Consider the following 62,388-nt stretch of genomic DNA (forward strand, 5'->3'; position numbering starts at 1 on the left):
ACTCAAAGGAAGGGGATCAAGTAAATCCATTCACACCTTTTGGCTATGGGCCTTCCCTCCCCTTCATCTCTCTCTCTCTCTCTCTCTCTCTCTCTCTCTCTCTCTCTCTCTCTCTCTCTCTCTCTCTCTTTAATAGGCTGTTTGGATAACTATTTCACTCGAGAGAGAGAGAGAGAGAGAGAGAGAGAGAGAGAGAGAGAGAGAGAGAGAGAGAGAGAGAGAGAGAGAGAGAGAGAGACACACACACACACACACACACACACACCTCTTGAGGATTGCTGTCAGGTGACACAACCACCCACATGCAGATACACACCCACTCAGTGGGCAGAAGGAGGAATGTGTGAAATTGTTAGCTAAGGTCTGTGTGTGTGTGTGTGTTTACCTAGTTGTATTTACCTAGTTGTGACACGGGGGAGAGGAGCTAAGCTCGTACTGTCCCGTCTCCATAACTGTTTTTATCCAACTTTTCCTTAAAGTCATGAATATTTGTAGCACACACCACTTCCCCTTCCAGTCCATTCCATGCCGCTATGCTTCTATGAAGGAAGCTAAACTTCTTTATGCCCCTTCTGCAAGTGATTATTTTTAGTTTTCTTCCATGTCCTCTTGTGTGTGTGTGTGTGTGTGTGTGTGTGTGTGTGTGTGTGTGTGTGTGTCTTTTCTCCCATCTCTCTCTCTCTCTCTCTCTCTCTCTCTCTCTCTCTCTCTCTCTCTCTCTCTCTCTCACGATTGATTCCAAAGGCCACAAAGATGATTAGCAGAGGTTTTCGTGAGTGTTTCTCCTGTTAGTAATGTAGGAATGTTAATTTGTCACTAAAACCATAAAAAAACATCCTTGAAAACCTGTGCCACTTCGAATAGAGCCTTTTAGAAGCGTGTTTCTCCCATCAGTAGAGTAGAAATGTAGTTATTTATTTACATTTTATATATAACACACACACACACACACACACACACACACACACACACACACACACACACCACAAGGGCAAAGATGGAAACACAGCTGATCAGGCAGGGAAGTGTTATAAGAGATGTACAAACGCATAGCAAGGCAAGGCACACAGCTTTCACACCCACCTCACACTCACAACACTCTTTCAACACCTTAACCTTTGTTGGGGAAGAGAAGCACTACTACCTTAACCTTACAAATACACTTATTATAGCTTATCTCTTACATATACCAAGACAAGGCACACAACTTTCACCGTTACTCTCACCCACAACACTCTTTCAATGCGTTAACCCTTGTTGGGGAAGAGAACCACTAAAATATTATCTCCTACAAATATATTCAAACACTCACTCAACACACAACACCTTAGCCCTTGACGGAGACGAGAAGCGCTCCTACCCTAACCTTACAAGAGCACTCACTACAATCTTATCTCCTACATATACCAAAACACACAATTTTCACCCTCACACTCACTCAACACTCAACACCTTAGCCCTTGACAGAGACGAGAAGCACTCCTACCCTAACCTTACAAGAGCACTCACCAAAATCTTATCTCTACTCCATTTATTCATCCATACACCAACCTGGTAACTCCACACAAGACTCGAAGCACCACAGTCATACACGTTCATCTATCTATGCCACAGTGACTCTTGAAGTTGGTGGAGCACAGAGTGAACCGAAGGGCATCAGCTCCACACTCTGGGATGCCTGTGGGGGAGTTCATCCTGATACCAGTGAGTACCTCTTATGCATTCAGGCTCCCCTCCACCCTCTCGCACAGTACCTGAGGGCATGAAGGGGTGGTGAGAGGATGAGAGGCTACGAGGGAGAAGGGAAGGGATGAAATGTGATGAAAAACAGAAGAGAACACAGATGAGCAGGAAAATTGAAGTAGAGAAGAGGGAAAAGAAGAAAAGAGAAGAGATGAAAAGACAAAGAAGGAGAAAAGAGAGAAAACAGAATTATAAACACAATTTTTGCCATCACATCTAAAAATCTCTCTCTGTCTTTAGCGCTCCTTCAAAAAAATACACTTGCTAAGAAGCTTTCACAGATATTCATGTATCAACTGCTGTCCAGATACTGCTCACCACACCCAATGAACATCAGAACACACTCCAGCACCAGCAAGTCACACACCTCCAGGGACGCCCCATTGATGACATCCAGGGGGTCTATCACACTGCCCCAGGACTTGGACATCTTGTGGCCGCCACCATCACACAGGAGGCCATGCAGCAGCACAGTCTGGGGAGGGAGGGTCATATAACAGGTGATATAGCACAGGCAATACTGGTAACAATTAATATCAAATTATATGAGGAAGGAGAGGTAACACGCAGGTAGTCAATTCTTTCAATCTATCACCACCTATAAACATTACTAGCCTTCTGAAATCTCCATCTTTTTATCAAACAATTAGTAATGCTAGAGTTTACAGTATTAACAGATATTTTAGTTATATACCAATGAAAATATGGACTAATTACACATCTACAATTAGTTACCTGAGTTTCTGATAACACTAAGACAAAGGAACAAAAACAAGATCAATAACAGAGAACAGGACCAGGAGAGCAAGACCCAGATGGCCTCACCTTAAAGAGAAGCCTCCCTGTCAAGTTGAGTCCCAGCATGACCATCTGAGCCACCCAGAAGAGGATGTCATGACCCGTCTTCACCAAGGTCGTTGGGTAGAAGCGAGCAAGGTCAGGCATGGTCTCTCCCCTCCCCTGACCCGGCCAGCTCAGCGAGGCAAAGGGAAACAGGCCAGAGGAGAACCAGGTGTCCAGAACATCTTCCTCCTGCTGGGTGGACATGGAGGCCAAGGGTATGCCTGGGGAGGAGCACAGGGTGAAGACGGAAAGTTGCGATTATTACCGTAGCCGTCAAGACTTTTATTATCTATTGCTACATGAGGTTTATTATTTTAATGAGGGTTTGCACACACACACACACACACACACACACACACACACACACACACACACACACACACACACACTTGAATGATATAAAATAATGGAGTTTTTCCTCACAGAAATATAGAAGGGTACCCAGAGTAGGTTAATAAAGGTGATCCAGACAAGGACTGCACCTCAACTGTAGGGAAAACTACAATTAGGTACAGCTTTGCCCCACGGAAATACTGATAACAGGAACACACTATGAGATACAACATAAAGAATGTACATCAACTGAAGGAAAAAGAATAAAAAGTAAACATTTCTGCCATATATTAGACCATCCAAACTAACACTAGGTAAACACACACCTTCCTTCTCCACAGCCTTCCGCCTTGCATCCTCCTCCAAGCAGCCGCCACCCACACCTCCCAGCCGTCTGCTGCAGTGATGTGGTACACTGGGATTCTGTGGCCCCACCAGAGCTGCTGGGAGACACACCAGTCTGTGATGTTGTCCAGCCAGCTATGCCAAGCCCTCCTGTGCAGCTGTGGCACCAGGTTCAGACGGCCGCTCTGCACAGCCTCGGACGCCTCCTGTGCCAACTCCTTGCACCAAGCGAACCTGTGTAGACATGAAAGTAAGCAAGCAAGTGTTTGTGGCTAATTATAATACTCAACATGCCAGTATCATCTGCAGCATCACCATCTGCTCACCACTGGGGCCTCAGCACGGGCTCAATGACATCCTGCGTCCTGCTGCAGCGAGGCACCGTCATGGGGTGGGCGTGGCACCCTCTGTACAGCCTCAGTGCCGACAGGGCCGACGGCACTGCCCCCCGCGCCTCAAACCTCAGCAAACCCTGTGAGGGGAGTGAAGCCCTGTTATGCTTAATAGTGAGGACAGTAGTGATGATGCAGTTAATAGTTTAAGACTTAATGAATGGTATTACTGGATCTCATAAACCACCACACCTCAGTCTTTGTGGTGGTAAACAGTGCAGACAACAGTAGTGCTACAGTTCATCATTAGCAAGACTTAGGTCAGTCTTTGTGGTGGTAAACAGTGCAGACAACAGTACTGCTACAGTTCATCATTAGCAAGACTTAGGTCAGTCTTTGTGGTGGTAAACAGTGCAGACAACAGTACTGCTACAGTTCATCATTAGCAAGACTTGACAAATACTATCACAGCTCAAGAACCACAATGAATATTATACACCTTTCATGCATCTAAGGCCTACGCTCTGAAACATCTCGGCGCCAGACCTCCACTATTTCAAAAGGGCTCTAGATGAAGCTACACAGGTTTTTAAGAATGTTTGTAAGGTTCTAGTGACACAATAACAACATTTCTATATTATTAACAGGAGAAACACTCTTGAGAACCTGGCTAAGTATCTCTGTGGCCTTGAAAAAATACTCATCATGAAATAATATGGGTTTTCAAGAATGTTTTAATGGTTCTAGTGATAGATTAACAACATTTCTACATTATTAATCTTGAGAACCCAGTTAGGTATCTCTGTAGCCTTGAAAAAATACTCATCATGAAATAATATGGGTTTTCAAGAATGTTTTAATGGTTCTAGTGATAGATTAACAACATTTCTACATTATTAATCTTGAGAACCCAGCTAGGTATCTCTGTGGCCTTTGCAAATAATCTTGGTGAGAGCAAAGCATTTCTAAACACAGGCTCAATTTCCTCTCCCTGACCTCAAACTCTGACACAATATTGGTGACCTTTCCACTGCTGTCAAGAATGGAGAGGAATGGAATGCTGTATCTCTCCCTGACCTGACAGTCCTCGTGGCTGTGTCCTGGCGTGACCTTTACTGCACCTGTGGATGGATGTCCAGGTCACTTTATTTACCTTTCATCATAACAAATAAGGAACATATTAAATTAATGCCTCTGCTTCTCAGTATATGAAATTACACATGAAACTTGTGTAATTTGAAATGCTGAACTAACGGTTTTGGTTTGTCGTCTTAAATTTGTACGTGCAATCTCGACCTCTTTTATAAGAACGCGAGAAAATAAGAGAAGCCTAAAAAATATAATTATTCTCTATCTATCTCACTTACCACAAAGATAAATTAACTGAAAACTTTAACAAATATGACAGAACACTCAAAAGAATCACTGCCACTTTCATCACTGCCTTTAACATCATCACCTTCCACCTACAACACCAGAAACCTCAACAGACATCACCACAAGCATCACTAATCATTATTCTCTGCCAGTCACACCTGCACAAAGGAAAAACTAACTAAAAACATCACTATAATTAATTTGACATCTATTTCGCCTACCAAAAAGAAAAAAAACAAGTCAGCTACATAGTCAGCTACATATAAGTCACGAGAGGCGGTACAACCCTAAACCGCAAGGTATCGATTCACCTGTCACCGAATACCTGCACAGGACAGGTAAGGATCAAGGTGGTCCTAAATATGAGGCGGTCAAACACCAGGACTCTCAAGAACCCAAGGCTGTGAAGACTGAGAGGTCCTCGAGGCAGAGTGCTTCACGGAAAAGAAACCGATTCGTTAACTCTGCTGAAAAGTTTGAGGCAGCAGCCGTCGCTGCCAATAAGCGAGGAAGTTAACACCCGAAACCAATAACGTGGCAGGACAAACACCGTACATAATCCTGTCACTACGCGGGCCGACCAATACCCGACCCCCCTCCTCCAGCAAGGCGCCGCCCCCCCTGAGAGAGGCAACCTCGTTGAGCACGTCCGTAGGCTCAAGCGCTTCGGAGTCTTATCCCCAATGCTTTTAATAGGTTCTAACCAAAGTTACTGAGATTTTGAAAGTATTCTTTTTATGACTCTAGTGAAAGTTTAACAAGGATTCTGTATCACAAATGATGAAAGAGAACTCATGAAAACCTGACTAATCACTTCCATACCATTTAAGACTAGTTCTTTTGATCGGCCGATGCGTTTGAGAATACAGGCCAAAGTGTTTAAGCACAAAAACATTGTACGTCTTCATTTGTAATTTATGTAGCATTTAATCACACCATAAAAGAGAATGTGGTAGTCTGCGAGCAAAAACGTAGCTGGTTCGTCTCACCGTAGCACATTCACACCTTCCATTTTAAGTGAAGAGTTATACGTGATGAAATAACCATGAGCCACAATCTCTCACGCCCTCACTAAACTTTTCATCACTTCGCTGTCATCGCTCACAAGAACCAGTGGAAGTCGCTGTCCTCGAATATTAAACACGCCCGTCGGGAGGGATAACAGATAAACATATCCAGTGCGTCACGGTAATTCACCTCGCCACAATGCTCTCAATGTAATTTACGGATCAATTTACATACGACAATTTCCGCCCATACAATTTCCATGCGCTCGACAGTAACTTATGACAAGCAGCAGCAGGGGGTCGAGGAAGGGGTTCGGGAAGCGATTACCGTCCTCCTGTCCATATCACCAGAGGCGCGGCGCGGCGGAGCTTCCTTCACATGGTCAGCGACAAGACGCGGGTGGCGGTAACATGCAAGAGGTGGCATGTCTGGTGGGTAGCAGTGGGTGGAAACAGTGGACAGGCTAATCACGTTTCATGTCCAGTCTTTCACGACCAAATTGTCTGGAAAGTGAATTATATCCGCAGCAGTCGTGGTGTGTGTGTGTGTGTGTGTGTGTGTGTGTGTGTGTGTGTGTGTGTGTGTGTGTGTGTCCGTGTGCGCGCGCGCGTGCGTGTGTGCATGCGTGCGTGCGTGTGCGCGCGCGCGCTCAGTCTTTCAGCTAGAGAGTACGTGAATGCATGCTTGTGTATCTATTCATCAACTCTCTCTCTCTCTCTCTCTCTCTCTCTCTCTCTCTCTCTCTCTCTCTCTCTCTCTCTCTCTCTCTCTCTCTCGGGCCGTCGTAACGGTTGTCTCGGGGGATCGTCAACAACCCTTGCACAACCAACCTCTCTCTGCCCCACTGCCTTCCACGTGACCGCCACAAGCCGCTCCATAGCCTCCCTTCCCCTCCTCGCCTCTCATGGTATCTTACCCTCTGTTTTCATGCCCGTCATTCCGCACATTCTGGGATACCTGGCTTTCATCCCTCTGCCAGGTACATTTTTAAGTTTATTCTTCTATTTGTACCTCGCAAAAGAACATAGAGCCTCCCATTCTGGTCTACGTTCACTCTCTGCACATCCATACGCTTCAGTCTTGATTTTTATTCTAGGCGTAGGTTTTGCTCTATCCCTCCTCCTACAAGAACACCTCGTCTATTTTCCTGATTCTCCACCTCTTTCTTCTATCCAAGGGCACCGTCACTCGCTCTGCTGGAAGCCTTTATGACCTCCAAAAAAGGGTTCCGCCCTCCACTACCTTCCTCTCGCGCGTCCCTAGAAACTACCTCCACAGACGTCCAGGTGCTGACCTCACTGGAATGTTACTTTATGATCGAGAGGGCAATGGCGTGATGCCTGAGGCGGCTGTGTTGGTCCGGTAGTATGTTGGTGACGGCACTGGTGGACGGAGAGAGGGAGGAAGGGAGAGAGAGAGAGAGGAACGTTATCACTCTCAAGGGTCGTACTCCTGAGACTCGTCCGAGGTCAAGTTGTTGGTCTGTGTTAGTTATTGCATGGCGGACGTATAGATTTTTCATTGCTACTCTTACACTGGTGGAATTCCCTAGGAGCAATAAAGGCAGAAGGCAGGAGTGATCACTGCAGTCCAGCCGGGCCAGCGGTACACGGGTTATAAAGGACTGCTGTGCCGACTTGAATGCATGGAAAGCCATAAAGCAAACCGGGTCTTGGTGATGTCATCTTTAGTCATACAGTCAGTAGTGGTCCGCGGTTCAATCTCGAAAAGGTTATATACAGCCAAGAATTCTGAACAGTTTCGGTGCAAGTCATAAAATCTATTAGTCACGCATTCTTGAGAAACGGTGCTGCAATCACACACAAAATATTCTTCTAGTTAGCCAGCCACACGCATCGAGGGTCCCGCAGACTTCCATTTCCCTTACATTTCCATGAAATTTCAAACAAAAAGTACTCTGAAATTATGTGACACCTCTGTTATTACAGCTACATAACTACTTGAATTCGCTCAACCTGACTCACATCCCGAAGTGCCTCGCTATAACAAAAGAATGCGATGCACATACAAATACACACATACACATACAAAAAGCTTCACCTTCATGTCTAAGGGTCGAGCCTCAGGGCGACAGATCCTCTCGTGTAGGTTAGCTGTCCCGTGCATCACTTTGACAACCTCGTTACTGTAAGCCAAAACCGCGGCTCCGACTGTCCTCTCGTAAAACAGTGTTGAGGAGAAAAATGTTATTCTCAGTGGCGGCGTGTGTGGGTCACTGGGCTGCCTCGGGGGACCGTCGTTCACAGATCAATAGCTCTCGCCGACGAGCCTCGAACTGGTTGTAGATAAAATTTTCCATTCCTAGAGTGAAAAGGGAAACAGGAATTCCGTATGCGAACCAGTAATTCATGGATATAATTAAAGGAAAATGATACCCGCTATTCCTCATTCCGCGACAATCTCACGCAGGAACTCCACTCGCTGTACGTTAAGTGGAGGATGAAAAAAAATACTGCAGTGTCTTGAGTGATGTTGTTTACTCATGCAACCGTGAGAAGCGTCTGGTTCGTCTTGCCAGCACTTGAGAACTTCCCATCAGAGATTTAACGGCATCACTTACACCTCTGGCATAAATAGCAGTCAGGGTTAGATGCTCCGCCTCCTGCGTCTGATAGTGTTGGCTTTTTACAGCGTCTGGGGCGTGACGAGCTTCCCACTCTATTACCCAAGTGGAGGGCGAGAGATCATATCCCCTTTTTTAACTTTCCCTGTGCGTTTGAAAGAGTCATTGCCTCCTACGTTCTTTTATTCTTTTGCTTTATTTAATTTCCTTACGAGATTAGTTCATGAAAGAAGCCCCCGGGTTTCCTCAGGCAGTAGTGATAGAGCGCAGACACTCACGCTTTAGGTCATTTTCCGAAATGTGAACGAAGTGTGCAGATTGGGAACTTACGAGTAGCAGCTCTACTAAGTGTCTAATATGTAAGCGACGAATGTCCGTCCTTGAGCTGTCAACTATCTTTACCCTCCTGCAGCTGTTGTTTTTATTGTCCCTGCGAGGCTCTAGGCAATGCGCGCGAGGTTGTACGAGCAGTCGATACCCGCTGATGACACCCGGGTGAGTAAACAACTTAACACTCTCCCTCATGGCCATTATGAGGAAGTCTTGAGTGAGGCAAAACGTGCTAACAGCAAAATAAACAAAGCAAGTCGGCGATGGTAAAGTTTGAATGTGTTAAGTGACTCCCGCACTCTTGCATCATCATGAAACTCTCAGCGAAGAGCAAGTTAGCGAGAAAACATTTGCACGCCATACGCATAAACTCCTTTCTCTTGCAAGCTGACTCTAGAATTTAGCTTCCTTTAGTATGTCAGCACACACACACACACACACACACACACACACACACGTGAAGAGGATGGGACGATGCCGGCACAGTCAGCGAGTAAAAAATAAAACAAACACAAGGGCGAGTATTGTGACAGCTGGCGGCACCTGTCGGGGAACGCTTCTAAACCCGCCATGTGTGTCCACTGTCAAGTCTCATGAGCCTTGCTGCCTAACTCGATAACAATCCAGATACTGACAGTGGCACAGACACAGACTTAGGTACACAGGAACACATCGAACAAACAAACAGACCTTGACAGACTGACACAGGCATACAAACACCAAAAGACAACAAGACGAAAGCCAACAGACAGACAGAAGGGACAAACAAAAGGGACGACAGACTGTGATGCATTGAAACAAATACCCACGGAAACAGACAGACAGAGAGACGTCGGCAAAGACACAAACACACACACTCTCTCTCTCTCTCTCTCTCTCTCTCTCTCTCTCTCTCTCTCTCTCTCTCTCTCTCTCTCTCTCGCTCTAATCTTTCCTCCTTTCCCTCATACAATCGTCCAAATGACAGACAACTTTCTCCTCATTGATTTTCTTGCATTAGCTCAGGCCCCAAAGCACCTCCGAGACACTCCACTAACTGCAAGCACCCACACCACAGTCACCCAATCGCACACTGTACCTTTACTATGACCAAAAGTATATATATAAAAAAAAAAAAAACGAAAGTCGGATACACTTCACCATAGACACACTCATTTCCCCAGCAAGGAGTAGAGAACATTATATATTCTTCCCCTCAGCCGCCAACACGCATGAGACACACCTGCTTCTGCATACTCCCCGACGCTCTCATTCCTACCTTTTTTTTTTTTTTTTCTGCAAGAGTCAAGACAGATTTTTTTCCGCAAAGTAACTTCAGAAACTCTTGTGACTTTTACTTTTACTCTGGAACCATTTCCTTTCCGCCGCTGTAAGAGATCTGGAATGCGGGTCAGAATTAGACGGTCGTACTGGAAGCAGTCTTTACCAACTGCAGACAGTGGAAGGAATATGTACAAAGTATTCCATGAAAACATTATCAACGTGTCGCTATATTGTGCCGAGAGAAATATCATCGCAGCAGGATATTCTACGAGGAAATTAATATGACTGAAGGATGCTATCAGGGAATTAATTAAAGCATAATATTTACGATCAATATAGTATTTAAGATACGCCTTAAATTGAAACATATACAACCAGCAGAAGAGATAAGACGAATGGGGAGAAGGTAGATGAATGGAGCAGAGAAAGAGAAGGCGGTAGACGAAGGAAGAAAGGAAGAGGACGGAAGGAATACAGAGAGGAATGAACGTGTGTGGCCCTTTCCTGCCTCCTTCCCCACCTCGTTCCCTCTAGCCAAGGAAGCAGCGTCACCCCTGGAACGTTAATTACTTCATCGGCCACGTCTCAAAGGACCTCATCCCCGCCTTCGACAGTGATGCCGCCGCTACCTGGGCTCCGCGGCTGCCCGGCAGGTGTTATGTCGCTCCCCACACACGGAAACTCGAGCAGCCTCCATGAATGTAATCACCTGCTACTTGATGGTGATATATGAACGGGCGCTACATTCGTTACTCCGACACACAAACACACACACACACACACACACACACACACACTCACACACACACACACACACACACACACACACACACACACACACACACACACAGAGAGAGAGAGAGAGAGAGAGAGAGAGAGAGAGAGAGAGAGAGAGAGAGAGAGAGAGAGAGAGAGAGAGAGAGAGAGAGAGAGAATAATAAACTAAATGAATAGAACTTAACGAAGAACTGGACAAATATAGATACGGAAACGAAACCATACGAGTTTAGTTCAGTTGTTTATTATAACACACACACACACACACACACACACACACACACACACACACACACACTCAGACACATACACAGGCACACACACACACACACACACACACACACACACACACACACACTCAGACACATACACAGGCACACACACACACACACACACACACACACACACACACACACACACACACACACACACTCAGACACATACACAGGCACACACACACACACACACACACACACACACACACACACACACACACACACACACACACACACACACACACACATTTCATCTTATCAGTGACTAGCACGGGTGATGTATCCCTCACCGCCCGAGAGTGTGGCGTCAACTCCAAAGTTAGTGAGTCGTGAAATTACAGCGCCGATTACAGAGATCCAGGAAATGGTGGTGAAGGTGATTGTGCCAGTGATTGTGGTGGTGACTGTCGTGGTACTGGCGCTGGTGATATTGGTGATGATCATGATGGTTACTAATCTATATTCATTACCCTTTTAACTCCAGCCGTCATTCACAACACTATTTTTCCTTTTCAATATATGAGGTCGGTCGGTCAAGGTTAAAAAAGTGTATTTAAAAACCCACTCGAGTACTGCTTCATAAGAGAGAATAGAAATAGGAGAACCGTGAGAGAGAAAGAAAGGGAGAGAGAGAAGCCAGTTTAGTTCCTGAGGTGTCTTGATACTCCTTTTTCGAAACAGTTGAAGTCGCAGACAGGAGGAAATACAGAAACAGGAAAAAAAAAACATTCCAGAGTATAAATGGCTTGCATAGAGATGTAGAAAAAAAAACAGAGGGCTAATTAATTTTTTTGTGAGGTACATAACTATTCAAAAGGCTTCAGTACAAAAAAAATTAATGTGTTACAAGTTATAGATAAATGTAACTATCTAGCAGAGAAAGGCTTTAAGATGACTAATGTCCCTTATTCATGATGAAAATTAACGCAAGGGTTTATGCCACACACACCCCACACACGAAACAAGAATGAAGCATAAATCATGGGACTATAATTTATTGGCAGGGAGCGCATGACCTTACATTTGAATCAATTAGATCCATATACATTTAGGCGCGTGGGAAACACATTGCATGGGCCTCACGCCACCACCTCTGCGCCGCTCGTCAGCCAAAGAGGGGGAGGAGGGCGGAGGCTCTTGTACAAACTAAACATCCATTCATCTGTTCAGTCCATCCACCCATCCATCTTCTCTGTCAGTTCTGAATTTTTGCTTCAGTGTTTAAATTCTTTTTTCTTTTTTCTCCCTCTGTTTTCGTCGCGTAGTATATTTGTTGGTCTAGTTACCTTACTTATGTACAGATTCTAAGTAGTCTAAGATTACTCGTCCCAATTTTTCTCCTTTTATTATGAATGAATGAGACTTTTTTTTTCAAATTCCGATCACCCTCGAGAAGTACAAGAAAATACGTGTTTTCTTTATTTATGAAAGTCACGTTTTATCTTAAGCTCGTACGTACTTGCTTCACATAACCACAGACTCTTTATGCATGACTTGTGGATACGGTATTAACAAATCTCCTAAGTTAATAAAAGCAAACCGTTTACTCATAAAATTTAATGTACGAAATGAGGAACAGGGAGCTTCGTGTTAAGATTCAATACGAATTCCACTACGAAAACTCCGATAAAATAATGAACGAATAAAATGAAAGAGAGAGACTTCATATGTGGGTAGAACAGACGATAGATAGAAGAGAGGATGGACTTACTGGCTCGTAACTCTTATTAGTATGACGTGTTAGACTCAAAATAGTTGATGATAGTTGTCTGGGGTGTGTGTGTGTGTGTGTGTGTGTGTGTGTGTGTGTGTGTGTGTGTGTGTGTGTGTGTGTGTGTGTGTGTGTGTGTGTGTGTGTTATATTATTCTTACAGCAAAAGGAAAAAAGAAAAACAAACAGACTCCCATAAATATGAACATTTTCTCTCTCTCTCTCTCTCTCTCTCTCTCTCTCTCTCTCTCTCTCTCTCTCTCTCTCTCTCTCTCTCTCTCTCTCTCTCTCTCTCTCTCTCACTTCATCGCTTCTCCACTGTGTATGCTAACCCAGTTTCACTTCACTTCCTCTGGCGGCGTGGGTATCTACTGCTGCTGCTATTCGCTCCTTCCCCGTCAACACCGCTAGGGGGCTGAGGGATGCCCGGCCATTAGCTCTGCTAGTGTTTACTTTCTGTAGCCTCGGTGTCAAGGGTAGCGAATGGAGGGGACAGAGCGAATGGAGGGGACGGACTGACTCGTAGTACAGTGCAAGGATGTTCATGATTATAAATAGACTAGTAATTTTCGCTCGATTCATTTTGTGTATTGGTGTAAGATCCGAGAATACTCGATTGTTTTTTGAGGATGTTCATAATTGCGAAGTTGATAGATTTAGTTTTGTTTCGATTTAACTTGTTTGTTGTTGTAAAAGCCATAAATTTAATCAATACTTTTATTTTTTTACATGACTTTTTTTTTTGTCTCCAAGCGAAACTACACACACACACACACACACACACACACACACACACACACACACACACACACAGACACACACACAAACACTATCACTATTATAACCAATCGGTATCGTTTTCATTCTGGGGCTCAGTGCAGTTACCTTATTATGGAAGACAATAGGTACAGGCAAGCTAACTTTGAATAGTCTTTCATCGCATCCTTTGTCAGACTGGGCGAAATGCAGACCCGGTACAATTGGGGATCAGTTTAATTTCATCTACATTAATCACTTTTCATGTAGCTCTGATCAGCTTTCATATCCCGCCCCCTCCCTCTCTCTCTCCCTCTCTCTCTCTGGAACAACAAAGAGAAGTCCATATCACACTGGTCGGCCGAGTACGATAGCCTGACCTTCTACCACAAAGTTCCCGTCTGCTCAATAAAAGGCTTAGTGTTGACTTTACCTTTGCTGGATGCGGCGGTGTTAACGGCGGGGAAGATGGAGGCCGTGGCGTTAGGGGAGAGCACACCCATCATGAGCACACCAAGCATGGCCGCCAGCACGCTGTAAGGGAGGACAAGAGGCAAACTATTACGGTGGTGTTAATGGTATGTGTGTAGATCGTGAAGGTTTGGTTGTTCTTCTGTCGGAACCTGCTATGGCTGCGAGGGTTAGCGGTTTGTCTATATATATTTTTTTTCTACTGATTTACTCGTATCTGTTTATATGTCTGTTTGTCTAACTATCTATTCATTTATCTATCTATCTATCTATCTATCGAAGTATCCCCACATCTATCCATTCACCTATTTAATTTGTAGCCTATTTCATTATTTCTCTCTCTCACACACACACACACACACACACACACACACACACACACACACACACACCAGTTACATAAAGCCCGAGTTGCGTATCGAATACCACGGAAGACTGATATCACTGCTGACTATCGAATATACACAAGAAATGGTCTATTCCGGAGGGTGTGGGGGAAGTGATATTGAAAGGCTGGCGGGCTTCCCTCCTTCAATCCCTCTTGCCTCACCGCGAGGGAAGAGGTATTGGGGGAAATACAACGCCGCACTCAATCCTTCGGGGGAAATAAACTGCATGGAAAATCTATATAGCGTGACTCGAAGACGTGATATTGATCAAATTCGTCAGTTATGTAAAAAATAAAAATAAGTAAATATTAGTCATTTGTTTATAGCTAGTGATAATTGTGTATGAGGGATCTTAGTTTGAGAGAGAGAGAGAGAGAGAGAGAGAGAGAGAGAGAGAGAGAGAGAGAGAGAGACAGAGAGAGAGAGAGAGAGAGAGAGAGTTAAAATTTCTGTTAAAACTACTGCTCAACTACACAATATTTCTCTCCATTACACATTCCGTCTGGTCTAAGGATCGTGCTTCTCGTCGCAAATTCCTCTTACTACCAATTATCAGAAACGAAAGTTATCCGAAAGTTTCCTCTTTGGCGTTCCTAAGTAATTGGCGATTACCGTGAGATTCAGTAAGACATGAAAGAGTAACACAAATATAGCGTGCAAGGAAGAACGCCTTTCACCTTCAACTCAAAGCCAAGATAAAGCAAGTATGAAAATTATGCTTTGAAAATAATGCCGAAACAGAGGGAAATTCTCAAAAAGTATTTATTTCCAGTATTGCTTACATATTTTGAAGACCTGAGAAAAAAAGAGTCGTGGTCGTTTTTTTTTTTGGTGTCTTAAGTATGTCCTCTATAAAATATCACAGGTTAAGTTTTCAATTTCTTATTTTATATTTGAGACAAGGTAAAATAAAAGCTTCAGACTGGTTTGCTCTTTTTTTTCGAGTTTCAATCCAATAGTTTCTCTCCCTCCACGGGTGTTTGAGCGTTAAGGCTGCGTCTCCACTGAACCGTGGCGTCTTGGCAACTTACAATGAAATGCTTTTATATTATCAGACTAAGATAAAGCGAGCTTACGGAGTTTAGTCCTGCGCAAGCTGCCACCACCATTAACCCGAGCGTGCCCCATCACTCCTGACCCGCCATCACATTGCACATCACTGCAGCCTCAATCCCTGCCCCCAGATGACACCCACCACTCCGAACCGGTCCCGTCCATTACGATTTTTCCCCTGGCACCATCAAGCTCTACTCACCACTCACCAATCAAACATGGCTTAGCAAAGGGATTCAGCCACAAACACGCATCAGGACCTCGTGTCGACCGTCAGCCACACACTACCACTGCACGTCAACCTTTTCACAAGGAAGCACATTCATAAAAAGTACCGTTTTAGTTACATTTCGTCACACACACACACACACACACACACACACACACACACACACACACACACACACCAACAATTAGACATGAAGGTCGGATCAAATATGGCAGGAATGAGAGGAGAGGGTGAGAGTTTTGACAGCAAGAGGAGAAACCAGTGAAAAAAGTGGTGCTCAACGTTACGTCACTGTAACTAAATCAACCCTCGAGACACTGATGCGTACCACCTGCGTCACCAGCCTTCAGAAGAGAGGGTTTCTTTAAGAGTGACTGGATATGTATTACTTTAAGAAACCAAGTACAGTGTTTCGAATTAGCGAGCGACGTAACATCTTAAGAGTTCAAATGCCGGTGATTATGGAAAGCTTCCGACTGTAGGTTTTCTATTAATGGCACCCAATGCGTAAAGAAGGGAATATGTGTAGAATGTAAGTCGGAAAAATTAAGTTTACGGTAATTTGCGGATAATAGTGTGCAGGTGTTAAGTAAAGTTACATGAAACAACACAATTTTTTTTTCTTAAGATATGCTCACCAATATAAAGCCACATAAAATAGCACCAGTTTCCCTAAGACATTTGTAGCCGCTCTTCTAAGATTTACAGCCCTTTGCAACCACATAAACTTATAGCAGCTTCCTTATAATATTCACACACACACACACACACACACACACACACACACACAATGTAAACTTTAATTATGAGTAGCAGCTGGTGAGGTTTCTAGCCTTGGCACCTGATCTCTCTCTATCTACTTTCCTGGTTCCTGGTAGGCAACAATCTCCTGCAGTCCCCAGTCACCCCCAAAGAAAGCAGTCCCTCTCGTCCTCGCTCCTTTACACATTTACTCAGAGCCACCAGTCTTCCAGTTATCAGTACAGTAGCATTTATTGTTCCTTCTTCTCATGCTGGAAGTCGCATCTCACTGGTGGCACTTCTCCACTTCCCTCCCTCACTCTGATCTTCGTTCTTATTCAATTGTCTGAACTCTGACGATGTTTTTCTTTCAATTTTAGAGTCTCGTTTCTATTTGTCTGTGTCCTTTCTCTATCTCTCTCTCTCTCTCTCTCTCTCTCTCTCTCTCTCTCTCTCTCTCTCTCTCTCTCTCTCTCTCTCTCTCTCTCTCTCTCTCTCTCTCTCTCTCTCTCTCTCTCTCTCTCTCTCTCTCTCTCTCTCTTTCTCTCTCTCTCTCTCTCTCTCTGTGTAACTCCTTTAAACTTTCGTTCCCTTTTTTTTTTTTTTTTTTTTTTTTATGTAGGAAGGATACTGGCCAAGGGCAACAAAAATCTAATAAAAAAAATGCCCACTGAAATGCCAGTCCCTAAAAGGGTCAAAGCAGTGGTCAAAAATTGGTGGATAAGTGTCTTGAAACCTCCCTCTTGAAGGAATTCAAGTCATAGGAAGGTGGAAATACAGAAGCAGGCAAGGAGTTCCAGAGTTTACCAGAGAAAGGGATGAATGATTGAGAATACTGGTTAACTCTTGCGTTAGAGAGGTGGACAGAATAGGAGTGAGAGAAAGAAGAAAGTCTTGTGCAGCGAGGCCGCGGAAGGAGGGGAGGCATGCAGTTAGCAAGATCAGAAGAGCAGTTAGCATGAAAATAGCGGTAGAAGACAGCTAGAGATGCAACATTGCGGCGGTGAGAGAGAGGCTGAAGACAGTCAGTTAGAGGAGAGGAGTTGATGAGACGAAAAGCTTTTGATTCCACCCTGTCTAGAACAGCAGTATGAGTGGAACCCCCCCAGACATGTGAAGCATACTCCATACATGGACGGATAAGGCCCTTGTACAGAGTTAGCAGCTGCGGGGGTGAGAAAAACTGGCGGAGACGTCTCAGAACACCTAACTTCATGGAAGCTGTTGTAGCTAGAGATGAGATGTGAAGTTTCCAGTTCAGATTATAAGTAAAGGACAGACCGAGGATGTTCAGTGTAGAAGAGGGGGATAGTTGAGTGTCATTGAAGAAGAGGGGATAGTTGTCTGGAAGATTGTGTCGAGTTGATAGATGGAGGAATTGAGTTTTTGAGGCATTGAACAATACCAAGTTTGCTCTGCCCCAATCAGAAATTTGAGAAAGATCAGAAGTCAGGCGTTCTGTGGCTTCCCTGCGTGATATGTTTACCTCCTGAAGGGTTGGACGTCTATGAAAAGACGTGGAAAAGTGCAGGGTGGTATCATCAGCATAGGAGTGGATAGGACAAGAAGTTTGTTTTAGAAGATCATTAATGAATAATAAGAAGAGAGTGGGTGACAGGACAGAACCCTGAGGAACACCACTGTTAATAGATTTAGGAGAAGAACAGTGACCGTCTACCACAGCAGCAATAGAACGGTCAGAAAGGAAACTTGAGATGAAGTTACAGAGAGAAGGATAGAAACCGTAGGAGGGTAGTTTGGAAATCAAAGCTTTGTGCCAGACTCTATCAAAGGCTTTTGATATGTCCAAGGCAACAGCAAAAGTTTCACCAAAGTCTCTAAAAGAGGATGACCAAGACTCAGTAAGGAAAGCCAGAAGATCACCAGTCGAGCGGCCTTGACGGAACCCATACTGGCGATCAGATAGAAGGTTGTGAAGTGATAGATGTTTAAGAATCTTCCTGTTGAGGATAGATTCAAAAACTTTAGATAAGCAGGAAATTAAAGCAATAGGACGGTAGTTTGAGGGATTAGAGCGGTCACCCTTTTTAGGAACAGGTTGAATGTAGGCAAACTTCCAGCAAGAAGGAAAGGTAGATGTTGACAGACAGAGCTGAAAGAGTTTGACTAGGCAAGGTGCAAGCACGGAGGCACAGTTTCGGAGAACAATAGGAGGGACCCCATCAGGTCCATAAGCCTTCTGAGGGTTTAGGCCAGCGAGGGCATGGAAAACATCATTACGAAGAATTTTAATACGAGGCATGAAGTAGTCAGAGGGTGGAGGAGAGGGAGGAACAAGCCCAGAATCGTCCAAGGTAGAGTTTTTAGCAAAGGTTTGAGCAAAGAGTTCAGCTTTAGAAATAGATGTGATAGCAGTGGTGCCATCTGGTTGAAGTAGAGGAGGGAAAGAAGAAGAAGCAAAGTTATTGGAGATATTTTTGGCTAGATGCCAGAAATCACGAGGGGAGTTAGATCTTGAAAGGTTTTGACACTTTCTGTTAATGAAGGAGTTTTTGGCTAGTTGGAGAACAGACTTGGCATGGTTCCGGGCAGAAATATAAAGTGCATGAGATTCTGGTGAAGGAAGGCTTAAGTACCTTTTGTGGGCCACCTCTCTATCATGTATAGCACGAGAACAAGCTGTGTTAAACCAAGGTTTAGAAGGTTTAGGACGAGAAAAAGAGTGAGGAATGTACGCCTCCATGCCAGACACTATCACCTCTGTTATGCGCTCAGCACACAAAGACGGGTCTCTGACACGGAAGCAGTAGTCATTCCAAGGAAAATCAGCAAAATACCGCCTCAGGTCCCCCCAACTAGCAGAGGCAAAACGCCAGAGGCACCTTCGCTTAGGGGGATCCTGAGGAGGGATTGGAGTGATAGGACAAGATAAAGATATGAGATTGTGATCGGAGGAGCCCAACGGAGAAGAAAGGGTGACAGCATAAGCAGAAGGATTAGAGGTCAGGAAAAGGTCAAGAATGTTGGGCGTATCTCCTTGCTCTGACAGTATTCAAACTCCTAGGGCGGCACCTTAATTTCGATTCCTTCAACAACCCAGGCCTCATCACCGGTCTGGTTTCCGCTCGAAAAATCCTGCCAATATCCTGCTCCAAAAACATGATGTCTTTGGGAACGTTTTCCGGTAAACTTCGATATCTTGCGAGCTTCACCTCCCTGTCTGTAAACTAAAAAATATTGTCTACATACTCACTCATTTTACTTTTGTTCCTTATTTTCTTTTTGTCTGTCCGCTTCTTTATTACAGTACTTGAACGCTAACATAAAAAAGGTTATGTAAAGAAAAAAAATTGGGCATGATATATAATTTTCATCAACTAAATAACAGTGTAGGAAAGTCTGAGTTATGAGAAATCTCCGGCAACGAAAGCCCCGCCAAGGAAACCCATATAAAAGACCCTCACCGGTGACCATGTCGACCACCGCCGCCCATCACTTGACGACCTCTAAATCTGTGTTAAGGCGAGACCAGTCATAACTACTACAATGGTGGCTGGGCTCAGGTTGTGGACTTAAACCTCTGGTCAATGTATCATCCTGTGTTTACACTTCGCCACTCTTCTCGGAAGATTAGTTCATAAAATACTTATCTTAAGTGGACTGAGATCCACAGACTGCCTACCTTGCTAACACACAAAACACAAAGTAAGTGCTCTGGTAAAAGCACACTCATGGCATGCAGGAAAGGCGACACTGGTCTCGTATATCCTCATGACTGAAGGGTGACAGCTTCTAGTCTTTCGTTATTTAATGCAGGGCGAGTAGATTCCACTAACCTCGACATCAAGTAACAGGAAATGATACTCTGAGCCTCACGTTCCTCCCCTCCTTTCCACCCCACGAGGATCGCCTGTCCGTCCAAAAGACTGGCAACAGCTCCGCCCAGAGAGCGAAAATATAACACTCATAAAGAAGTCGTCGAACAAAGAGGTGCCCGCCGGGCTTGAGACGATCCTGTAATAAACAGGGTGTGTCTGGCGGCGTCGCCCCTCCTCGCTTTCAGCGCCTCACCTCTCACTTTCTCACACATGGGCCACACATCTGTTTCTACATTAATAATTCAACTCTCAGATTTCCTAGATACACAGACTCCCAGCAGGTAACTTGCCGGGGTTAACTGTTTAGCTCCGTTGGTGTTCCCTCAACCTTGCCTTTCATTAGCGGTACTAGATATTCGCTAAGTAGACGCTGATGTGAGTAAAGGTTGCTCTGGCCATACTGGTCAGACGCGAGGGTCCTTCTCCTTCTGAGTCTCCTTCTCTTCAATTCCTTAATTGGATGTTTGGGTGTCGGTCCGCCATGGTGGCCTCCCCCAGGAGGTCCGGTAACCTCCACGAGGCCAGTGAAATAAGGCATCGTTCTGTACATTTGCTTGCCTGACGAGTGGACCTTCGTACCCGAGAGGCTACAGTGACGTGCGGTTCAGACCCGTGTCACTTCTTGATCCTTTCTGATATATATAGCGGAATGTGAGGGAGACATGAAGACTTTAACATACACGCAACAAGCGATAACAAATTTATTTTCATGATTACATGCCTGATTATATTATTGGTGAAATTTAAGACTGGATACAATGCAGCTTTATATTCTTCCGATGGCTCTACTTTCAAGCATCCTCCTTAACAACACATCCGAACACGCTGTACATGACATTTTGAGTTCAACCATTTACCGTCTTAGGTCACACTAATTCTATAATTACTCCAGTGTGCGGGCGAGGCTGTCAGATGCAGGAATAAATTCTAACTTGGACAAGAGAGAGAGAGAGAGAGAGAGAGAGAGAGAGAGAGAGAGAGAGAGAGAGAGAGAGAGAGAGAAAGCGTGCGCCCTAAAGCTCCATCTCTCGCTCTCAGGACGCCCAGCAAACACTTACACCCGCCAGATGACCAACTCAGAGGCTCGCCGCGCACAAGGGGACCGTCATGAACACACCCACGCTTAACACACACACACACACACACACACACACACACACACACACACACTTTTTTGTACACATAACCACCGAATATCGTGTATTACTTTCCGTTATTTTTCTCCACAAGTCTAACGTATCAAACGAGAGGAGGAGTAAAAAGATAGATTAATAAATAAATATATAGATGAATAAAAGAAAAGGAGGACAAGAAGAAAACAAGAACAGAAGAAGATAAAGAAGATGAAAAAAAAGTAGAAGAAATAGGAAAGCACCTCTGAATATTCTTTGTACTAGATCCCAAACTCGTGAAGGCGAAAAATAAGAAGACTACATTATGAAGTGTCACGTATCACTATTACGGAGGGAGAGTAGCGTGTGGGAGGTGAGGACTGGGCAAGGTCGGGGTGAGAGTGGTGTGGGCGTCACATGCTTTCATGGTTACGACACTGAGGGGGAAAGTGACACTGAAAATAATGAAAAATGGACTAACTTTTAAATGTAACACTAACGACTGTACAAAGGGAGTCCTGTTTGTGTGTGTGTGTGTGTGTGTGTGTGTGTGTGTGTGTGTGTGTGTGTGTGTGTGTGTGTGTGTGTGTGTGTGTGTGTGTGTGTGTGTGCTGATGTACTGTAGGTATGAATACGTGCGTGACAGTACTTGTACACAACGTTACATGAGGCTACCAGCTGGCCTGCCTATCTGCATTATGTGAAGTACTCGTGTACATTATACACGAGTCACTGAATAATGTTGAGTGAGTCAGTTAGTCAGTCCATTTGCATGTACTGTACGTGGATCTATGTTTGTATATTTGTATGTGTGTTGGTAAACAAGTAACAAGGCTGGCTTGTCTCCTTCACCTTCCTGTTTGCGTCTCGTCAATCTGCATTTGGGAGAGTAAGATACCTAATTTTCTATGTAGGCTTTGTATAGCAACGTCTGTGTGTGTGTGTGTGTGTGTGTGTGTGTGTGTACCTGAACATAAATATCTTCTAAGTGAACATAGAGTCAAACGTTTCCTGCTTATCCTCTCTTCCCCAGCTCTGGCCAGGGTCGGCACGCCAGCGCCCGGGGAATGCTGCCTGTCTGGCTTAACTAGAAAAAAAAAAGGCAAATAAATCCCTGGTCTTATTTTGCCGAGGCGGATCTGCTTTCTCAGTAGCTTCCCTATATGAAGTGTTCTTAAAAAGTACTTAAAAGAGTTTTCGAAGCTTAAATCCTGCCAGAGTACTTTAATTACTTTTATGCTGATGCTTGTGAGCTCAGACAGGCGCGAGGAATAAATCTAAGGTGATTTTCAGTATACTATATCTCAATGGTCTTCGCAGCTCGCAGGAAACCCAATGAACGTCTTAATGCTGGTTGGAACTGTGTCCACTTCTGCTTATGTTCACAGAATCTGTCACAATGAGATTAATTACCAGCTTTTAATCTCTGACAGGTGTCGCTTTGCAGGTGGATGAGCATGGGAGGAGGGGCTGGCGTGCATCACTACTGTCGTGTCGGGCGGGGCTCCCTCAGTAGCGCCCGGGGTGACTGCAATCTGACCAGCGAGTCGTCAATGATCACAGTCACATACTTAATTAGCCCTTAATATCACACCGGCATTCTAGACCGTAAAGTACGAGGGAGATAAGACTAAAATAAGGCCTCGGAAATGGGGATTATCTACGATGTTATCACCGCTGCCTGGCATAAACACTCCGTCCTTTCACTATCCTGCTCTTTCTCACCGTAAGCAGTAACTCCCTCAGCAACCAACGCTGACACTCCAGGTCGTCTCCCATTTTCTCTCCCTGCCCTCTTATATGTCTTAGCCTTGGTCATGTTCCATCAGCGACTCAGAATGATGTAAGGGTCAGTGACAGGAGATGCATGTATGCCGTGTCCTCCCTTAAGCACTGTATACCTTGCTCATTTCCTTCAACTTTCTCCACCGCCGCCACCAACCACGAACACTTTTTGTCTCCCACTTCCTCTTAATTCTTATCGTCCTCCTCCCCTCCAGTGCATTTTTTCCCCACTCTTCGTTCCTCGCTCCCTGTTATTTTCTTGTCTCTCTTCCTTTGCTTGACCCTCCTCCTCCTCCTCCTCCTCCTCCTCCTCCTCCTTCTCCTTTCTCTTCCTATCCCTGTTCTTTCTTTTACCCTCTATAAACACAAATGGAGGGTATAAAGGCTGACTTACCTAAGTTTATCAAGCACCAGCCCAGTGTAGTTTTACGTTTACCTACACCAAAACTTACGCTTCTATCAAAATACATGCTTGTGGCGGTAAAATGAGGAGACACGGGTAGAAATCAATTAAAACGTTAACAAAGACCAGGAAAAAAAGTACAGATATAGAGAGAAAAATAAGTACATTGGTGGTATTAAATCCTCTAACACAAAACCATTAAGAGGATAATATAACGCATGATAAACACAATAATGGAACACCATAATCCCCGCGGCAGCCAGGACGCGGTCAACCTATACTCCCATCGTCCTTTGATTCGAGGACAACAAAGGTGGGTACTCGCATCGCCTCTACATCAGGTCCTTGTGCACGCTTCACTCACCACCGGCGCGGCTTCGATCAATGCGGCCCGGCAGTAAATTACGAGACAGAGCCTTGTTAGTAGGTGTAATCCGCTGCGTTATTTCAGTTAAACCCTCAATCTTTCACCAGACTAGGATTTTCTGTTTCTCTTCATTAACTTCAAGCAATACCACGTTGATTTTTTTTTTAAGTTGATCGTAGCCTCTGTTGGGATTTTGTGCATGGGCTGGATGGTTTGGTGGGCTGTTATGCTCTGGTGAAAAGCGGAGATTGGTGTCGTTAATAGTGAGAGAGCGAGCTTGATTGTTAGGAGTAAGTTATTTTTATTATTGTTTTTAATTATTTTTTTTTATTGTTGTTGTTGTTGTTGTTGTTGTTGTTGTTGTTGTAACTGTTGTTGTTATTAATATTGTTATTGCAGTATTAGCTATTTATGTATATTAACACACTTTTATTAATTTATTTATTAATTTATTAACTATTGCTGCATTTCTTTGTTATACATTATCAATGTTGTTGTCGTCTTGCTATAATTAGCATCTAACATCTAGTAATAAAGTAACTTCTAATCTTAAAGTAAATGAAAATGCAGTGCATATTCCTTACATATCCGGGTCCCGCTTCATCACGTTTACACTCCCCCAAATAACCTGTTCCCTCACCATCATAGTCGTGGGCAAGAGTGATAAAGATTCATGTGACTGACTCAGTGCAAAGCAATGTTAAGAGTCCCGCACCCAACTTGCACATGCAGTTGTCCATCTATCCCTCCTGGTGCAGCTTTGAAAGTACGCACTCACTCATTCACTCATGGAAAAAAAAAAAAAAAGGTTAAGACTCAAGTGAACCCTACATAAATGAAACAAGGATCCGAAGCCCTCTCGAATTAAAGTGAGACGTTTCGAGTTCCCGACCCTGACCTTTCCTCAACCTTCGTACCCGTCAATATTTCGGATTTCGGGTTTCGTTGCTTCGTTCGCTACACAGGATTGATAATGACGAGTAACCCGCCTGTAATTTAAATTAATATCACTGATGCGAAAGTAATATTAAGAAAGTAGGTTCTGAATGACGTAAAGCAATTAGACTTTATCCTTGGTTGCATACTTTTCTAGTCATCGAAAATAGAATTGTCAAAAGTGAAGACTGTAACTTCTATTGACAAAAAACGGGATTTGCAATTGCTTTCAATAGTATAATATCATTTACACAAGTGCTTATGTTACAAACGCATTGGTTAGTAAATATAACATAAATATCTGCCAAAATTAAGTACGAGAAAGTATAAGTGTAGATAAGCGGACAAGCTCTTAACTGTCAGCAAGACTCACCACTCCACTTCCCCCTTCCTCTCCCTAGCATCCCAGCACTTCCCCCCCTTCCTTCCCCTTACCATCTCCCGAAGACGCTCCAGTAGGCACGTGTTTCTCTCTCTCTCTCTCTCTCGTGCCCTGCCCATTCTCCCAGGTCACGACTCATACCCTGACGGCTCCGACATGTCCCGCCCTCACCCATCCGTATCTTCTCTACTTCCATTTCCTTTTATCCCTCAATCTGCCTTCACGTCTTGATGACCCCTTACTCTTGCCCGAGCTCCACCCATGCCCTTACTTACCCTTCCCTTGCGCCCTGACCAACCCCACCAATGGCCTTCACCCCACGCAGTCGAGCTTTCATTTCTCCACCCATGCCACGTCACCCAAGTTAGTCATTAATAAGTAAGTATATATAAATAAGTATAAGTAAGTATATAAATAAGTATATGACTAAACACGGTTCTGTGAAGACGTTCAAAAATTTTCCTTTTTCCTGATACTGAGATACACTTGCTATATATGTAAATGGGAGGAAGAATGAGACGGAGGAAGGGAAACGTTTGGATTTAGCTAACAACTGGAGTGCCACTGGTATATACTTAACTGTACGGGGAAAAGAGGTAAGAAAAGGAGAAACATTTCTGTATAAGTTCAGATAAAGGTTACATAAGGAGAGTTAAATTTCTACCTACAGTCCACACGAGATGAAATTCAAAAGGAAACGAAGTAATGTAAAACTGACTGATGACACTAAATGCATCCTTTGATCCCTTGAACTGCAGCTCGAGTTTTCACACCTGCAAAAGGAGAGCCACGAAGAAGGAAGACTGGAAGCGTCACGGGGGAAGGGTATGGCTCCGTTAAGAGGAAATGTTAAAAGGGAACGTTAAGATTTATGTCTCGGAAACCTGAAGGCGGGGATGTAAGAAGACACGGATCGGGTCAAGCAAGAAAGAGGGAGAAATGAAACAAGAGTGGCGGCGGATGCAGAGGAAGAGGAGGGTGAGCTGACGTGCAATGATGAGTAACGAAGAAGGAAGAAGAATGAAGCTTGAAAAAGAAATGATGCAGAGGAGAGAGTAAGAAAAACGTGATGAAGGAGGCAGAGAGAGAGAGAGAGAGAGAGAGAGAGAGAGAGAGAGAGAGAGAGAGAGAGAGAGAGAGAGAGAGAGAGAGAGAGAGAGAGAGAGAGAGAGAGAGAGAGAGAGAGAGAGAGAGAGAGAGAGAGGGGGGGGGAGTCAAAATCATCATGGGAAGAGGAACCACAAGTGACCCGCTCAACCAACTGACATCTGGGATGCGCATATTTTGATAAGCGTGGGTCGAAAACTAGTTAAGCACCTCTTTGATTTGAGGAAATGTAGAAAAAATTCAGGTAACACACACGGACAGGAATATGCCATTGAAAAGGGACTCGTTACATTAAAAAAAAAAAAATGTTCTTCAGAATGCCACAGCGGCAGACTGCTTCTCTCCAATATCGCATCATAAATTCTTGGTGCATCATTTCTATCATACAGTTCCTCAGGTATCGGTGCAACAATTCTGACTTCATAACTTTGCTGCCTGGGAAGTATTACCTTAGGATTTGACATTCAGGGATTACAATTACCCGATGAGGAATGTAACTATTGTTCACAATCTTTTGGGTCAGTAATGTGTATGTCTTTTTAATCTTTTCTTGCCATGGCGCATGCTGCAGATTAGTATCGCAGGATGGCAACAGCAGATACTGGTCATTGCCTAGCTAACTTCGTAATATAGATAAAAAAAAAAAATTAATAAGACACTAGCTACTGACTGAGATGGTGATCTCACATCTCATACCTGTGTCCTCCACAAGCAGCCCGCTGTTGTTGTTTTACCTGGCAATGACCGTCCGTCCACCCATCCTGGCAACCCCCGGCTGGAGCGGCCCAGTCACAGCCAGGCAGAGCTCACAGCGACGCACCCTCACACCACTACTGCCACACCAACACTGACCCGTCCGACTCCGCTGCACTGCCTCACTTACCCTAAGAAAAACAAAAAAACGTTTGAATGAACTGACCGCATTCTTAACCAATGGAGAGAAGTAATAATACACTAGGTACCATGTGATCTATAAGAATCAACATTAAAACACTACAAGGAACATAAGACAGACAAGAGATAAATACACAAAAAGAGGCAGCAGCTTAGAAACACTGGATGCCGGTCACGACCTGTGGGACGAGGCGGCAGGTTTTGAAACCGCATACAGTTGATTTATCAGACATCAAGACCGTAGCAATACTCTATAAACCACGATGTCCTTATTACTGCAGATGAAGTAGAGCACATTCTGTATAAATATAGGGTGACGAGAAGGGTCACGTATTGGTGAATATTTGCGCATTCATGTTGTTGCCACAGTGCACAAGGCTGGAGTGTTCTTCATTTTAGTGGCGAGGATCGCATGTTTCTTTATAACACAAGAAATTACATGATCATAAGAATTCCTATCATAAAAACAACCGCGTTTCTTATGAACTCTTAAGAACTTCTGCTCTCAACACGTTCAGCAGAATTTTGAGACACCATTTAGCTCAATACATTCTAAGAAACAGGATAAAGATTATGACGATGATGGAGACAATGATTATGACGTGCATGAACAATAGCTTTGAACATAATTACAGTAGTAACAACAGCAGCAACAGAGGCAGCAGAAGAACTAGTAGTAGTAGTAATGATGATGATTATGATAATGACGATGATGACAACAACAGCAACAAGAACAACAATAACAACTAAAACACTAATGATATATGAAGCAATGAAGTTTTGGAAAAGGCTGTTATCCTTACTTATGCTATCCTGGTAAAGACACAGAAGACTTCAAGTTCTATATACACAGATAGGTGAGGCAGACAGATACATACAAGTGGGAGCGTCAAGAGAAAAATGAGATAAGAATGTTCTCTCTGTTGGGCTGCTGTGGCACTTTATATCATCGGTATTATTCTTCTGATTTCCGTTCGTAGAATTTGTCGGTGAACTTGCACGTGAAAGTTAAATCGTCCCCGTGGCGGTAAGAGATACACATCTGAGACACCCACAAAGAAATAATGAGGGAATAATGATTTTTTGTCTTTCCTCCGCCCAAACCTTAACAACAACAAGCAACTAACAATATCGATAACAACAGCGATTATTATTGCTTCTACATCTACCTTTGTAAATGTCACCACTGCTCATACTATTTTCACTACTAGTGTTTTGTTGAACAAAAAAAGATGAATAGGAAGATCACGATATCAAAATTGTAAATTGAAATATATGATACTAAGTAACTTCATGAAAAATCCTTAGTTACTACAGTCACTTGCGTAAATATTTGATTTCATTCATACCTGCGTCTATCAAGTTAACCACAGCGACATTCGTATGAGCGTGATACATTGTAGTTCAAAAGAAAAGTTAGACCTCATTCAGTTATCAGAGTCTCCCATTTAATTTTTCATACACAGATGGGTGGCCGTCACAAAAAACGTTTCTCCTCAATGTTGAATGGGTAACTTTGATGTGCCTTGTGATCCATAACATGTTGCTTTTAATCACTGTTATGATTTATTTATTTTTTTTATGTAGGAAGGATACTGGCCAAGGGCAACAAAAATCTAATAAAAAAAAATGCCCACTGAAATGCCAGTCCCTAAAAGGGTCAAAGCAGTGGTCAAAAATTAGTGGATAAGTGTCTTGAAACCTCCCTCTTGAAGGAATTCAAGTCATAGGAAGGTGGAAATACAGAAGCAGGCAAGGAGTTCCAGAGTTTACCAGAGAAAGGGATGAATGATTGAGAATACTGGTTAACTCTTGCGTTAGAGAGGTGGACAGAATAGGAGTGAGAGAAAGAAGAAAGTCTTGTGCAGCGAGGCCGCGGAAGGAGGGGAGGCATGCAGTTAGCAAGATCAGAAGAGCAGTTAGCATGAAAATAGCGGTAGAAGACAGCTAGAGATGCAACATTGCGGCGGTGAGAGAGAGGCTGAAGACAGTCAGTTAGAGGAGAGGAGTTGATGAGACGAAAAGCTTTTGATTCCACCCTGTCTAGAACAGCAGTATGAGTGGAACCCCCCCAGACATGTGAAGCATACTCCATACATGGACGGATAAGGCCCTTGTACAGAGTTAGCAGCTGGGGGGGTGAGAAAAACTGGCGGAGACGTCTCAGAACACCTAACTTCATAGAAGCTGTTTTAGCTAGAGATGAGATGTGAAGTTTCCAGTTCAGATTATAAGTAAAGGACAGACCGAGGATGTTCAGTGTAGAAGAGGGGGACAGTTGAGTGTCATTGAAGAAGAGGGGATAGTTGTCTGGAAGATTGTGTCGAGTTGATAGATGGAGGAATTGAGTTTTTGAGGCATTGAACAATACCAAGTTTGCTCTGCCCCAATCAGAAATTTGAGAAAGATCAGAAGTCAGGCGTTCTGTGGCTTCCCTGCGTGATATGTTTACCTCCTGAAGGGTTGGACGTCTATGAAAAGACGTGGAAAAGTGCAGGGTGGTATCATCAGCATAGGAGTGGATAGGACAAGAAGTTTGGTTTAGAAGATCATTAATGAATAATAAGAAGAGAGTGGGTGACAGGACAGAACCCTGAGGAACACCACTGTTAATAGATTTAGGAGAAGAACAGTGACCGTCTACCACAGCAGCAATAGAACGGTCAGAAAGGAAACTTGAGATGAAGTTACAGAGAGAAGGATAGAAACCGTAGGAGGGTAGTTTGGAAATCAAAGCTTTGTGCCAGACTCTATCAAAGGCTTATGATATGTCCAAGGCAACAGCAAAAGTTTCACCAAAGTCTCTAAAAGAGGATGACCAAGACTCAGTAAGGAAAGCCAGAAGATCACCAGTAGAGCGGCCTTGACGGAACCCATACTGGCGATCAGATAGAAGGTTGTGAAGTGATAGATGTTTAAGAATCTTCCTGTTGAGGATAGATTCAAAAACTTTAGATAAGCAGGAAATTAAAGCAATAGGACGGTAGTTTGAGGGATTAGAGCGGTCACCCTTTTTAGGAACAGGTTGAATGTAGGCAAACTTCCAGCAAGAAGGAAAGGTAGATGTTGACAGACAGAGCTGAAAGAGTTTGACTAGGCAAGGTGCAAGCACGGAGGCACAGTTTCGGAGAACAATAGGAGGGACCCCATCAGGTCCATAAGCCTTCTGAGGGTTTAGGCCAGCGAGGGCATGGAAAACATCATTACGAAGAATTTTAATACGAGGCATGAAGTAGTCAGAGGGTGGAGGAGAGGGAGGAACAAGCCCAGAATCGTCCAAGGTAGAGTTTTTAGCAAAGGTTTGAGCAAAGAGTTCAGCTTTAGAAATAGATGTGATAGCAGTGGTGCCATCTGGTTGAAGTAGAGGAGGGAAAGAAGAAGAAGCAAAGTTATTGGAGATATTTTTGGCTAGATGCCAGAAATCACGAGGGGAGTTAGATCTTGAAAGGTTTTGACATTTTCTGTTAATGAAGGAGTTTTTGGCTAGTTGGAGAACAGACTTGGCATGGTTCCGGGCAGAAATATAAAGTGCATGAGATTCTGGTGAAGGAAGGCTTAAGTACCTTTTGTGGGCCACCTCTCTATCATGTATAGCACGAGAACAAGCTGTGTTAAACCAAGGTTTAGAAGGTTTAGGACGAGAAAAAGAGTGAGGAATGTACGCCTCCATGCCAGACACTATCACCTCTGTTATGCGCTCAGCACACAAAGACGGGTCTCTGACACGGAAGCAGTAGTCATTCCAAGGAAAATCAGCAAAATACCGCCTCAGGTCCCCCCAACTAGCAGAGGCAAAACGCCAGAGGCACCTTCGCTTAGGGGGATCCTGAGGAGGAATTGAAGTGATAGGACAAGATAAAGATATGAGATTGTGATCGGAGGAGCCCAACGGAGAAGAAAGGGTGACAGCATAAGCAGAAGGATTAGAGGTCAGGAAAAGGTCAAGAATGTTGGGCGTATCTCCAAGACGGTCAGGAATACGAGTAGGGTGTTGCACCAATTGCTCTAGGTCATGGAGGATAGCAAAGTTGTAGGCTAGTTCACCAGGATGGTCAGTGAAGGGAGAGGAAAGCCAAAGCTGGTGGTGAACATTGAAGTCTCCAAGAATGGAGATCTCTGCAAAAGGGAAGAGGGTCAGAATGTGCTCCACTTTGGAAGTTAAGTAGTCAAAGAATTTCTTATAGTCAGAGGAGTTAGGAGAGAGGTATACAGCACAGATAAATTTAGTATGAGAATGACTCTGTAGTCGTAGCCAGATGGTGGTAAACTCGGAAGATTCAAGAGCGTGGGCACGAGAGCAGGTTAAGTCATTGCGCACATAAACGCAGCATCCAGCTTTGGATCGAAAATGAGGATAGAGAAAGTAGGAGGGAACAGAAAAGGGGCTACTGTCATTTGCCTCAGACACCTGAGTTTCAGTGAGGAAAAGAAGATGAGGTTTAGAAGAGGAGAGGTGGTGTTCTACAGATTGAAAATTAGATCTTAGACCGCGAATGTTGCAGAAGTTAATGAAGAAAAAGTTGAGGGGGGTGTCAAGACACTTAGGGTCGTCGACGGAAAGGCAGTCCGACCTGGGGACATTTATGGTCCCCTCCCCAGATGGGGACTCCGAGGCTGGTGTAGGAGTCGCCATGATGAAAAAAAGTGATGTCTTTAAAACTAGAAGAACGTTTTGAAGTGAAATTAACGTAATCGCTCACACACACACACACACACACACACACACACACACACACACACACACACATATATATATATATATATATATATATATATATATATATATATATATATATATATATATATATATATATATATATATATATATATATATATATATAATTTTTTTTTTTAGATGATGGTGTGGTGAACTGACCGGCTGTGTGAGTGAGTGAGTGAGTGAATGAATAAAGCAAAGAAGTCATGAACGGAGTGAAAGTATGAAGTGAGTGAATGAGGGAAGGAGGGTACCAGTAAAAAACGAGTGTTGTGGTGAGAGAGAGAGAGAGAGAGAGAGAGAGAGAGAGAGAGAGAGAGAGAGAGAGAGAGAGAGTACTGGTATCAATCCCAAATTCCTTCCCTTAAAATAGACAGCACTTCAGATATCTTTGTGAGGAGTGGTACAAAATTATGGCAAATGAAACAGAGACCCATGGTTAATGTCACGATAATGAGTAATATTTCAGTGCCATCAGTCATTCCCTTCGTAATGAGGCGAGGTAATTCACTAAAGTTCTTACCCATGCTTTCTTCCATCTTCCTCTTTTCTCGGTTCTTCATTTATGTGCAGTACAGTACGTCGCAATATTAAGATAATAAGTACAGTTTAGATGTTACGATGAACAAACAAATTGTAAAGGAGTGTGTATGTGTGTGTGTGTGTGTGTGTGTGTGTGTGTCCTGATGTCATTTGACCTGTCTCCATAGCTGCAGTTATCCAGTTTCTCTTTAAATTTGCTTACACTAGCAACTGTAAAACTATTACAGCTTAAACTATTCCAGAGATCAGTGCTTTGGTATAGGAAACTATATTTCTTGATGTCACTGAGACATTTACTCTTCTTAATCTTTTTGTATGTCCTCTTCTACATCTTGTTTCCTTATTTACATGTATCTCCAAAACTTGTCGGTCTAACTTTTCCATACTGTTTATTGATTTGCACACTGTTATTAAGTCTCCCCTTTCTCTTCTCTCTTCCAGTGTTATTAATCTCATTCTTAGTCACTCCTCATAAGTCTTTTCCTTCAATTCTGGCACCATCTTTGCTGCTGTCCTGTGCATTCTTTCCAGTTTCCTCAGTTGCTGCAGCGTACTCTAACTCAGGGCATAATCATGGTTGTAATTATTTTTTTCGTCATATTCATGTCCATGTAGGTAAAAGCCACTCTAATGTTACTAAAAATCCTCTATGCGTGGCCAAAATTCCCACATGTGCTTCTCTGGTGACAGTGTGTCCTGGATAATCACCCACAAATCCTTTTCCTTATTACTTTTCTTTATCATATCTTCCCCCTTTTTATAGTTCTATGTAGGTCTCCTTGTACTTTTCCTGTGTGTGTGTGTGTGTGTGTGTGTGTCAGATATCCACACAGCTCTACAACACACACTTGCACACACACTGCACCCAAACCAGGCACTTAAGAAACTAAAGACTTATTGTTGTTTGAGATCCCTTAACACTCCCCATACTCTCCTTTTGTCTCATCCCACAGGCATTGTCCGTGATGCTTCCTGTGCTGTGGTTCCATCGTGGCAGGCATGGAAGTGCTTCTCGCTGCGTCGCCACCTCATGATCATTGAGAGCATAGACACAGACACAGAGGTGTGGCGCCTCTCCCCCATCGCCCTCATTGCCAACCCTGGTGAGCAATACAAGTCACCTTCTCCTCTTGTCTCCATAAATCTGTCGATGTGCCAGACTTTTATCTTGTTCCTTTAAATCTATTTACCAGATTGTCAATTCCACTTGGGATTTTTTGTAAGTGTCATTAATGCCGCCTCCTCCTCCTCCTCCTCCTCCTCCTCCTCTCCAGGCCCCAGTGGGTACGTGGATCTCCTCAATGGACCAATGGACAGAGGCTGGTGTGCAGGCTACATGTGTCAGGAGCGAATCTCAACCTTCTTCTCAGTTGTGGTGACCGGGATGACATATGAGATGGCCATGACCAGCACGCCCCCTCAGGTACTGCTATGGTGCTTGTAGTAGTTGCAGTGGTTGGAATGGTAGTAGTAGTAGTAGTAGACAGTGATTGCAGCCGTGGTAGTAGTAGTTGTAGTAATTTTCAGCAGTATAATAATAATAGTAATTGGAGATAAACAGCAGGCAATTCACACCAATCTTTTTGACACATAACTTAACATCATTCAACCCAGCCTAACCTCACTTAAGCCACACTGACCCAGCACAACCTCACCCAACACTAACCCAGCCTAATCTAACCTAATCTAATCACTTACTGCTTCAGGTGCTGCATCTTTAACCTAACCTCACCACACTGATCCTCCACTCACATCACATCCTCAGGTGCTGTGTCTGCACCTGCCACACAGTCCATCCTCCGAGGCTGTTGTCCTACGCATCTTCTTCCCAAAGCCTCAGCGTTATGACATCTATGTGGATAGTGTCTTTGTTCCCCCAGCCAACCTTAACATCTCTGCAGCTGGCTACCAGCTGTTGCCTGAGGACCCCACCCACCCTCAGGCTTTCCTTCCCACACTGGACAATGTAAGGGATGGCTGTGTGCTGTGTTGTGTTTGGAATGTAAGGGATGGTTGTGTTGTGTTGGGAATGTAAAGAATGACTGTGTGTTGTGTTGTGTAGGGAATGTAAGGAATGGCTGTGTGTTGTGTTGTATTGTTTGAAGCACTGGAACTCTGTACTTTGCCCTGCCTCTCCCTGTCAGTTTGGGGCAAAGGAACAACTGCTCTGCCTTGTCTCTCCCTGCTAGTTTAGGGTAACAGAACAACAACTCAGCCTTGCCTCTTCCAGTCAGTTTTGTCATGCCTCTCCCTGTCAGTTTTGTCATGCCTTCCTGTCAGTCTTGTCATGTCTCTCCCTATCAGTTTTGTCATGCCTCTCTGTCAGTTTTGTCATGCCTTCCTGTCAGTCTTGTCATGTCTCTCCCTGTCAGTTTTGTCATGCCTCTTCCTGTCAGTTTTGTCATGCCTTCCTATCAGTCTTGTCATGTCTCTCCTTGTCAGTTTTGTCATAGCTCTCCTTGATAATTTTAAGCAAGGGAAACACTGTTGTGGCATGCCTGTCCCTATTGCCATCTCTCCAGCTCACCCAGACCCTCCCCTGCAGGTAGTAGGGACCAATTACTTCCAGCGTAGTGCCAAGCTGGTCCATGTGGTGCTGCGCGGAGGCCACGTCCTTGACATCAAGACCACACCCGTGATCACCCTCACCAGTGGCCTCATGGTGAAGGAAGATGAGTTTTATGAGCAGAACCTTGTGATGAATCTGGCCAACCTGTTTGAGGTATCCCCAGACAACATCAGGGTCATCAGTGTTATGCGGGAGGACTCCAAGAGACAGCAGGGAAGGCTGGAGGTGGGTATAGTGCTGGCTGAAGTGATGGTGAGGATGTGTGTTGGTGGGTCTGGTCTATGTTGAGTCCGACTGTGGTGGGTGCAGCTGTGTTTGGTGTGGCTGTGTTGAGTCTGGTTTTGTTGGGTCTGTGTGTTGTGTGTGACCATATTGTTTGTGGCTATGTTGGGTGTGGCTGTGTTTGGTTTGGCTGTCTGGGCTGCCTGATCTCCCTTGCTAGTAGCTCAACATGCAAGACTTGTTCTTAAAGGTTTGGGAGTTTCAACTAATTGTAGATCTAATGGAATTTGTCTGGATTTTCAAGGTCATTTTTATTACTCTTGTGATAGGGAATGATCTCACCATGAAAGGGCAGAATTAAACCAGTTTATGCTGTGATGCCTTGCTGTGGAAGTATTTGGACAGCTGTGCTGTGCCTAAGCTCCTGGGATGTAACAGTCCACAAGACTGTCCCTTTCTGCTAGGTGCTAATGGAGCTAAGAGTGTGAGTGATGTGTGCAGGAGTGTGTGATGCTTTTTCTGGGCCATCCTGTGTGAGATTGCCAGCCTGGTATATAGATAGATAGATAGTGGTAGTTTAACAAGGACTGTGACAAAATTGCCTATGAGATTCTTACTATTCATTATATATGAAAATAATTACCAAAGAGAACAAAATGTTTAAGAATATAACTTAAATTTGTTTAGGCTGAAGTGGCCAGCGTTCCAACTACAAGCCTGAATGGTGAGGGGGAGAAGGGAGCAACTGGCGGGGAGGTGATTCCCTATGAGAAGCTGGTGCAGAGTCTGGAAAAGGCCATCAATAGATTCCAGGACGAATCGTGCAGCAACTGTGCCTCTCTCTCGGTAAAGTGAATCTCTGCTCTCTGTTCCTTTGTGATCTTATGTTATCTCTTCCTCCAGTGCCTTCTCTTAAGGCAGACACTGTTCTTTGTCCCTTTTCTAACTTGAATCACCTCTCCCTCCTGTAACTCCTCTTGGTAAAATGGCACTGTTCTCTGCCCCTTTACTGCCTTGAATCATGTCCTCCTGCACTTTGTCAACAGCTGAATCATTAACAGAGGTAGTGTGTTCCTCCAGTCCCCACCTCTCTTCCTCAGGTGAGTGACCCCATCGAGCCACCACCCAAGGAAGCCCCTCCAAAAGCCACAGAGGAGGAAGGCACTGTTGTCATTCCAGATGTTGAACCGTTCTACAAGCAGCAGGAGAAGGAGGTGGCAGAGAAGATCAAGGAGAGCCTGGCAGTGACAGAGTATGTCGAGCCATCCAGTATATTGGTGCTGAGTGGTGTGCCCAGCAGTGTGGTGCAGTACACAGTGTTTGAAATGCAGCCGTCTGTCACTGTACTGGGTAAAGAGGTGTGTCTGTAGTTGTAGTATACAGGACCTGAGCTACACATCTCTGGTTCTGTCTCCATCTTTATTCATCCATCAGTTTATGTACATTTCTTGCCACCATCACCTTTGTTTGTCTACTTGTGGTATACAGGGGCTGGGCTACACTCCTTATCCCATCTCTGTATTCATTCAGTCCTTGTGTGTGTCTTTGTATGTGTGTGTGTGTGTGTGTGTGTGTGTGTGTGTGTGTGTGTGTGTGTGTGTGTGTGTGTGTGTGTGTGTAATAAACCTTCAGGCCTTTTTGTTTCTCATGAAAGGACTCAAAGATCCACCAATAATTATTCTCTCTCTCTCTCTCTCTCTCTCTCTCTCTCTCTCTCTCTCTCTCTCTCTCTCTCTCTCTCTCTCTCTCTCTCTCTCTCTCTCTCTCTCTCTCTCTCTCTCTCTCTCTCATCCTCTCCTCAGGGTGCACCCATTAGTGACCTGGGCCACAAGAGTGATCCCTGGCAGGTCACAGCTAGTTTGTCAGGAGCTCCGCCAGGTGCCATCCTCATTGGCACCACCACAGTTCCCTACAGGAACAGCACTGCCACCTTTACCGACCTGTCTGTCAGCAAGCCCGGGGAAGGGTACAACCTCTCTTTCACCATCACCTTCCCCAGCTATGCTCCAGTCCTCACTGCCACCCTGGTGGAGACCTTCAGGTAGGTACAAGTCTTTTTTATGTAAGAGGGGGACTGGTCAAGGGCAACAAAAAGTGCAAAAAAAAGCCCAATGAGAGTGCCAGCCCCTAAAGAGAGGTCAAAAGGACCATCCAAAGGATAAGTGTCTGGTGTAAGAACAGAAGAATAAGAAAATAAGTGAAGCTGTAAGAAGCCATCAGGTCTATACATGGCAGTCCCTGTACAAAACATGCCTACCTATTTCCACCTATCATCCTCATTCTTAAACCTGTGTAATCTTATTTTAAAGCTCACAAAAGAATCAGAATTAACAGCCTCATTACTGAGTCCATTCCATTCATCCACCACTCTATTTAAGAACCAATTCCTTCCTATCTCTTAAATTTAACTTAATCAGGGTACATTAATGGAAGTCTCTAGGGATTAGGCCTAGACTGAAAACCTCAAGTCTGACATGCCAAAAAGGAGAGAAAAGGATCTCAGTATTTACTATTTGCTATTGGAGTCACATAAGTGATCTAATAGCTGGTCATCTTTTGGTCTCCCCTCAGTGCATAAGTGATTTCTTCTTTTTGCCTTCCCTCAGCTCAACACAGATGAGTGCAGCAATGGTCCTGCAGCAGCCCAGCATAGTGCAGGCCAGACAGCCCATCGCCATCACTGTTCAATTTGTTGACGAGGATTCTGGCTTGGTGCTGGATGGCCAGGCCTTCAAGGTGAGGAGACAGACAGGCATGATTGCCTTAAATGTTGCATATAAAGAGTAACAAAACAGTATAATCTTTGTTAACATGATGTGTTCAGTTTGTTGACAAGGACTCTGGCTTGGTGCTGGATGACAAGTCTTTCAAGGTGAGGAGACAGACAGGATTTTTTTTTATTTATTTATTTGATTTTTTTTTTAAGTAATAAAACTATCATTTCTATTATTGTTATCATGAGGTGTTCAGTTTGTTGACAAAGATTCTGGGTTGTAGTTTGATGGCAAGGCATTGAAGGTGAGGAAATGGACAGAAATCAAGGTAAATTTTTTTGGATAGAGTAATATAACAATATTCATTCTGTTATCAAGAGGTGTTCAGTTTATTGACAAGGACTCTGGCCCAGTACCTGGATGACAAGACTTTAAAGGTAGGGTAGACAGGAATTATCAAATCAAGTTTATTTTTTGCATATACTCCATACGTATGTATGGAGTAATAAAGCAGTATTATTTATGTTATCATGATACATTCATTCAGTTTGTTTACAAAAATTCTGGCTTAATGTTTGATGGTGAGGCTTTCAAGGTGAGGAGATGGACAGAAATTACCAAGTTAATTAAGGGACTGTAATCCACATTTTTGAATGAAAATGTATGCAAAAAAACAAAATTGGGCTGTGCACGCTGAAAAATCATCCAGCACTTTGGCAACAATCTGCCAAAGTTTGAGCCGTGTGTCTGGGGTGTGACTTGTTTACAATCAGGCTTTAGATTACACCTTGTGGTACTCCTTATGTTTTGCTATTTTTCATGTACTGTATCTGTTTTTTTTTTTGTGTGTGCATGATTTTTTAAGACTTTCTTCAGATGTGTGGCATGTTATCCTTAAGTGGTGGGAGGGGAGGGAGTGGGGCAGTAGTTACTTGATAATGAGTCAGTACTCAGTTGGCCTAAGGTGAGGACAGGGCATGTGTGTACTGCCACGCTGGTGTCAGACCACCCACACAACTCATAAAATTTATGAGAGAAATTGTGTTATTATCTTCTGTGAAGACTATGACAGAATGCCATGACCCAGGAAATACATACTTCTGTGACTTGGCCAGCTACCACCACCACATACCTTCAGTATGCTTAGTGCATTACAGGCCTTGCTGTGAGTAAAAAAAAAAATTGTAATAGAAAAAAGTAGATCAGCTGTTTTCAAACCTGACAGTGGTGATGTGATGAATTGTGATGTATCATTTGATGCATCATCTGACGTCAGATGAAAAGATGATGAGATGCCTCAAAGGCATGACCTGCAATGAACACCTGCATTCATGAGTGTGGAGAATTGTTCCAAGTATTGGAATACTTCAGACAGGACAGTGAACTTCCCAATTGTGACGGGCGTCTGCAATTACAATGTAGGCTGCTTGTCAAGTGGCTTCACAGACACTCTTGGAGCTGAGTTTATCATTACACTGGAGGAGTACCTGAAGGCCAGAGATGCAGCCATGGACACACACTCAGACTATCTTGGTACTGAGTTTGTCACTACACTGGAGGAGTACCTGAAGGCCAGAGATGCAGCCATGGACACACCCTGCAGGGGGAAGCAGAGGAACACCCCAATTCACACAGATATGGAGTGTGTTGCAGGGGTTGATTGATGATGCAATAAATCACACTTCTCAAATGTAAGCCTTTCTTCTTTAAAGTGATACTTCATCATTAGTTTTATGTGCTATTTACTTTTTTCGTTGTGTATGTCTGCATTGCTCACAGATTTTATGTAAAGATTTTTATTTATTTCATTAAGATATATTTTTCATATGCATAAGTACACATTTTCTAAGTTACGTTGAAAGTCACACACTAATATATATCTTTTCCCTACTATAAAAACATCTTTGTGTAGAATGTGCATAAAATTGATTTAGCAGTAATTACTTTTGTCACTGATAATTTTTAGATAATAATGAGTTGATTTAGTTTTAAGGAGTTATGAGTTAAAAATTGTATAGATATAGAAATTTATATATTAACTTTTCTTCCTCTTATTTTTTTATCTATCATCCTACAATTTGTACACACTTAAATAGGCATCATAGCTACCGTAAGTAAAAATAAATCATGTTTGTCGGTTAACAGTTTCAAAAAACCTTACCAAAAGCAGACCACAGTCTTGTAAGTTTACATTTTGTTAAGCCAAACCTCCTGGGACCATATGCATTATCACTAAATTACTGCTTAAACATTAAATCATCGTTTTACATCCTCAATATGGTGGAACTTGCCACTTAAATTCTGAAAGATACCGTCTGAAGTCCTCAAGATGCATCATAAAAGATGGGTTCACCTAGGCTGCAATGCTACACTGGCTGTGCAATCCTATAGCCTGACGCTGGCGATGCGATGCTTGCCACGTGAGTATTCACACCGTAAATGATGCTGTGCTGTCAGACAGTGCTTGCATCAATTGTCACATCACTCAGTAGCTCAGTGCATCTGCAGCATCATGGGAGACATTGCTCTGTGGTCTCTTGAGGAGGAACTACTGCTTCTAGCTGTGGCAAAGAAAAAGAAATTGAGTGCATGAAATAAATCCAGCAAGACCAACATACAACCACGGGTATTTCTGTAGTTCTTCTATAAGTTGTTCCATAGCAAACAGTTTGCACCTTTTCTTCCTAGGGGAGCAACAAGCAGTAATGACTGGAAGCTACACAGCTTTGCATCATACGCATCGTATAGCTAGTGTAGCATCACAGCCAGTGTGAACCTGCCTTTAAGATTGCATCCTATCAGCAAGCAAGGCTGTGCTAGATTAACTCCACTGACACTGCCAGCAGCAGCAACAGACTTTTCATGACAAGAAGGAAGTCCTGAATGAGTTGGATGACTGAGCTGAAGACATATCGGCTGGTCTGTACTGGGATCATTGTGATTGATTTTGTGTGGGAAATACTGAAGAGACCAATTTCAAGAAATAAGGCTCTCTCCCCTGAGATGCAAGTGTCCATCACTCTGTGGTACTTCACAACAGGCAAGATGCAACACATCAGTGTGGATGACTTGGGGCCCTCACAGCAGACCACCAGCAGGGTCATCAGTAACACAGTGATGCATGCACCACCTTGGTGTGCAGTCAAAGTTGGCACCACCTGATTGTTGTTTTGACAAAATGACAACAGTGGTAAATAAATACCTTCAATAATTAAGCTTAAACTAGTCAGATTATTGTTGAGAACCATTAAATGAATATATTTGTTTTATTATACATATCATTTTTACTCGTTATCAGCCGTTTCATGCAAGATTCATCAAAAAGCGCTACATGTCTGCTTATGTCAGCCGGTAGTGGTGTTAGCACCTTAAGAAAGTAACTCAACAGAGTCCCCTGCTAGGACAGTCACTTAGCACTCAAGTCCCATAATTCAAGTTCCCTTACTAGCTAGGATGTAACCATAGCAGAGTTTTATAAGTATGGTTGCTAGGGTGTTGTAGGGTGGTTCACAAGACTGTTCCTTCCCACCAGAGACTGATGGGCCTAAGAGTGTGAGTGATGTGTATGTGAGTGAGTGGTGCTTTTGTCTGGGATTGGTGGCCTGGTATATAGATAAATAGATAGATGAAGGAAGTAAAATTATACCTCATCTGTTATCCTTCCATAAGAAAGGGCAGGAGTTGAGAGAAATTGCATCTGTGCTGTATTTTCTTTCCTGAGCCTCTTCTCTCTCCTCCTCAGGGCCAGACATTTGTGGGTGAACTGCTGGCAAAGACTGCTGAGGGACACTGAGGTTATTCAGAGGTATGCCAAGTGAGAAACAGAAGAGAATATTACAAGGAGGAGGTAGTAGACATCTGCTGAAATGATTACTCCCAGTGAAGTCTAAAGCACTGGATCAGGGAGTGCTGTGAACTTATCATTAAATCCAGCTATGATCTCACTGAACAGTTCTCTTTGTGTCTTCCTATACAAGGTGGAAGTCACAGCCTGCCCTTTAAAGACAACTCTCTTCCTTCACACAAAACTACAAGCACCTAATTACACATACACCCTTCACTCAAAATTCAAAATTATCATGACAACTCCTACACCAGCCTTAAAGTCCCCATCTGGGGAGGGGACCACAAACGTCCCCAGGTCGAACTGCTCTTCTGGTATTGACCCTAAGTGTCTTGACATCCCCCTCAATTTTTTCTTCATTAACTTCTGCATCATTCGCAGTCTTAGATCTAATTTTCAATCTGTAAAACACCATCTCTCCTCTACTAAACCTCATTTTCTTTTCCTCACTGAAACACAGGTGTCTGAGGCAACTGACATTAACCCCATTTCTATTCTCTCATACTTTCTCTATCCTCATTTTCACTCCAAAGCTGGATGTTGCATTTATGTGTGCAACAACTTAACCTGCTCTTGTGCCCACACTATTGAATTTTCCAAGTTTTCCACCATCTGCCTATGACAAGAGTCACTCTCAAACTAAATTTATCTGTGCTGTATACCTCTCACCTCACTCCTCTGACTATAAGAAATTCTTTGACTACTTCCAAAGTGGAGCACATTTTGAGTCTCTTCCCTTTTGCAGAGATCTCCATTCTCGGAGACTTCAATGTTCACCACCAACTTTGGCTTTCCTCTCCCTTCCTGGTGAACTAGCCTTTAACTTTGCCATCCTCCACAACCTAGAGCAATTGGTGCAACACTCTACTCATAATCGTAACTGTCTTGGAGATGCACCCAACATTCTTGACCTTTTCATAACCTCTAATCCTTCTGCTTATGCTGTCACCCTCTTCTCTGTTGGGCTCCTCCCATCACAATCTCATATTTGTAGCTTGTCCCATCGCTCCAATCTCTCCTCAGCATTCCATAAGCAGAAGTGCCTCTGGCATTTTACCCCTGCTAGTTGGGGGAACCAGAGAAGGTATTTTGCTGATTTTTCTTGGAATGACTACTGCTTCTGTGTCAGAGACTCATCTCTGTGTGCTGATTGCATAACAGAGGTGGTAGTGTCTGGCATGGAGGCGTATATTCCTCACTCTTTTCTTGAACTAAACCTTCCAAACCTTGGTTTAACACAACCTGTTCTCATGCTATATATGATAGAGAGGTGGCCCACAAAAGGTTCTTGAGCCTTCCATCATCAAAATCTCATAGGCTTTATATTTTTTGCCTGGAACCATGGTAAGTCTGTTCTACAACTAGCCAAAAACTCATTCATTAATAGAAAGTGTCCAAATCTTTCAATATTTAACTCCCCTCATGACTTCTGGCATCTAGCCAAAAACATCTCCAATAACTTTGCTTCTTCTTCTTTCCCTCCTTTATTTCAACCAGATGGCACCATTGCTATCACATCTATCTCTAAAGCTGAACTCTTAGCTCAAACCTTAGCTAAAAACACTACCTTGGACAATTCAGGGCTTGTTCCTCCCTCTCCTCCATCCTCTGACTACTTCATGCTACTTATTAAAATTCTTTGCAATTATGTTTTCCATGCCCTTGCTGGCCTAAACCCTCGGAAGGCTTATGGACCTGATGGGGTCCCTCCTATTGTTCTCCGAAATTGTGCCTCCATGCTTGCACCTTGCCTAGTCAAACTCTTTCAGTTCTGTCTGTCAACATCTGCCTTTTCTTCTTGCTGGAAGTTTGCCTACATGCAGCCTGTTCCTAAAAATAGTGACTGTTCTAATCCCTCAAACTACCGTCCTATTGCTTTAATTTCCTACATATCTAAAGTTTTTGAATCTATTCTCAACAGGATGATTCTTTAAACATCTATCACTTAACAACCTTTATCTGATCACCAGTACAGGGTTCCATCAAAGCCGCTCTACTGGTGATCTTTTGGTTTTCCTTACTGCGACTTGGTCATCCTTTTTTTAAAGATCTTGGTGAGACTTTTGCTGTTGCCTTAGACATATCACAAGCTTTTGATAGAGTCTGGCACAACGCTTTGATTTCCAGACTACCCTCCAACAGCTTCAATCCTTCTCTCTGTAACTTAATCTCAAGTTTCCTTTCTGACCGTTCTATTGCTGCTGTGGTAGACAGTCATTGTTCTTCTCTTAAATCTATTAACAGTGGTGTTCCTCAGGGTCCTGTCCTGTCACCCTCTCTCTCTTCTTATTATTCATCAATGACCTTCTGAACCAAACTTCTTGTCCCATCCACTCCTACACTGATGATACCACCCTGCACTTTTCAAATTATTTTCCTAGACGTTCAACCCTTCAGGAAGTAAAGAGTTCACACAGGATAGCCACAGAACACCTGAGTTCTGATTTCTCTAAAATTTCTGATTGGGGCAGAGCAAACTTGGTATTATTCAGTGCCTCAAAAACTCAATTCTTCCATCTATCAACCCAACACATCCTTTCAGATAACTATCCCCTCTTCCTCACTGTCCCCTTCTTCTACACTGAACATCCTCAGTCTGCCCTTTTCTTATAATATAAACTGGAAACTTCACATCTCATCTCTAGCTAAAACAGCTTCTATGAAGTTAGATGTTCTGGAATGTGTCCTCCAGTCTTTCTCCTCCCCCCCCCTCAGCTGCTAACTCTGTACAGGGACCTTATCTGTCCATGTAGGCTTCATATGTCTAGGGGATTCCACTCATACTGCTCTTCTAGACAGTGTGGAATCAAAAGCTTCTCGTCTCATCAACTCCTCTCCTCTAACTGACTGTCTTCAGCCTCTTTCTCATATTACATCTCTTGCTATCTTCTGCTATTTTCATGCTAACTGTTCTTCTGATCTTGCTAACTGTATGCCTCCCCTTCTCCCACGGCCTCATTGCACAAGACTTTCTTCTTTCTCTCACTCCTATTCTGCCCACCTCTCTAATGCAAGAGTTAACCAATATTCTCAATTATTCATCCCTTCCTCTAGTAAACTCAGGAACTCCCTGCCTGCTTCTGTATTTCCACTTCCTGTGACTTGAATCCCTTCAAGAGGGAGGTTTCAAGACACTTATCCTTCAGGTTTTGACTACCGCTTTGGACCCTATTCAGGGACCAGCATGAAGTGTTTTTTTGAGGGGGGTGGAGGGGGCGAGGGGGGTTGTTACCCTTGGCCGGTGTCCCTCCTGCATAAAAAAAAAATAAAATAAAATAAAAACGTCAGAGAGACATACACAAATAAATAAACACCACCCATATCTTCCCAATACAAATACTGACAACAGACCCTTTGTCAGGCTGTATGTACCAGATGAGGCCGTGTCAATGCTCACCTTTGAGAACGTCATATTTGAGGCATCAGACGTGAGACAGCAACTCATAGCCAAGGTTGCTGTTGTCCCTGCCGGCTGGTACATGGAGTCCTCTTTGCCACGTGAGTATTGGTGTCAGTCTGGTAAAGTCTGGAGCTCCTGTCTGTGTCTGTACTTCCTTATACAAGACACTTCTTAACTTTAGAGTAATTATTTTGGCTCTGTCATGTAGAGACTGGCACCTCAGTGAGCCTTTTCATTTTTTTATTTATTTTATTTTATTTTATTTTATTCCTCTCTCTCTCTCTCTCTCTCTCTCTCTCTCTCTCTCTCTCTCTCTCTCTCTCTCTCTCTCTCTCTCTCTCTCTCTCCCTCCTTTTTGTTGGCCTTGGTGAGTGTGTTTTTTCCTTTCGCATCCTTCAGTAATATTCTTTTCTTCATGCCTCCTGTGTTCTTTTTGCTTCTATTCTATCTTTCATTATACTTTTCTGTTATATCCTTCATTTACATCCTTTTTCTCCTCCTGCAGTGTATTCTTTTTCCTTCTTATCATATCTCATCTTTCAGTATCTTTTTCTTCATCTTTGCTGTATTCTTTCTCCTCTACCTTATCCTTCATTATCCTCTTCTTCACTCATTCTGTATTCCTATTTATTTTTTTAATGCACACTTTCCTCCACACACACATTTAAACCTTTCTGTCATGTATAGTTATTTCCACCCCCTCCTTGCCACACACACACACACACACACACAAACACACACACACATGTAGGAGTACATAGATAAACCATTAGAAGTTCGAGGTAGGTTCCAGTAATGCGGTTTACACCTCGTTGGGTACTGCCACGGTCTCGGCATTCGGCTGACTGGACGCCTACCAAAAACACCACACATACACGCCTGCAATGGTTTTCCTTTATTGTGATTTAAGCACAACCTGGAGTTTGGGCCTCTCTGTTGTTGTATATTTGCTGTGACCGTGTCTGAGGAATCTAACTGCGCCTGTGAACAGCGCCCGCAAATAAACTCAGGGCACCTGTCTGGAAGGTTTCCGTACCGATCCCCGCTCCACATGTGGTGACCCCGGAGTGACCAGACGTAACGTGATCATCGTGGAGGCAGGGATGGCCTACGGTCTGTGGTGATTGGTGGCAGACTATAACTACACAGTGACTATATGCTGGTCCTCCAGGTACTCTATTATTTTACTTTTGTCCTGTTTGGAATCTACGAGTATGCCCTTGGAACTATGCCGAACCAGGACGAGGGTTCGCTACTTACATCTAGTGCGTCGCAGGATAGTGTTCCTTCCGTGACCGCAGGTGTTGCCGTCAAACCACCACCCTTTGATGAGACTTCAGTAACATGCTGGTTTACAATAATTGAATCACAGTTTGTTCTTGCCAAGATCATTGTTTCAAGTACCAAATTTCACCATATATTATCAAATTTGCCACTTAGAGTAATCAATCAATTGAGTGATAAAGTCATCAATTCTTCAGACTATGGTGAATTAAAGCAATCTTTGATATCTCTTTTCATCAGGTCAAAGCCTGAACTTCTTGACTCTCTTGTTAATCAAAACATAATGTGTGACAAACCTTCCACGTATTTGAGAGAGTTGCGTAAAATAGCTGCTCAACTAGGGGTGGATGATTCCTTTATAAAGTTAAAGTTTTTGAAAGCATTACCTAGTAGCATCAGACCTTTCCTAGTGACATATGAGGAGAGCTCTACACTAGAGGAACTGGCTCGTGTAGCTGAGACATTGTTGGCCTATGGCTCAAGTAATGCGAGTGTAAACAACAGCGCTAATGTTTCCATGGTGGAAGGTAGACAAGGGTCCAGGCCTGCGAGCCAGAACAGAGATAATGGTAATAGAGGCCCAAATTTCACTTCAGCTTGTCAGGATAATGTATTTTCTAGAACTTGTGTTCCCATTGGAGTGTGCGCCTTTCATGAAGGTCAGCGTCCTCAGGTGTGCAGGTACCATCTGTATTATGGTAACAGGGCAAAATCACGTAAACGATGGTGTATACTTTCTTCTACGGCTTCTAATATTTTGCCAGATTCTCGCCCTAATTCTCGTTCTTCTTCCCCCGCTCGCGTATTCCACCAGGCGGGAAACTAGTAGGGCAGTCCGTAGAAATATCAGTTGCGACCGTCGGACTGCCACTTAGAGTAAGTGCCACAATCGGTTGCAAGAATTACCAATTTTTGATAGATACTGGTTCATCACTTTCGCTGCTACCTAATGAATCCATTCCTCAGGCCAACTGCTGTTACTCTTACTAATGCTTCAGGTAAACCCATACGTTGTTATGGTGAAGTCGATGTAGACCTTGGGATACGATGTATTAGGCGTTCTTTCCCTTGGTCTTTCGTCATTGCAGACGTTATACATCCAATTTTGGGAACCGATTTTCTTGCAGCTAACTCACTAATGGTAGACTGTAAAGACCAGTCGCTAATAGACTCCTCTACCCAATGTAAGATTCCTCTTGAAGTTTCTTATTCTCCTATTTCTTCATATTTGGTTAATTATAATGGGGTAGACTCAAAAGCTGTTGAACTACTTTCTCAGTTTCCGGTTCTCACTTCACCTTTGCAGTTGTCAGCTACCACACCTCCTGTGGAAACTATACACCATCGTATTGATACAGGTGACTCACCTCCTATACATTTCAAAGCAAGACCTTTGACAGGTGAGAAGCTCAAAGCGGCTAAAGATGAATTTCAGTTTTTGCTTAATGCCGGAATCATTCGGCGCTCTAACGCTCCTTGGGCGTCTTCTCTGCACCTCGTGTCTAAGAAGGAGCCCGGTGCTTGGAGACCTTGTGGTGACTATCGCGGACTCAATAACGTAACTGTGAATGATAAATATGCCATACCACCTTTGCGCTGTCTCACCATGTCACTTAAGGGTAAGACCATATTTTCAAAGATTGATTTACAGCGTGCATACTTACAGATCCCTGTGGCCAAAGATGATGTACCTAAGACTGCAGTATGCACACCGTTTGGTCTGTTTGAATTTTTGTATATGCCCTTTGGTCTTAAAAACGCAGGTTCCACTTTTCAGCGCTTCATTGACACCATATTGGTTAATGTTAAGAACACTTTCACCTACTTGGATGACATCTTAGTAGCTAGTACAACTCTTGAAGAACACATTGCTGATGTTAAGACTGTTCTTTCTACTTTAGCAAAACACAACTTAAGACTATCTATAGATAAATGTGAATTTTTCAAGTCCTCGCTCACCTTCCTTGGCTATGAGGTCAGTGCTCATGGAATTAGACCACCTCAAAACCGCATCACTGCAATTTCAGAGTTTCCTTTACCTCAAACTTCAACTGCATTGCGCCGTTTTATGGGGATGCTAAATTTCTTTAGACCAATGATCCCTAATTTTGCCGATGTTTGCTTATTCATTGACAGAACTCTTACGGCATAATCCATCTTCTAAATCTCTCTCATGGACAGATGTTGCAAGGGACTCCTTCAACAATTTGAAGCAAGCCCTAGTCACTTGTCCTACCCTCGCCTATCCCTCTCAGAAGGCAACTGATTACCAGCTTGTGACTGACAGCTCGAGCTTCGCAGTTGGCGCAGCTCTATACCAGATTATAGATGACACGCCTACGCCTCTAGGATTTTATTCCAAAAAGCTCTCTGACACTCAGAAAACCTATTCCACCTATGTCAGAGAACTCTTAGCTTCTTATTTGGCTGTCATTCACTTTAAAACACTCATTGATGACCACTCGGTCACCTTGTTCCTTGACCATAAACCTTTAGTTTCTGCCTTTCATTCTAAGTCAGTTGCAAAGTCTGATAGGCAACAACGGCAACTTTCTTTAATCTCTGAATATGTATCATCAGTAGTGTACATCCGTGGGGACAACAATGTTGTTGCCGATTGTTTATCAAGACCATCATGTGCAATTTCAGTTGATTCTTTCGACTTATGTGGCATAGCTCGTTCCCAGGAAGGTGACACCGAGGTCGGTTTGTACAAGGAGAGATTATCCAATTATACCTTGCCCTCTAATCTTGCTCTGTGGTGCGACACATCTACCAACGCACCAAGACCGTTTGTTCCTTCTTCTCTTAGGATAAATGTCATTCATTCATTACACGATCTACCTCATCCTGGTATTAAAACCACTGCTAAAATAATTAAACAACGTTATTTCTGGCCTTGTATGGACATAGATATAAAGGAGTTTGTAACGAATTGTCTTAAATGTCAACAAGCTAAAACACACAGACACACAATATCACCAGTTTCTCCTATTTCTACTCCTACTGATCGTTTCCAGACTGTTCATATAGATATTGTTGGACCATTGCCTCCTGCTACTCTTCCTAACTACCCATACCCTCTCCCATACAGTTACCTTCTCACTTGCATTGACAGAGCGACAAGATGGACGGAAGCTATACCTGTAATAGACACCACCGCGAGCTCCGTCGCTATTGCATTCGTGGCTGGTTGGATTTCTCGTTTTGGAGTACCGCTACAGGTAGTGACAGACAGAGGTGCTCAATTTGAAAATGAGTTGTTTTCCGAGCTTTCCTCAATTATTGGCTTCCATCACATGCGAATAACTGCTTATCATCCTCAAGCGAACGGTATCATTGAACGCCATCACCGCTCTCTAAAATCAGCGATACATGCTAGACAAGAGAACTGGTTTTATGCTTTGCCCATAGTCTTACTTGGATATCGCTTGACACCTAATATGACCAGTTACTCGCCATTCACTGCTGTCACAGGAACTCATATGTTGTGTCCTTCTGCAATTATCACTAAAGACTCGCCAATATCAACAAACAAAGATACTATACACCGCTTGATTAAAGAAATGCAGGCCATTGATTTTTATAACTTTTCATTAGGTGAATGTCACTCCTCATCTAAACCATATGTTCCTAACGTTCTGTTTTCATGTTCAAAGGTCTGGGTGCGGATTGAAGGTCTGGGTGCGGATTGACAGAGTTCGCAAAAGTTTAGAAGCTCCTTATTCGGGACCTTATGAAGTAATACAACGTGACCCGAAATATTTCATCCTCAGACTTCCTCAGGGTGACACGTCTGGATCTATTGACCGTTTGAAGCCAGCTTATATACCAATCACCAGACAAGCACCATCTAATGATAGAGATGACCTGACGACATCTACCTTAGACTCTAATTCATCTCCTTTGCCTGATATCTCTGCTTCTACACCTTCCCCTTCTGCTCATTTCCAGTCTGATCTTCCTCGCCATACCATACCTAACTTCCCTCGTACAACTCGTTCAGGGAGGACAGTGTATTTCAATCAACACCCTCATTATTTATATTACTAGGTGAACTCCGTTCTTGAGGGGGGAGTATTGTAGGAGTACATAGATACACCATTAGAAGTTCGAGGTAGGTTCCAGTAATGCGGTTTACACCTCGTTGGGTACTGCCACGGTCTCGGTCATTCGGCTGACTGGACGCCTACCAAAAACACCACACATACACGCCTGCAATGGTTTTCCTTTATTGTGATTTAAGTACCACCTGGAGTTTGGGTAAGCACTTTGTATTATGATGGGATTATGATGTATTGTGATTGATATATTTATTCAGTATTAACTTTGATGAACATGTGAAGTGTATGTGATTACAGTTAAAAGTATTTGGGTGATCTTGTTAAGTACTTATTGTGAATGTACCTTGTTGGTGATATTTGATAGAAACATGATTTTCTATGGAGTTGGATTAGTATAACATTTCCAGACTATGTTTATATTATAACTTGTGATGTGTCCGCTAATTTCGTGTAGGATTTCGTATTCACTTAATTGGTTGTTGGCAGGCCTCTGTTGTTGTATATTTGCTGTGACAGTGTCTGAGGAATCTAACTGCGCCTGTGAACAGCGCCCGCAAATAAACTCACGGCACCTGTCTGGAAGTTTCTGTACCGATCCCCGCCCCACAGAGAAAATGTGGAAGGAAGGAAGGAAAGAAAGATAATGAGCGCAAGGAAGAGAATGTTGACAAGAATGAGGAGGAATATCAGAATAACGAAGAAAAGGAGGTGGTGTGGAGAACGTGTGTGTGTGTGTGTGGCGATGACAAAGCGCCAAATATAAGGTCGTAAAGCGTGAAAGGCGAGGCAAGGCGAGGCAAGCAGCTCCACAAAGGCCTAACGAGCACTCACTCCGGCCGTCACTTGACCTAATGGCGCCTCTGCATGCCTCTATGCCAACACATATTGGCACTCTCTCTCTCTCTCTCTCTCTCTCTCTCTCTCTCTCTCTCTCTCTCTCTCTCTCTCTCTCTCTTTCACCGCGTAAGATAAAAGGTAAAGAGGCTTATTAGAAAGAATAGTGACGTCCACTAGATCCATTATCCCGCTCCTGTCTCTCCCCCTCCCGCACTTAGCACCATCAAGGGGCAGGAAAGCAAGCAGTCAAGGGCGATTCTCTCTACGACTGGGAAAGGAGTGATGGTGTCGCCGCGAAAAAAAAAAAAAAAAAAAAAAAAATATATATATATATATATATATATATATATATATATATATATATATATATATATATATATATATATATATATATATATATATATATATATATATTATATCGAGAAGGGGAAAAATGCGTGTCTGGTGACTTGATCGTGCTAGCAAAATTTAAAAAATCTAAAAAAAAAAAGGCAAGGCTGTTCAGTTTTCAGAAAAGATTGAATATAACAGAAATACGAGCTCGTAATAAAAAAAAAAAAAAAGTGAACTTGATAATTATGGAAAGAATGAAAACAGCAGGCAAGTGAAGACGTTAGTGTGTGGCTGAAGGCTTCGCTGTGTGAGTTGTCTTTACCTGCAAGGGATCAACACCGTAATGGCCTGGAGTCTCTCTCTCTCTCTCTCTCTCTCTCTCTCTCTCTCTCTCTCTCTCTCTCTCTCTCTCTCTCTCTCTCTCTCTCTCTCTCTCTCTAAGATCTATCTATCTATCTATCTGTGTGTGTGTTTTTCCCTTTTCGTATTGAAAGAGGTGAAAAAAGGAGCGGCGGTGATGATGGCGGAAAAAGATGACAACGACAACAGAAAAAGAGGTTGTGAGATGGCTTTCAACAGGCCAAGAACACTCGATGCCTCCTCCTCCTCCTCTTCCTCTTTTCTCTTTCGCCTTTTTTTTTTTTTTTTTACCTCTCCTCCTTCTCCGTCTCTTCCTCCGACCACCACCACCACCACCACCACCACCACTCGGCTCCTCGCCGCTCCTGAGTCGCTGCCCGGCTTTGACACGCCTTCACCGACTCGCCTTCCGATCACAGGCGACGAGACTGGAGACACTTGGCTGCAATTGTCCTCACAAGGTTTGGTTTCACTGATGCAGCCCTGTGGTGGTCGAAAGGCGGACAGATGACAGGTTCCTTCCCCGCCAGACGCCCCGCACCCCAACACAGCCCGCCAAGCCTCGGGTCACCAGGAGGGTCTTATCTCGCGTTATGGTGGGAGTTAGGAAGGTTTCGCGGGGTGCTTGAGGCGCGGGTAGAAGAAGAGACAAAAAAAGGGGAATCTAAATGGAAGTCTTGGTACTGAAACGCACATCTTCGTCTTCCACCCTGGTAAGAGTCTGTTGGAAGATAGCGCCTGGCTGGTGGCTGGTCCTGCTAAGGATAGCTCAGGTGAGGGGACGATCCGGAGGGATGTCGCCTCGCTCGGGGCCCTCCGTGCTTGGCGGCGCAGCGGTGAGGAAGTAATGGAGTTTACCGGCCATAATTCTGACGAGGCTATTTTTGATTCCATGCCGAGAATTAGCACACGACAGACGCGGGACTGACTAGCTGAGAGGATGCCTTTCTTCATGTGCGTTTGCCGAGTTGTGGTGTTCAGGTGCTTCAGTTAGTTTGTCTGTAGTAAGAAGTACATTGATTTCAATGGTTAAATTTAGAGACATGCTTCCAAGTTCAATCTTTCCTTTTTTTTCTGAATTGTAAGTAAAATCTCATCTTTTTCGAGCGACTTGCTAAAGTTTGCTGATCATATGCAAAATTTCACTTTCCATGAATACGCAAGTATCTGTGAAATTTGCTTCGTTTTAAGCCAGGGCAGGCGGAAGTTGTGCCGAGTTGTCTTCTTGTGTAAATATTGCAACAAAAGAGTCATTTAACGTGTTGGCAATTTAATTTTCTTTATTTGTGTGCCGAATGTCGATGCAGCTGAGGAGCGACGGTGAGGGAGTGGAGAGAGATATTACTGTCTTCTTAGTCCTGCAGTAAGCTGGAAAACAATGGATAGGATTAAAGAAGGAAAAAGGTAAGAGGAGAAATCTGCAGCCTCCCTGCGTCACATATCTCAACTTGTGTTTCCGAGGCTTTTTTTTGTTTCTGTCTTGCTCCATGTGCAGGTTTCTTAATCAGACAATAATCTTTGGAGAACACTGAAAGACTTGAACAAATAGTCTGCAAAATAATACAGCCTTGCTCGTGCTGCAAACACACTTATGCTTATTTATTTATTTATGTGTTCATCTATTTGTTTATTTATTCCCTTCGGTGCTCAGCGTGGGAGTTTGTCCCCCGTATTATTTGCTCGTGGTGTGCAGGGAAATGTATTGTGCTGCTAGTGCGTGGTGCAGGAAATGTTGGAATGAATTTGACATCGTGGCTGTAGTGGTGGCGGCGGCGGTGGTGGTGGTGGGTGGTGGTGGTGGTGGTGGTGGTGGTTGGTAATGCCAAGGGAGGCTGGGCACCAGAAATGAACACACTGACTCAGTTTTCACACACGTTCTCACGATGAATTAGTGAGAGAAACGTGATCTTGTTCCCAGCGAGGCCAGGCGGCGCTGCGGCTCAGGTCCAGGCAAGGAGAATGGTTCAGACACGCGGAGCAGAGCTGAGTCTGCCTTTGCTTGGCGCAGACGGCTTACCTTGTGTGCAGGTCTGACGCAAATAAACACCAAAACAACTTCCTGTGCTATGAATATGATTTTTTTTATATGTTTTCTCTCTAGCTTCCAAAGAACTTATGCTCAGACTTGCTACTTTGCCTCTGCTGACCTTGACAACTTCCAGAACCGTATATCATTTGCTCATTTCCAAGCTCTGAGCCACAGCCTTCAGGTTTCTAGTAAAATGTTCTCAGAAACCGAAAAGGGTCAAGGACTACCAGATTCGTTCGCCACCCGTAATTTTACTTTTATTTTCCTCTCCCCTTTTCCTTTAGGGGTGAAAGATTACGCTTCTCGGGTAGTCTTTTTTTGCGGTAAGTGCAGGATTGTGTCCAATAAGACTTAGGAAAGTGGTAAAGGCGAAAGGAGGAGAATGGTGGGAGGTCGCTGGACGGAGAGCCATGGAGGAGGAGAAGGAGGAGGAGGAAGGAGGAGGAGTACCCGAGATGAGGCGAGAATGGATATCAGATGTAACAAGAAAAATGGAATAGGACGAAAAGCGAAGTAACATTGCGATGAAGAGAGAGAGAGAGGAGAGAGAGAGGAGAGAGAGAGAGAGAGGAGAGGAGAGAGGGAGAGAGAGAGAGGAGAGAGAGAGAGAGAGAGATTGCTCAAATGGATGCTGGAACACACAAAGAAGCAGAGTTGTGATGATGAGAACGGAAGAGAAAAAAAAAAAAAAATGTAAATAAACAAGGAACAGGAAGAGCACGGCAACAAAAGAAGACACTTAGAAGCAGAAAACAAAAGAAAATAGCCGTAAACGAGAAATAAGAATTGGATTAGAAGCAGAAGGAGAAGCTGGAAGAGACGATACTAGAGGAGAAGAGGTAGGTGGGAATAAAGGTGGGTCGTGTCCATTATCTCCTGCGCAACATGTACGGGGCGAACAAGACATAATGGCAGCGGGACGTGACGTAATGGTCCCAGGAAAACGTCTATTTCCCTGGGGTGGCGGCGGTGTGGCATTGGCGAGGCGACGGTTGGAAGGCGTCCACGAAATAATACAGGCAGGGTGGTAATTAGGCACTTTACTGGTGCAAGGGAGGCAGGTCAGTGTTGAGAAGTTGGTGACAAGGTTTTTTTTTCTCGCAGTGTTCGTGACTCGCCATGTGCGCGTGTGTGTTTGTTGCTTCACCTTCATGTGGGCGACTGGCAGCAATGAGTCAGCCTTGAGCACAGCCTGTGTCTTTTCCCGCCGCCGTGTGTGGCAACTTTTCAACTCCACTCACTGCGAAATTGATTTAATTGTATCACTGAAAGTATAATTTGCCCTGAACTAGTGAATTATTTCGTCATGACTTCGCCAGTAGTTATTAATTCAATGGCAACACAAAGTTTCTCTCTGCAGTGAGAAGTGACGCAGAAAAACACGTTTCACGCATCACAGTTAACATGATTTTTACTTTCGCGTTAATATATTTCATTATTGGAAAAAAAAAGAAGAATATCATGAACATGAAATTGGAAAATACGTTTTGCCGCAGGTAATGACGGTGTCTGTGCTGTTGGATAAGGCCAGATTGTTTTTTTTTTTTTTTCCTGACTGGTAAAGGAAAGAAGGCGAGAATTTACTGTAGCGGAGAGTGAAAGGGGAAAAGCGGAAATGACTTTCCACGCGGCCTGTTCCCGTGAGGTCACACACCCTTGCCACAGGTACCGGAGAGATTCGCTTTCTGCATCGAGTAGCTCACGGCTGAGGCTCAAACCCACGGCCATCAGATCAAGACTCGTGGCCTCTCTCGCGGGAGTTGTGGGGCGGCCTGGTGCTGTGGACTGAGCGAAGGGAAGGGAGGGAAGGGGCGGCCTGTTAGGATGGTGAGAGAACAGGGAAAGGGGGATGGAGAGAGAGAGAGAGAGAGAGAGAGAGAGAGAGAGAGAGAGAGAGAGAGAGAGAGAGAGAGAGAGGGAGGGTAAGAGGTCAGCTGTGAAAAGGATGAGGGGAGGGAGAGGAAGTATTAGGGAGGTAGAGGAAGAGGAAGGAGAAAATGAGAATAGTTGAGAAGAGATATGAGGGTCGTTATACCAACACACACACACACACACACACACACACACACACACACACACAGTTTAAAGGCGGTAGCAGTTGGTGTGATCAGAAGCCATTTCCCTTAACCCTCATTAATGAATCCTCATAAATAAGGATCTTTTTTGTGTTAAATTTACAAAGTACGCAGTCTCTCTCTCTCTCTCTCTCTCTCTCTCTCTCTCTCTCTCTCTCTCTCTCTCTCTCTCTCTCTCTCTCTCTCTCCTAATCAAACACAACAATGCTACTTGATTTCGCTTACGGTCCAAACTAATGATAGTGTCGAGTAAATTAGTGGTGTCACTCTGCTTACCCGGGTGTTGGTGAGGTATACGAGAGTGTTTTTCATTATGACACACACACACACACGGAGAGAGAGAGAGAGAGAGAGAGAGAGAGAGAGAGAGAGAGAGAGAGAGAGAGAGAGAGAGAGAGAGAGAGAGAGAGAGAGAATGCCCAAGTACAGCCATGCATTACTCCCGCTACCAATACTGAAGAAAATTTTTTGCACCGAATACCATATACATTTTTTTTCCGCTCTTCCGTCGCTTCTCGTCCCACCCACAGGCACCCACGTCACTCGGCAGCCACTTTCGCATCTCCTCTACCCGTTGGTGTTGAAGCTTGGCTGATGCTGCCCTGCGCTACTCTTGACCGTGTTCACTCTAGGCGTTCTCAGCGATGCACATAAGCCCATATTCTAAAACGCTTTGCTCTCTCACAGTGACTGTTTTCCAAGGCCACAGTGATGATTAGCGTGGTTCCCTAGAGTGTTTCTCCTCTTAGTAACGCAAAAATCTTGTTGATCTCTCACTACAACGATAAAAATCCCGTTTAGCTTTAACTAGAGCCTTTTGAAAGTAGTGAAGGTGAATTGCGAAAGTCTTTCAGAATATGGTCGTCCTTACTTGTGAACTTTAATGCGAAAAAGAAAAAAAAGATGGAAAATTTTCAGATAAAGTGGTGTCATAAAATGTAAGCAACACTAGCGATGCTCAGCTCCCAAAGTAAGGTGTGAACAGTGCACTGGAATTACAGAACTGATGAAACAATAAGAAAAAAAATAGATATTGTGCTGATGGTAAGCGTTGAAGGATCTCAGCGGACAGGACACTTGATGACTGCAGCTGGTGTGAGCAAGCATGCGCTGAAAAAGAAAAAAGAATAATAATGATAATAATAATAAATAAATAAATAAATAAATAAATAAAATAAATAAAATAAAAAGTAAATAAATAAATAAATAAATAAATAAAATATAGAAATATAAATAGATAAGTAAATACCTGCTGGAAAATTCTGAAGGTTAGGAAGTGAAGGGATGCAAGGAAAGAATGAAAATAAAAGGAAGAGGGAATAAATAGACACAATGGGCAAAAAACAAAAGACATGCTGAATAGAAGCTAAGACAAACGAAAAATATAATTCTATGTATAAAAGAAAAATAGAAGAGAATATCCGGTATAAAATTAAATAAAAAAACGAAATTGGTCTTAGGAGAGGTAGAAAAGAATCAACGTAGAAGCGAAAGACTCATAAACAAGGGAGGAGGTGAGGACAAAAGGGGAAGAGAAAATTAGATTCAGACAGCTGGAAAGGAAAGTTTTTTTAGGGCATTGTGAAATTACGTCACCTAAGAAGAGAGATAAATGCAGGAGGAGGAGCAGCAGGAGGAGGAGTACAAAGAAAAGAAAAAAATAATTGAAGAAAACAAATAGTAAAAACTGGGCAAAGTAAGAAAGATGACATAGATACAGACAGTCAGACAGAGAAGGCAAAATGGTTTAATTCAAACGGAAGACTACAGTAGTACAAAGAAAGAGAGAGACAAACAAAGACAAAATATCACCGTATCTTCTGGAGGTGAGAGAGAGAGAGAGAGAGAGAGAGAGAGAGAGAGAGAGAGAGAGAGAGAGAGAGAGAGAGAGAGAGAGAGAGAGTAACGTCTTTCAACTATATTTAATAACTTTGTATAAATAAACTGTAAAAAAAAAAAAAGAGAGAAAGATACTGCAGCGGAAGGAAAGGAAATAAAAGTTTGTGAAATAAAAAAAGGTAAACGAATCTTTTGCACTGAAGAAATATGTGAGACAGGGGGAGGATTGAGAGAGAGAGAGAGAGAGAGAGAGAGAGAGAGAGAGAGAGAGAGAGAGAGAGAGAGAGAGAGAGAGAGAGAGAGAGAAGCAAGAACAAGGCGGGTGAATGACATTAAGGAAAAGAAACTGTATGAGAGCAATACATCTTTGAGGGTAATTGCATCACGCTGATGGAGAGCACGAGAGACTGACCTCGTAATTACTGGGAGAACCTTTTGTCCCGTGGTGAAGACACATAAGGTGACGATGCGTGCGTGTCACTACATTACACTCACAAATGCTGAAGACGTGGGCGGTGGGCTTAGTAATGCACACAGTCTGAATCATACATGAATTTCCCCAGTCTCCCTCTGTGCCGCGTCTGGTAACAGTGTTTTATTCTTTCCGTAGTCAGCGCGGGAAAGAATGTAGTGAAGAAGAGTTCAGACAAAATAAAGATCATGAAGTGTACTATGCCTGGAGGCCAAGTGTATTTGCTGTAAGTACTCAGTACTCAGTAATCATGTTGTTAGTGCTCAGACATTAGGAAGTTTTAAGAAAAGATTAAACGCGTTTATGGATGGGGATGATAGGTGGAAATAGGTAGGTATATTTCATACAGGGACTGCCACGTGTAAGACTGGTCGCTTCTTGCAGCTTCCCCTATTTCTTATGTTCTTATGTTCTTATGTTCTCTGGCATCCCTGTGTCAACAAGGAGACTACTGAAGTTACAGGAATAATAATTATAAGTTATAAGTAGTACAATGTCATGTAACTGTGTGTGTGTGTGTGTGTGTGTGTGTGTGTGTGTGTGTGTGTGTGTTTTGAGAGGCAGGAACAGGAAGTCGGGCCAGCTGAGTGCTTAACAACGCCAGTTGCTCTGCATCAAGTGGGAGAGTCAGGCCAGGGAGGGAGGGAGAGAAGGGAAGACAGTGTGTCAGTATGAGGTAGCGGCAGGGAAGAGGAGGAAAGGAAGAAAAGTTGGAAGGAGGAAAGAACGGAGAAAAGGGGAAAGGCAGAGGGAGCAAGGAAATAGAAAATTACAAGAGGATTTATTTATTTATTTATTTTTATTTATTTATTTTATTTTATTTTTTTCGTGTGTGTGTGTGTTGCACAAGTGGTGTTATGATGATTAACTCTCATCAGGAACGTGATTATTTGTAATTTGTGACTTTATTTCGTTGCCTTTGTCTTAATCTCTCTCTCTCTCTCTCTCTCTCTCTCTCTCTCTCTCTCTCTCTCTCTCTCTCTCTCTCTCTCTCTCTCTCTCTCTCTCTCTCTCTCTCTCATCCCAATAACTCAGTCGTCACCTTGCTATCGTGGCTGTAAAGGCTACAAAAATAATGGCAATGTAGTAACTCACGCATATGGTAACGTATTACCCACTAAATTAGAAAATATTACGTAAAATATTAGGGAAGAATAATAATAAATAAGGCGGAAGAAGATGAACTCTTTGCTCAAACCTTCACTAAAAACCCCACCTTGGATGATTCACGGCGTGTTTCTCCCTCTCCTCCACCCACCGACTATTTCATGCTACCATTAAGATTCTTCGCAGTGATGTTGTCCATTCCGTCGTCTCCTTTCTCTGGAAGACTCTGGAACTCCCAGCCTGCTTCTGTATTTCCACTTTCCTGTGATTTGAACTTTTTCAAGAGGGAAGCTGTCAGACACTTATCCTTCAATATTTGATTATCCCATTTGACCTTCGGAACTGTCATTCAAGTGGACCTTTTTTATTTTTTTATATTTTTATTTCCATTGGCTAGTCCCTCTTACATAAAAAAAAAAAAATCGTTCACTGTGTAAGTGTGATTTGGCATCAGAACAACAGCGCGATTAATTTTTAGAATGATCAATATGCAATCAAATATAATAATAATTTTTTGACAGCCTTGTTAATATTTGAAGTGTTTGGACGTATTTACTTTTGTGCTGTAGGGAAAGAAATTGTATGTATTGTGAGCGTTTTATATTTTCTGTCACATTGCGGCTGTTATTTTTTTTAACTGAGATGTCGCTGTTTGTCCTGCAGGGCCCATGTCGACAGTGGACGCCGTGGACGGTACACCCGCTCACCTGCCGTGCATGGCCGCCCAACAGCAGGCCCAGGGACGCTCCTGTCCTGGTGGTGTGGTACAGAGACGGCTCCCGCAGGCCCTTCTACATGTGAGTACCTAGCGTGTGTGTGTGTGTGTGTGTGTGTGTGTGTGTGTATATGTGTGTGTGTGTGTGTGTGTGTGTGTGTGTGTGTGTGTGTGTGTGTGTGTGTGTTTGGTCTCTTGAGGAACTGAGATCGACAATATTCTGGACAAAAAATAAGCAGCTCTCACTTTACGTGCATAGAGATTAGAGGGTTCGTGGGAACAGTTGCATACAGTGTACCGTTCTCCTGAGTGTGTTGGTGGAGTGGGTTGCTGCCTGGCCAGCGGCTCCTTCCTGCCATTATCTCACTGGCACTCTCGGCCTGTGTTGCCATGTTGTTCTCTGCCGCGTGTGTTCATGGTCGTGTTTGGACGTGTGCATGTCCGGGTTACTCTCTGAGCTGAGTCACGGTGTGTTGGCTTCTCTTACTTTGAGTTGGAACATGTAAAGCAAAGCGTTTCTCTACTACATGTTGTGAGTTGTGTGTGCATAATTCTTTATAATTCCAGGAAATTATATTTATTACTTCACGTGAAAGCCTCTTTATTCATTTGAACATAGCGTGTCAAACTAACGAGTACTCCCATGCTGGGCTGACTGGCGCCTGCTGCTTACTGCTGCTGCTGTTGCTGGTACTGCTGATGTTACCACTGCTGCTGCTGCTGTGAATCACTTGGGAACGTGTGATTCACTTCGTTTTGTGGTTTTTATCCGTTGTGTGTGTGAGTGTGTGTGTGTGTGTGTGTGTGTGTGTGTGTGTGTGAGTGTGTGTGTGTGTGTGTGTGTGTGTGTGTGATGTGTGTGTGTGTGTGTGTGTGTGTGTGTGTGTGTGTGTGTGCACAAAGAAAAAAGAAGAAAAACCTGGTAAAATCATACGAGAGAGAGAGAGAGAGAGAGAGAGAGAGAGAGAGAGAGAGAGAGAGAGAGAGAGAGAGAGAGAGAGAGAGAGAGAGAGATCAAAACGATCTTCATCTCGACATGGATAATCAGGAATTGGAATGCACCAAGAACTGAGCCAATTTGGATCAAGGCTAAAAGCAGAGCTTAGTCCCTGCACCACGCTGCTTTGGCTGTGGGTGTGAGGGGGGGGGGGGAGAGAGGGCAGAGAGGCGGGGAAGGTATGCTTGACGTCAGACAGGTAGTGGAGGCGTGAGAGGGCGTGGTGTGTTCATATGATGGTGATGCAATTAACAGTCGCCTATGCAAGTAACCAACCTATATTCGCTTACTTTTGGTGCTCTCTCTCTCTCTCTTCTCTCTCTCTCTCTCTCTCTCTCTCTCTCTCTCTCTCTCTCTCTCTCTCTCTCTCTCTCTCTCTCTCTCTCTCTCTAACTCTCTAACTCTCTGTGTGTGTGTGTGTGTGTGTGTGTGTGTGTGTGTGTGTGTGTGTGTGTGTGTGTGTGTGTGTGTTCGTAACCTTCAATTTTTAGCAGAAGTTAAATGAAAATCAGAGAATCAAACTTTAAATAGGAAAAGAAAGTTGTATGAGGAGGAGGAGAGAGGTGGTATGAGAGATAGAAGATGGAAAGAAATAGATCGAAGAAAGAGTGGCGAGGAAAACTAGGATAACAAGGGAGAAAGTGGAAGAATGTGTAGAAGGGAGGAGAGAAGTGAAACGTGGAGACGCAGGAGGAGGAGGAGGAGGGAGAGACGCTGACTGTCAGAACTCAGTGCCCTGGAAGTGATACACTCAGACCCCTCGCCGCCTCACTGCACAGCCGCCGCCCAGCACGCCACACGCACTAGTTAACCTATCCGCCCATAACACCACGTCCCGATAGCAAGGACCAGAATTAGGAAAGCAGCAACTATTCGTGAACA

At 43.6% G+C, this 62,388-nt stretch overlaps 4 protein-coding genes across 7 annotated transcripts in view; 2 read left to right on the forward strand and 2 right to left on the reverse strand.

The window, feature by feature from the left end:
* Positions 1-1,683, reverse strand: part of LOC135097130 (uncharacterized) — an 11,954-nt gene extending 10,271 nt beyond the window's left edge. The window contains exon 1 of the mRNA XM_063998889.1: positions 1,552-1,683. The gene's annotated coding sequence lies outside the window, so the exon portion shown is untranslated. The remainder of the gene's footprint in view (positions 1-1,551) is intronic.
* Positions 1,684-2,574: 891 nt separating this feature from the next.
* LOC135097133 (valine--tRNA ligase-like) lies at positions 2,575-27,788 on the reverse strand. Of its 3 annotated transcripts, none has more exons than XM_063998896.1 (6): positions 27,188-27,788; positions 14,111-14,211; positions 4,593-4,717; positions 3,591-3,736; positions 3,246-3,498; positions 2,575-2,807 (listed from the first exon to the last, which is right to left on the reverse strand). In XM_063998896.1, exons 2-6 carry the CDS (start codon positions 14,196-14,198, stop codon positions 2,718-2,720), a joined length of 702 nt encoding a protein of 233 aa, XP_063854966.1. In that variant the 5' UTR covers positions 14,199-14,211; positions 27,188-27,788; the 3' UTR covers positions 2,575-2,717. The 3 variants fall into 3 exon arrangements, with proteins under 3 accessions (XP_063854966.1, XP_063854965.1, XP_063854967.1); XM_063998895.1 differs by having other exon boundaries at positions 27,226-27,778; XM_063998897.1 differs by having other exon boundaries at positions 4,674-4,717; positions 27,226-27,773.
* Positions 27,789-32,982: 5,194 nt separating this feature from the next.
* Positions 32,983-37,038, forward strand: LOC135097101 (fibrocystin-L-like). 2 transcript variants are annotated; one of them, XM_063998864.1, is made up of 6 exons: positions 33,004-33,748; positions 33,920-34,068; positions 34,411-34,611; positions 35,191-35,439; positions 36,124-36,282; positions 36,537-37,003. In XM_063998864.1, the coding sequence occupies exons 1-6, from the start codon at positions 33,676-33,678 to the stop codon at positions 36,804-36,806; spliced, it is 1,101 nt and encodes a 366-aa protein (XP_063854934.1). In that variant the 5' UTR covers positions 33,004-33,675; the 3' UTR covers positions 36,807-37,003. The 2 variants fall into 2 exon arrangements, with proteins under 2 accessions (XP_063854935.1, XP_063854934.1); XM_063998865.1 differs by lacking the exon at positions 34,411-34,611 and having other exon boundaries at positions 32,983-33,748; positions 36,537-37,038.
* Positions 36,874-43,564, forward strand: LOC135097113 (uncharacterized). Its single transcript, XM_063998871.1, has 4 exons — positions 36,874-36,971; positions 37,253-37,477; positions 38,043-38,172; positions 41,893-43,564. Exons 1-4 carry the CDS (start codon positions 36,874-36,876, stop codon positions 41,941-41,943), a joined length of 504 nt encoding a protein of 167 aa, XP_063854941.1. The 3' UTR covers positions 41,944-43,564.
* The last annotated feature ends 18,824 nt before the right edge of the window (positions 43,565-62,388 follow it).

This window comes from Scylla paramamosain, unplaced genomic scaffold (genome assembly GCF_035594125.1).
Source record: "Scylla paramamosain isolate STU-SP2022 unplaced genomic scaffold, ASM3559412v1 Contig12, whole genome shotgun sequence".
Taxonomy (NCBI): Eukaryota; Metazoa; Arthropoda; class Malacostraca; order Decapoda; family Portunidae; genus Scylla; species Scylla paramamosain.

Bases quoted from the DNA above. Each gene is read 5' to 3' on its own strand.
- LOC135097133 (XM_063998895.1), bottom strand. From the start codon at position 27,251: ATGGGTGGACGGACGGTCATTGCCAG. The intron at 14,212-27,225 runs GTAAAACAACAA...CCTCCCTTACAG, and splicing joins GGACGGACGGTCATTGCCAG to CGTGCTGGCGGCCATGCTTG. The intron at 3,737-4,592 runs GTCAGGGAGAGG...CTCCCCTCACAG, and splicing joins ATATTGTGTCAGAGTTTGAG to GGTTTGCTGAGGTTTGAGGC.
- LOC135097101 (XM_063998864.1), top strand. From the start codon at position 33,676: ATGATCATTGAGAGCATAGACACAGACACAGAGGTGTGGCGCCTCTCC. The intron at 33,749-33,919 runs GTGAGCAATACA...CCTCCTCTCCAG, and splicing joins CGCCCTCATTGCCAACCCTG to GCCCCAGTGGGTACGTGGAT. The intron at 35,440-36,123 runs GTGGGTATAGTG...AAATTTGTTTAG, and splicing joins GACAGCAGGGAAGGCTGGAG to GCTGAAGTGGCCAGCGTTCC.
- LOC135097113 (XM_063998871.1), top strand. From the start codon at position 36,874: ATGTACATTTCTTGCCACCATCACCTTTGTTTGTCTACTTGTGGTATA. The intron at 36,972-37,252 runs GTGTGTGTCTTT...TGCACCCATTAG, and splicing joins TCTGTATTCATTCAGTCCTT to TGACCTGGGCCACAAGAGTG. The intron at 37,478-38,042 runs GTAGGTACAAGT...GCCTTCCCTCAG, and splicing joins ACCCTGGTGGAGACCTTCAG to CTCAACACAGATGAGTGCAG.